Source organism: Sceloporus occidentalis, unplaced genomic scaffold (genome assembly GCF_023333645.1).
Source record: "Sceloporus occidentalis isolate IW3139 unplaced genomic scaffold, rSceOcc1.0.p SCAF_213, whole genome shotgun sequence".
In the NCBI taxonomy this organism is placed as follows: Eukaryota; Metazoa; Chordata; class Lepidosauria; order Squamata; family Phrynosomatidae; genus Sceloporus; species Sceloporus occidentalis.
Window position 1 is genome coordinate 48,505 of NW_028317193.1, and position 72,089 is coordinate 120,593.

General features: G+C 39.2%; 1 protein-coding gene across 1 annotated transcript; it reads left to right on the plus strand.

Annotated features, from left to right (window-relative positions):
- The first annotated feature begins 8,108 nt into the window (after positions 1-8,108).
- LOC149277482 (BOS complex subunit NOMO1-like) lies at positions 8,109-27,201 on the plus strand. The gene is made up of 31 exons (XM_089502827.1): positions 8,109-8,240; positions 9,192-9,281; positions 9,413-9,458; positions 10,083-10,183; positions 10,557-10,663; positions 10,853-10,925; positions 11,631-11,783; positions 12,570-12,707; positions 13,666-13,755; positions 14,306-14,411; positions 15,566-15,716; positions 15,861-16,038; positions 16,542-16,683; positions 17,064-17,195; positions 17,289-17,425; positions 18,216-18,303; positions 18,434-18,497; positions 19,309-19,404; positions 19,802-20,011; positions 20,133-20,215; positions 20,902-21,061; positions 21,867-21,993; positions 22,089-22,202; positions 22,653-22,780; positions 23,240-23,381; positions 23,762-23,845; positions 24,444-24,554; positions 24,718-24,819; positions 25,332-25,451; positions 26,276-26,368; positions 27,070-27,201. The coding sequence occupies exons 1-31, from the start codon at positions 8,109-8,111 to the stop codon at positions 27,199-27,201; spliced, it is 3,630 nt and encodes a 1,209-aa protein (XP_089358953.1).
- Positions 27,202-72,089: the final 44,888 nt, after the last annotated feature.

Sequence of the window (72,089 nt, forward strand, 5' to 3'; positions counted from 1 at the left end):
AAGAAGTGAATTATAATTAATTAAAAACCAATTAACGTTCTGCTCTCATCCTGGATACACTATACATTTTTATTAAGTTAACCCCCCCCACTTTAGGCAAACTCTAGCGACTGCTTGGCAAGGGGTGTATGAAATCACTTTAAATCCGAATGTTCCAGTAACATAAAGGTCCATTGACGTGATTCCCATACCTTGGATTGGAAGGTGCCGTATGCCTGGGTCAAGAAGGAACTTCCACTTGCGATTTCAAGGACCCTCCGTTCCACAAAGACGCTCTCTCTCAGGGATCCCAGCATGGCTCTCTTCTTGACAACCTTGATGGCCAATTTTTTGTTGTTCCTCACGTCTGAAGCCAACCAGACCTGGAAGAGACAAGGAAGAGATAGCTACCTGCACGTCACAAATCAATCATGGGGAAGACCAAAGAAACCTACTGAACAAACGCCAGGCCTCGGGTGTGATTGTAGAAATAGTAGAAGATGCAGACAAATCCAAACTCTGTGCCCCATTGTACCTGCTACATGCCCAATCTGACCCCAACACCCCAACCCAGGGCAGAGTTCAAACACCATAAGATGTGAGCCCTAAGACAATGATCCAGCGATGTCCCTGAAGAGTAAAATCTATGTTATTTATACCTCTATGATATATATTACTGGCCTATAGAACATTATTTTACACGCCAATAGTCATAAAACATTTCAAATGATTTTATTTGTGTTATTGTTGTAATTCCGTGTAAAAAATAAAAAGTTACATCTATGGCTGTGAAGTCCTAACTCTCTTTGTTTTGTGTATGGATTTTGGCTTTGCTGAGAATGATAGGGGTTGCAGTTTAGCAAAAGCTGGACATTCTGCTTACTTTAGTGTAGTAATAAAATGGATTATCATGAAGTGGAATTAACAATTGTAACAATGAAAAGGTTGGGAAATGGAATTGTAGTAGTAAAAAGATAGTTAAAACGAAAAGGAAATGGATAATAAGTTGTGCCGTTTAAGGACATAAAACAGAAGCGATGTAATTGTCATTTTATACAAATTTTTCCTCACACATAAAGATCGGGGAGTTGTTCGGGTTTCTGCCATACAGAGAATCTTTGGGGTTTAATCACTAAGCTGAGAGTTGTCGGGAGACAATATTCATTATGTAGGGTCAACACTGGCAAGCAGAAGGGCTGAGCTGGCCCTGTATAATGCATAATTCAGCGGGTGAGGAGACTTTGAAGAAATCTCCCTGATTTAAGCTCTTCGGTCCGGGTAAATCAAACACAGAACAGAGGCATCTTAAATAAACCAACATATGGTAAAAAATGGCAAAAACAATACAGTCTTTGGATACTAAAACTCTTGGTAGGGAAGGGGTTAAAATGGAGAGCAGAAGGTCACCTGGGTCGGACCTTCATAACGTATGGTGACGTCAAGGAGTTAAAAGTGCGAATATCCTGCAAACTCTCCTGTCAGCTCTCGCTTTAGTTAATAAACCCCTTTGACTGCTTATTATACTGTAATCAACAAATTCAAATCCATCACAATCCTCGCACCTGTTGGGCTTGCAGGTTAATGTGATATGGAGGGAATTTGTTACCTCATGAGGTCCCCTACAGTAAGGAGTAATACAGCGAGGGGATTTAAACATACAGAGGACGGGCAAAAGGCAAACGGCTTCCCGAATCCGAAAGAGAGAGAGGAGATGTGATAGAAACATTTAAATACACGAACGGGAGGAGAAACGTTAGGACATGAGATCATTATCTGAAACTAGAGGTACAGAGGCATAGATATTATATAAGGAAGTTTACTTTACTGAGAGAGTAATAGATAAGGGGAACAGCCTTCCAGAAGAAGTGGCAGAGACTAAAATAGTGCCGGAATTTAAACATACATGGGGGGAGCACAAAGATATCCTGAATCTAAGACGAGACAAAGGACTGATTAAGGATCCAGTCTTTACAGCAGGAATAAAACAACTCACAAACTCACAGACATCAAATACCAACATTACAATAAATACAAACAATATAAACATGCGGAAGTAAATCTAATATTAGCATTAAAAACATAAACACCCAGAAGTGTAAAAGATTCTTTATTTCATGTTATTACTGTTGGAAGTAACACCGGGTGCAGCCATCACATAACATGTTAAATACTTTTCACATTTAGCTAAATGGATGGAAATAATCGCTCTTCCCAATTCCATTTGTAGCGAAGAAATGTAAAACTCATATGAAGGAGCAAAGCGGGCAGTAAGTATCGCAGTCAGGAAGAACAGGGAGCTTTCTTCTAATATGGAAATGAAACGCAAAATCTGGGGCTCTGGCTAAACACGACGGTGGGATAAAGTGTGAATATTGGTGTAATCACCGCAGTCTCTTATTACAGGACTCTGTATACAATATAAGTAGAGTTTCTGCTCTATCTTTATGAACGTTCATCAGCAGAAGGTCACGAGGACACGGAGCAGACTCAGCAGTGTCAGTTGGAGAGCAATCAACAGTAATTAACGTAATACTTTTAACGAATCTCAATGTATTTCATATATAAAATGTAACTAATAAAGCCTCCAACCATCCTCAGGGACGATGTCTGTAATTCCCTGACTTCCTTCACAGGGTAAGCAGACAGTGTGAGCCTCATCACCCTGACATTAACAGCAGCAGCACAGACATCACGCGGATAAAACAAATATATCAAGATATTTCATTTTATTATTATCTTTTATTTATATATCGCCAACAATCTACGCAGAACTTCTAACATACATTCAGGGGGAACGGAGAAACTAGAATAGACCAACAAACCGATACATTAGGTAAAAAGGGCCCTGCTTCTTACAATAATTATATTCAGGGGGAACGGAGAAACTAGAATGGACGGACAAACCGATACATTAGGTAAAGAGAGTCCTGCTCACCAGCTTTAGAAGTGAGTAATCTTTACATACCTTCCCGTAGGAGCCCTCTCCAAGCACGTGATGGAAGGAAAACCTCTCCAGTGGAAAAGATATCCTCGTTCTCTTTCCAATGAGATCCTCCAAATCTCCCTTTCTTCGCCTTTTAGCGTCGTTCTTCATCTCTCCACCTGTTGTTGATTGGGTCTTCTTTCTCTTCTTGATCTCTGCCGTCTTCATTTGACCTGCCGAAGTCTCTCCATAGATGGCCGCTTCTTCCAGGGTCTTCTCCAACGACGTATCCTTCTTGCTTCTTTCCATTTCGTGTTGGATGATGTAGCCACACCACCAACAACAAAAAAAGTGAAAAAATCTTCCGCTGTGAAGAGTCACTTCTTTAACACGGGGACGTATTGAAGAAAGTGGCTGCACTGCCTCAGCATCGGTTGAAAGTCAGGCATGTGCCAGAATTCCGTGACAGTTGGTAAGGCTCATGCTGCAGTGCAATGTATCTCCTGCTGTTTGTATGGATTCAAACAGCTATATTAGTGGGTCAATATGTATTTTTAACTAGTTTTCTGTATATTTTAACAATTTTGCCATCCTTAATAAGGTAGAGACACAATATACACATTAGGGACATTAGAAATTTAAAGTAATTGCGAAAATACAGGCGAGGAGACGGCATGTATAGAATAATATGAATATTATGAGTGGCTGAGCAAGTTATACTTCATTTTATTTATTGTTTTACAATAAAACAGAAATATTTTGCAAAATGATTTAAAAAATACACTTTGCTGTTTTTACAAGGCTGGATAAGAAGAAATCTATATTTTTCTGAATATAGGACACACTTCTTGACCCGACCTGTGGGATTTAAAGTATTTGTCCAACGTTCCAGGCCTACAAAAGGAATTCCGTCAGAGATAGTGTCTCAGGACCCCGTGGTGCGCACACTGCCTGATGATCCACTACGTTACGATTTGATCCCGCGTGGTTTCATCATGATTAGCAAAATTGTGTTCCTGGTCTCTATATTCAGCACCATGGTCAGTAACATAGAATCCCAAACCTATATTTACTGTGATGGAGAAAGAGAGAAAGTCTTCAGAGGGATTTCAACAAAGTATCCAGTCTGGTTACCTACAACGAAACCACTAAACCAGCAGCTTCTACATCCGTAGAATTCACAGAGAGTCCGTCTGCCCACATTGTTTGGAGTATTGACCGAGGGACGCCCATGAAGGAACCTCCTGCAGGCTCCTCATCACCAGGATACACATCGTGACGTCACTGATATAGTCCTGCGAGATCCATTGAACGAGTTTATAAAATATTTTTGGGGTTTTTGAATTTATTGTGATTGTTTCACTTCATGGTTTACATTTATTTTTGTATCTCTGAATTTGTTTAATTAAACAACCTTTAATATGTCCAAGCTGATGAGCTCTGTGCTCGTTTAGCAAAGCTATGATTTCTTATTATTTAGAACATCCTTGAACCATTGCTGAGCATTATAACCTCTATAACGAGGCAAACGTACGGATTTTACATAGCAACGCACCAATAAGACAGAACAAATGATATGAGTCACATTGTAATTAACAATGTAAACGACTATCATGCATTCATATTGTACTTAAAGTACTTCTGTAAAGCTAAAGCAATATTGTACCCGAATGTCTACATCTTTTGCATTATTACTACGTTCAAGCATTATTCTTTTCTCGTTTTTAGTGTATCCACGTCATATTTTTCATTTTTGTTTCAACAGCAGATATAAATTTGTCTTCATTTGTGTATATAGTCCAATATTCTGTTATGAAGGTGAGTCTGACCAGTTGGGTTATCAGCGGATATCATTGTGTTTCAAGAGCATGGTTTGTAAGGGAGACGATCGCCTGTACCATCAACACCACGATTTGCTTGGTAAACCAGACTCGGCTGTAACATTACAGCTGTAAAGATTTAAGAATCTACTGAGTCTGCGCTGTAACAGCCATTGATTGTATGTCTCCAGTCTTCACAACTTGGGCTAAACCAAGAGTTGAGTTCCATCGCCTGGACACTGTTTGGGTATTGTGGTTGGGGATGTGGTTTCACGTGTGGTTTCAGCTATAGAGACAAAGGAAATAGGGAGGGGATGAATGGTAGAAGAATAGAAAAGTGAAGAGAAGGGATAAAGGGGAAGAGAAAATAAAGAAAAGCGACAAGCAAGGAAATAAAAGAAGTGAAATACCCCTCACTGGCTGTACTCTGTTGGTCCAGATTCGCCAGTCTAAACACCCACTAAACCTGGAAACCTCCCCCAGGCAGTGCTCACGAGTTTAAGCAGTCTAATGCCACATTTGACTCAGGGGTTGTCTTCTGGGCATCTCCTCGCCTTGGGAACACAGTGGAAATTATCAACCTATCTCCATAGTCTCCCTGATGGCCAGACTCCAGGAAGTTTTAATACCCACCACCTGTACCTGATGCAGGCTTCGTAGGCAGGGCCTGGCCGAGGTGGGTGCATGGGGTGTACAACGCTAATGCAGCAGGGAGCGGAGGAGAGAAAGTGTCGCCGAGCGGCTCGTTCATGTAAACATTTTCAGCAACTGCTCGGCTTCCCCTCGTTCTCCTCCGCGCCGGCCTGACTGCGGTGGTGGGAGCGCGAGGCCTCATATCCCGGTGCTCAGCAGTGAAACCGTGAACACCGCAAGAACAGCGAGACAGAGGCCTCACGCTTCTTTTGGAAGAATGCATCTGAAAGTAGCCACAGAGTACTCCAATATGCAGGAAATTATACTCGAAGCTTCTGAGAGGTCCTAATGTTTTCACTCGCAGTTATTTAAAAAAAAATACAAAACACAGCCAAGTTTTTTTTTCCCCAAAGCCAAGTGACAGCGGAAAGGGGTCCAGAATCCCCCATGAATTTGCAAAAAGAACAGAAAATTTAAAGGAACCACACAGGTATCATATGCATTCAAGTATATTTGGTGGCCGGAGTGTCCCTTTATTTGACACAATTTAATGTGTTGCAACTTTGGACTGATTCCGCATTTTGTCTGCTCCCTCACCGAGATCGTGCGCTGCCTCATTCAAAAAGCGTCCGGCGTTCCCCATAATCTACTCTATACAGTGCCCATTTTGTATACTTAAAAAAACAACGAAATTACAATACGCAATGGCACACATAATGATTCTTTTTATTTTTTTATTAGTTCATAGTATTCAGTCACACTTCATCAAACACTGATTTGTAGCTATGAAGTTTTATGAAGGATATGCTGCACAATTGGAGACAAATTCCCACTCCCATTGCACTTGTCCGCTGCACAATACTCTGTGGGCAACAGCTTATGCCTGGCTCCTATTCCAACAAGCCGCCATCATGAGGACGTAATCTATTAATCTACCGATGTCACGAAAAAGTTACTGTTTTGTGAGCGGTTGAGATAGACTGTAGAAGAAGAAAACAGTATAAACATCTAGTTAAAAGAAAAAAAAGATTTTTAATTGCAATTCCAAATATATTACATGCGTTAAGTCCAATTAATTATTCTCCAACATATTATTATTATTACTACTATTGTGAAACATATACAGCTATTGCTTTATTGTATCACATTCTCATATACATCGTGAAGGTCTCAATTACAGACACGGCATCAAGTCTATAACAAATGAGTCTATTCACTAAAAAATGATGTGCAGGAGAGTTAAGATTCCTGGCTTAACTAGAGTGAGTTTCTCTCTCTCCAGACGCGAGCGCTCTCTCTCTCTCCAGACGCGAGCGCTCTCTCTCTCTCCAGACGCGAGCGCTCTCTCTCTCTCTCTCCAGACGCGAGCGCTCTCTCTCTCTCTCTCCAGACGCGAGCGCTCTCTCTCTCTCTCTCCAGACGCGAGCGCTCTCTCTCTCTCTCTCCAGACGCGAGCGCTCTCTCTCTCTCCAGACGCGAGCGCTCTCTCTCTCTCTCTCTCTCCAGACGCGAGCGCTCTCTCTCTCCAGACGCGAGCGCTCTCTCTCTCCAGACGCGAGCGCTCTCTCTCTCTCTCTCTCCAGACGCGAGCGCTCTCTCTCTCTCTCTCTCCAGACGCGAGCGCTCTCTCTCTCTCCAGACGCGAGCGCTCTCTCTCTCTAGATGCGAGCGGTCTCTCTCTCTCTCCAGACGCGAGCGCTCTCTCTCTCTCTCTCCAGACGCGAGCGCTCTCTCTCTCTCCAGACGCGAGCGCTCTCTCTCTCTCCAGACGCGAGCGCTCTCTCTCTCTCCAGACGCGAGCGCTCTCTCTCTCTCCAGACGCGAGCGCTCTCTCTCTCTCCAGACGCGAGCGCTCTCTCTCCAGACGCGAGCGCTCTCTCTCCAGACGCGAGCGCTCTCTCTCCAGACGCTCTCTCTCTCTCTCTCTCCAGACGCGAGCGCTCTCTCTCTCCAGATGCGAGCGCTCTCTCCAGACGCGAGCGCTCTCTTTCTCTCTCCAGACGCGAGCGCTCTCTTTCTCTCCCCAGACGCGAGCGCTCTCTCTTTCTCTCTCCAGACGCGAGCGCTCTCTCTTTCCCTCTCCAGACGCGAGCGCTCTCTCTTTCCCTCTCCAGACGCGAGCGCTCTCTTTCCCTCTCCAGACGCGAGCGCTCTCTTTCCCTCTCCAGACGCGATTGCTCTCTCTCTCCAGACGCGAGCGCTCTCTCTCTCCAGACGCGAGCGCTCTCTCTTTCTCTCTCCAGACGCGAGCACGAAAGAGAGATGCGAGTGAGAGAGACACTCACTGGCACAGAGAGAGACACTCACTGGCACAGAGAGAGACACACACACACTCACTGGCACAGAGAGAGACACACTCACTGGCACAGCGACAGAGAGAGCGAGAGACTCGCCGTGAATTATTTCACAGATTCAAGTTTCCTTCTGCCTCCATGATATTCTGTATTTTTAGTAGTTCTGTTAAAGCTTCATCCTCACATCCCACGTTATGCAAAAAGAAACAGCAACGCAGCACAGCCCGTTTGTAGTCATTTGCACTTCCCCCGCTGCTGCTTCTTCTTCTTCCTGTAGTTCTTTGTACCACGTGACCAAACAGTCACATGGTCTGCTGACATCACCAGAGTCCTTGTACAGGGTAGGAACTAGCCGCTGCCTTTGGTCTGTGTCAGCAAAACGAGGACGGTTCTTGTCTGCAGCAGAAGGTGGAGACGGGATACCGGGGCCGCTCGTCGTTTGCAGCGAGGGACAGGAAGATGAACGGCTGGCTGTTATGGGTGGCGTTTTGCACCCTGCGCTGGGACTATGTGCGGGGGTCGGATGATATCGTGGTGGGCTGCGGGGGGTTTGTGAAATCCGACGTGGACATTAATTATTCTCTAATCGAGGTGGGTTCCCTGCTTTACTGCCGTTCTCCGTATAGCGATATCCCGATCTGCTATTTCTCAGCGGATGTCACTCCGTGTTCCGGAGAGCTGCTGCCATCCGCACCCTTTCCTTGCCATGACAGGAACAGGCCGCAGCCTTCCATTCATTCACTCCCTTCACCTTCAGAATCATTGCATTTTGACCCCAGGTTCCGGTGGTGCTTTTATTTAACATTCCTACCGGGAGACCCGGATTTAATAGGAACCCCTTTAATATAACCCGGGTAACGCTAACGTATTATATATTATAGGAAAAGGAGAAAATCTGTGACACAAACATATTGTTTCTCTGTTGCTTTATCATATAGAGTCTGATGTAAAAAGAATAAATACTCATTTCTCTGAATGCGCAGAATATTTTGGGGAAAGTATATGTTCCGATACAGAGTGTGATAAGGCCGGGTACAAGTTACAAAGCTGACAGAAAATGGAACGTAGAAAATGTACAATAAAAAAAATATTACACGTTATTGACTGCCATGAAATCGGCCCTAAGCCTTCTGACCAGTATGGAGTGTCAGCTCTTCATCCTCACGGAATGACAGATGACTGACCGTCCATTCAACAAAACCACCTGTGCTAAAGTAATCATTACATTTGGCTGCTGAGGTCTTCACGGTGAGAACTGAGGAGACAGCCGGCCTTTTATGAATTTTCGCTCCTTAAATGGGAACCATTATTGTTCTTTAACAAGAATATATAAATTTCTTGGAGCGTGCGACCCGGTCTGTCTTTCTGTCCGTAAACTATTTTACCTTCACCTACATTTATATGTATTTGGAAGCTTATTGAAGCAGGATCCTTGTTGCTTTTTATTATCTAAATAATCTAAATTATATATATATATATATAATGTGTGTGATATAAGCATTATTAAATAATCAATTTTCTATTTATTTTTTTCTTTCGCAGATGAAGTTATATACCAAACAAGGCTCTCTGAAGTATCAGACAGACTGCGCTCCTAACAACGGTTACTTCATGATTCCTCTATATGATAAGGTAAGGCGGCTTTATTCCTTTTTGCCATAATATAAAACACGGCACCCGTTAAATTAGCCGAGCTTTCAGTGTTGCGTTAAAAAAGACCAGAGATGCTTTATTTTATCGAGACGCTGTGTTTATTTTTCCAGGGGGATTTTATACTTAAGCTCGAGCCTCCCGCGGGCTGGAGTTTTGGTGAGTACTTGGCAGTAATAACTGTTTTGAACTCCTTTAGGGATTTTGTGTATGTATTTAATGTTCCCGGGCCTCTGCTGTTTGCGTTAGTCGGGTATAATGAGGAGATATCAGGGGACTACAGCTACGCAGCACATTGTAATCTTCCAGCTGCTCGCGGTATGAAATATCCGGAAATGTCTCATTTTGTTCCATTTCTTTATTTTTTGCAGTTATTCATAATTATTTTAAGAGGTGAGGCGAATGCATATCGTCACAGAGGACATATTAGGGTTCCCCGCTTCTAAGTCAGGCTAAGAGTTACGATTCCCGTTGTGTTTCGTGTGAATTTAGCACATTGCACGAGGCGAAGTAAAACAGGAGGGACTCTGTCCGTCGCCTATTGAACAGATACTTCCCAGTTTATGGAGCCTGTGTGCAGTTTATTATATATCTGCCAGATGATCACAGAGTATATTCAAGATGAGGGTGAGAATTGGAGTGCGCTAAAGGAAGATCACATCATATACTGCGATCACATATATGTGAAATGGGGTAGCCTGGAATGAATTAGAATGATGTTAAATGCCGCTATCGGGTTACGAAATGTTGTCTGATTCAAAGATATTTCATTTTTATCTGTAGATCCAACGAGTGTTCCCCTTCACGTGGACGGAGTAAATGACATCTGTACAAAAGGGGAAGATATTAATTTTTTTTTCACTGGTTTCTCAGTTAGTGGAAAGGTAACGCAAATAAACTACTTTGTGATTATTCTTCACTTGCATTGAACTCTTGGTTGTCACCATTTAACGACACTTCTTTTTTTTATTAGAGACCTGCGATGGCATATTTAATAGTAATTGATGTCAGTAACCTGACCGGTAGAGGGGGAAGCGGTTGCTGTAGCGGGCGTATTAAGATATTTTATTAGTTATATTAATTATTTTGTTTTACATACATTTTTCTACTGTATATGCCGTATGGTCCCGGAAATGACAGTACAGACAATAACCTTCACAGATGATTGGATGTGTATTTCATTTAAAAGTGTAATGCGATTAGTGGGGTTGATCGTTGACTCTGACTCATGCTAATGCCTACCAATAACCGTTACAGGTCCTCAGCAGGAATCAGGATGCGGGTCCTGTTGGTGTGCAGGTCGCCATGCAAAGAGCTGGGAGCGGAATTAACTTACAGACCACCGTTACTCAGACAGGAGGAAAGTAAGTTCTACGTTATTGTATTACATTGTTTCGAGCTTTTATATAATATAATATAATATATATATATATATATATATATATATATATATATATCGCATCACTTTGATGAGTTATTGATGATTTGAGAATGCCATTATTCAGTTTCTTTGTGCAGATGCACCAATGGCTTCTGTTCTTGACATTTTGCAGGTTTGCATTTTACAAAGTGCTTCCAGGAGAATATGAAATAGTTGCATCTCACCCCACTTGGCTTTTAAAAGAGGTATTTATTACAAATGTTTTTGCATATTGCTAGGAAAATATTATTTATTGGTCTAACCTTAAAAGTATTCGAATTGCAAAATGGAGTATCTCATTAACGCGAATAACTCTTGTTGGGCTACCCTAAAGTATATAAACTTCTTTAAATGGAAGATACTGTACTTAAAATGTACTCTTTTTTTTTTTTTGCATTGTCAATTTGCATTGCTTTTCTTAACCACATAACACCACTACCTTCAGTATAGTTCTAAAAGTAGGGGCCAAAAATGGATGCCAATGATATTAGCCTTTAGATAGTAGACCACCACCTTTTTCATTTTATTGCCAGTACAATTTTGTGGACCCTACAAAACACTGTTTTCAGGTGCTATGCTGCTTGTTGATCATTAGCAGCTTTTCATGGCCTTGTTAACACTAAATAAGTAGAATGCCCCAAAGGCTTATTAAAAACGGGAATTGTACTCACATGCTAGATAATGCTTTAATGGGCAAACTGTTAATGCGTACACAGTAGTTGATCCTCGTTCACTATAAAGCTATTGCAATAATTAATTATAACATTTTATTAAATGGCCTCTGGCCTTTTGTCGCTGTACAATTGTTTAATAGTTGGGGATAAGGTCATTGCCATGTGTATCAGCACCTGTATACCTGAATACGTGATAGCTCACATGTTCCACTCATGTACTTTCTTCTTCTGGTTTAGGCAGCAACCACTGTTCAAGTGACCGATTCGAATGCCCAGGCCTTAAATCCTCTTATTGTTGCTGGTTACGATGTGGCGGGCTCTGTTCGCAGTGATGGAGAGCCAATGAAGGGAGTCGTGTTCCTGCTCTTTTCCTCATCAGTCAGTAGAGAGGTACAGATCCATGATTTTAACCTACACTTACAGTGCATCAGTTTTTGTTGTTCCCAAGCATATTCCAGACATATATCAGTAGAATAAAATGTAACAAAGACCATGGTGCACTGCCTGCCAGGGCTGAGTTATTTCAATTTCTTGATTAAATGGACACCTCAGCCATCATATGCACTTTAATGTATACGATTGCTGTGTAAGGCCTGTAATTCTCCTCTTCCCCCCAAGCTGTTTTCCATGCAGGAGGTGCGTTTGACTGCACAAAACATGCCCCCCTCTAATCAGCTTCTTATCGAACACAGTGGACAGCAGGGATATATTCAGACCCACATGTGCAGCAAACACTCCCTTTGATTTTAATGGCAGCACTTTCCTGCCACTGATTGGCTGCTTGAAGCAGCCAATCAGTAGCAAGAATGGTCAGAAGCAGGGGGGAAAGTGCAGCTGCAGCAACAGGGCTGAAACTTCTAGGTTAGTGTTCTCTAATATGGATTATTCTTTACTGATGGTCTTTTGAAAGACTACAGCATAAATAATTATGAATTAAAATGCTTTGCACCTTTTGAGGCGGGTGTCTCGTCAGCGGACAGGTATGAGGTTGGACATAATGACTGCCAAGCAAGCATCCTCCCTGTTTCTGGCTCCTCTTCAACTAGTAGTTATCTCCTCTTGTAGAGAGAGAGGCTGAGCCATGCGTCTTTTTCAAGCCCAACAACAAAGTATATGCCAAAGTATATAAGAAATAATGTGTTCAAAATCTCATGTTTTTCACTTTGATTACCATAGGATATTTTGGGCTGTGATTTAGCTCCTGTCGAAGGCTTCCAGGGTAAAGATGAGTCCTTATCATACCTTTGTCACGTCACATCCCAGGAAAATGGCGTGTTTACATTCCAGTCCTTGCCAAGCGGGGACTACAGCGTGGTAAGAAGAAGACTTCCTTCAACAAATTTGTATCTTCTAGTCTTTTAAGCGCTGGTCTTCTAATGAACCATCTGCTTTTCAGCTCAGACTTTTGTGTTAATCTCGTCTTAGCTTGAGAAATCCAAAGTAAGCTTCCTTATTGAAAGCAACCAGTGTTTTTTTTTTTTTTAATTAAAAAGATCCTCAGGCAGACTTCGTAATGGGCTTTTGTTTCTGGGAAATTCTGCTGCTCTGGAATCACAGTCATTAAAGGGAAACCCCTTTGGAGATCAACCAAATTTCCTAAACTCTTAATAACTTTGTAGTAGAATTGAAGCTGGAACCCAACACTGTAATCATAGGAATTATAATCACATCAGGTTTGTGTGAGTGCATCTGTGTAGGAAACATTTGCAATAAATATACTGTTGGTGTGAGCTGTCATGAAGCCAGCCACGCAAACAATTTGTAAGTTGCTTTATTTGGCCAACAATTGTGTTAAACCTTTACTTGTAGTTTTTGTTGGATATTATGAAGATACATAGGGCACAGAAATCCGATCCCTATTAGGGATTCATTCAGTTAATGAGGCGCTTGCAGTTAAATTTTGGTGTGATAAAATCTTTTTTTAGTTTACCGATGTTTTCCAAAGAACTCAATCCAACAGCTGAGTTGTCCCTGCATAAAACATATGTGGAGGTTGTTCTGCATGTATCTTTTACACATGGGTTGGTGTTTTGTAATATTAATACGAGGGAGTTTCATTCATTATTTTGGTTATGTCTCGGCTTACTAGTAAGAGTTAATCCTCTGATTAAGTCATTCTGTGCTAAAAATCAAATGCAAAGTTTATTTGTATTTATATGGTTTTGTGCTGTCACAACAGTTCTGGTATCTGATTTATTATTTATTTTTATATTATAACACACTAGAATAGACGCTCCCTTATCATAATACTTCGATTTATTGCTTTTTACAGATACCCTTTTACAGAGGTGAAAGGATCACGTTTGATGTTGCTCCTTCCAGGCTGGACTTCAGTGTGGAACATGACAGCCTCACATTAGAGGTAAAAAGGTGTTCTTAAATATATATTCCAATATGTAATATGGTATATCACAAAGCAGATGAGCTAGGCACTCTTATCTAATTTCATTAGGACAGGCAAAGTGTCCTACCAAAAACAACCAAAGTGGAAATGGACTTTTTTTCTCCCACTAGAACATCTTAATTGCACCAAAAAAAATAAATAAATGCCTTCAACGCATTCATTTGCCATATCTTGTTTTTCTGTGTTTTTCCCTTGCCTCTGATAACATAAAAGGGCAAAACCCAAGGAATAAAAGTGGAAACTTTCTACCTCCTTTGTCCGCACGGGTCATTTGGATGAAAATTATTTTCCGGGGGATTTGTTTTGTGGTTACACAGGAAGAAATTACTTGTTTTGTAGAGATCTATATGGGCCGCAGTCAAAGCAATGAGAATGCATATTCCTTAATACAAACATTTTATATATAGATCTCCAAAATCTTAGCTTGGATCCCGAAAAGGAGGCCGTGTTAGTACTGGTGATTAATATACGTACCTGTAGCTTATTATGTTATGTGCTTTTGTGCCAGCCCGTGTTCCATGTGATGGGCTTCTCTGTGACTGGAAGGGTTTTGAATGGACCTGAAGATGAAGGCGTTGCAGATGCCATTGTTACGCTCAATAATCAGATGAAGGGTAAGTAGTTTTCTCTACTACCAAAGCTAATAATCGCAGTAAAATGTACATTGAGGCATGCAGTGTAATAATCCAATAACCTAGCCCCTGTGAGTTAAGGTTGAATGGAGTGAGTGACCCCCAAATCTTTTTTTAATTGGTTGGTGATTTCCCCCAATCTCACCCTGTTTAACTTATTGGATGTACCGTATTTGCTCGATTATATGCTCTGAAAAATCCCCCTTGTCTTATAATTGGAGTCGTCTTTATAATCAGACCTCAACTAGGTCTGACTATGAGATGACTAAGATCCAGATCCCCCGCAGCGATGCAGGGGACTTGGATCCCCTGTCCCCCCCCCCCCCCACACACTTACCGGTACTTCTGAGATCGGAGTTCCCTGTGATCTCTGACAGCCGGGGAAGGTCTGCGCGATGGACGCAGACAACCGCCGCTGCGAACCACACCTCCTCCCGGCTGCAGCGGACGTTGTCTACGCGAATCGCGCAGAGCTCTACTCGCTGCCCGGACTACGCACTGTGGACTCAGAAGCTCCGGTAAGTTTGGAGGAGGGAGGGGGAGGGAGTGTTAAATGGGGGGCATAAGGCATTTCTGGAGGCAGAGTGCTCTGTGAAATGCCTTTTAACCCCCTTAATGCCACTCTGCCCCATAATATGCCTTTTAACCCCCTAAATGCCAGAGTGGCATATAGGGGTATAAGGCAATTCTGGAGGCAGAGTGGCACATAGGGGGTCAAAAGGCATATCATGGGGCACAGTGGCATTTAGAGGGTTAAAAGGCATATCATGGGGCACAGTGGCATATAGGGGGTATAAGGCATTTCTGGGGCAGAGTGGCAAGCCAGGGGGCAGACGTGCATAACTGGGGGGGGGGCAGGCTGAAAAAAAAGGAAATAAAAACAAAATAATTTTCTTAATCATAGGTTTTATTTTAAAAAAAATGTTCACATAGTTTACATGAATTAACATTTACTGGTAACACTTTTTTTCCTATAGGGTTGTCTTATATTCAGGCTTTTTCTTTTTTTCATAAATTAATATTCAGATTTGGGGGGTCATCTTATAATCAGGGTCATCTTATATTCGAGCAAATACGGTATTTCAACATACCTGAATGCATTGTTTAATCAACATGAAATAATGCTTGTTTTCCAGTTACAACTAATGCAGATGGATCATTCCGTTTGGAAAACATGACTGCCGGCACTTACAGTATCGATGCACAGAAGGAACACACGTACTTTGATACGTTAACAGTGAAAATTGCACCGAGCACTCCACAGCTGGCTGACATCGTAGCAGCGAGGTACTCTTTCATCACTGGCTCAATCCACATACAGAAGTTGGATTAGCTTTTAGCTGGATGCTCCTTTGTTGGATATTTAACACGGTATGAATGTTATTAATGCTGATTTTATTAATACACTATGAAATATGTTTTTCTTTCTAGATTTAGCATTTGTGGGACAATTTCTATAATTAATTTCCCCGAAAATATGAAACCATTCAGTAAATATAAAGTTACTCTGACACCACAAGACAAGGAGAGGACCTCAGTCCTTACAACAGAGTCTGACTCTCGCGGAGGGTTCTGTTTCCAAGCTCGGAGGGGATCCTACAACATTCAGGTAGCTTTGTGTTCCGTTATGTAAATGGGTGTCCGTGTGCCACAGTGTTCTTCGTAACAATTGTTTGGATGACATTTTTAAACCTGTTGACTTGCACAATGCAGGACTTGTTATTTGTCAATGCAGTGTTTCATCTGCTGATCCTGTTGCTGTGAAATGAGAACAGCTTTTCACCCAAATTGCAGAGTGTTTCTGATCCCTTTGCTCAATAAATCCAACAGTGCACCATTTTTGCCAATGGACTGGTATGATGGGGCTTGTCGCATTGACATGTTTTAGGGCAGAGGGAGGTTGCGTGTAGCTTTAAGTCATGTTGGCAGTAGAGTCCCATATTTCTTTGTACAGTTTTACAGGAAAACTATTGTAAATGTCAGTGTTGCAGTCATCATATTCACTCGTAGGCCCATTATGCCAACTTTGGCGGTTATTGTCTAGTACTAAAGCTGCCATTTTAAAGTTCCCTATTAATATAAATATTGAATATCCCCTTTTTTTCCCCCCAGGTAACCATTCCCGAAGCTGAAGTTAAAGCTGGACTTGCCTTAAAACCAGCAGTCGTCCCCGTGACAGTAACAAACAAGCCAATTTTGGATGTGTTATTTTCACAATTCATGGCGTCGGTTTCTGGAAAGGTGTCGTGCTTAGGTATAATATTTAATGTTTTGCATTCATATTGATATCAGATATCCTGGCATGCATCTGCTCTCCCACTTTCCCTTTTGTAGTTTTTATATTAAACTTGTATCAGGGCTTTAAAAGCATTGAACGTACATTTAACCTACAATCTGTATGTATTCATCTGTATGCAGTGCCCCTCCACCCAAAAAAAGTACAATGGCTGTTTTATGTTACCAGCGTGTATTTTAGTTTTACTAACGCACTACTTTTCACGCACACCTTAAGATATGAGACTTTTTTTGAGGCAGGAGATCTTAGTTTACCCAGATTACTTTTCCTTAAGTTACAGTCTATACTTCTGAAAGTCTTACAACTGATTAACTCGTAAAATGCTGTTTTGGACTCAGATGCTTGTGGTGATCTGACCGTAACGTTACAGTCAACGAGCCGCCAAAGAGAGAAGCGCAGTTTGCAGATCTCTGGGCAAACTGGAGCAGCGACATTTACGTTTGAAGATGTTTTACCTGGAAAATATAAACGTAAGAACCATTTAGAATCGTAACAAAACATAGGCAAAACCATCACGTGTCTTCTGTTGTGCTTCTATTTTAATTTATTTGTTCCATTCGCAGTGAGCATTATCCAAGAAGACTGGTGTTGGAAAAACAAGTCCTTGGAATTTGAAGTTGCAGAAGAAGACATCGTAGGGTTAGAGCTGAGACAGACCGGCTACATGTTGAGATGCTCTCTATCTCATGCAATTACTCTGGTGAGTGAAGATGACACATTGGATTTTCAGCCTTTTATTATATTATTATAATTTTTTTTCTAAACATCTGCACATCATTAAAATAAAGTTTTCTTTTCTTTGCGGTGAATACATTTCATCCACATGTTTTAGCTGAATGATTGCAGTAATTGTCTTAATTGTCAGCTACGTATGAATGCTGCGAATGCGATTGAATTCTCTACCTGAAGCTGTGAATGACAGACTTAAGTAGCTCAATGAGAAGTGGCCACGTCGTCGGATAAAACCATGATTGGAAGCGTTATTGAAGAGCATCTGTCGCCTGTTATTTGTTTAAAGTTGTGTGGATTTCTGACATCCACCAAAGGCACAGCCTGAGCTTTTCATGCAAATTTGCCTTAATTCCCCATGTAAGAAGTTGTAACTCATTTCCTGGGCCTTGTATTCATTGAGCGCATGTTTGTTTGCATATACCTAAGAGTTTTATAGGCATATGCCCTGACAGGTCCTCCTGGCACCTATATTTATATCCTTTTACTCTATGCTCACTGGCTGTTCTGGCATTGAGGTAAAGGATGATGGGAGCTTTAAGGTAGGACTAAGCTTCACCTATAGGTTTGCTAATATGGCAAAATAGCAATTTAACGTTATTTATGCTTCTCTTGGCTAGCTTCATGAATTCTTACTTCTGTGTTAAATTCACAGATTAACTTCAATATAACCATAAACTAAAGCCTCTTCAGTTGTTAATGCCTGCTACCGGCATTTTATCTCTATTTGATCATTTATCGCGTCTGATTATTTTATATAGGAGTTTTACCAGGATGGAAGTGGACCGGAGCAAGTTGGGGTTTACAATTTAACAAAAGGGATCAATCGATTCTGCCTTTCCAAGCCAGGTAATTTAGCTGCATGTCTCCTTGAATGTTGATTGAATTGAGGGGATAATCTGTAGGAGTGTGTAACAAAATGAGGTGGTGTTATTCAAATCTTCTTGTAAAGTCGGACTACTTTAAATCTACGTTTCAGGAGTTTACAAAGTCACTCCAAAATCCTGCCATCGCTTTGAGCATCCGTATTACATTTACGACACGTGAGTTACATTTTATTGTTACGTTTCTTAAAAAAACCCAAAAACGTTTCTGCTTTCAGTATGTGTTTTTTGTTCTTGTAACCTTATGTTCTCAGAAAACACTTTTTTCATGGTAAGTCATTTTAATTGTAAAATGCACTCTAGGTACACATGTATTAGCCGCTACGTTCCAACAGAATACAGTTGAATTGACAACATTCACAGTTAAGCGTAGAAACGGGGCGAGCTAAGGTTGGTGCGGCGTGCTTGCATGGCCCCAGATGTTCCAGTATGTGAGGCAGTCAGTGGGGTCACGTAACGCGTGTTACATGACCCTATAGTAGTAGGACTCTGCATGAGGTAAGAGGGTTGAGAAGAGAAGGACCTACACTAAAGCTGAGAGAAGAGAGTGTATGGTGTTAGAGGGAGTGTGCATATGTTACTGTTGTGTGGTAGTGTGTGTGGTAGTGTATGTTGCTACTGTGAGTGCATGTGTCAGAAGACGACGTTGTGTGTGTTGGTGGATTGTGTTAGTGTATCGGGTTAGCTTGTGGTTAGCGGTACCTGGAAGGAGGCGTGCATGTGTATGGTGTTATAGTGAGTGTGTGTTGTGAGTTAATTTGTGTGTTGGTACGTGTGTCTGATAAAGGGGTGAGGGCATAGTGCCAAAGAAATACTACACCTATGCATCACTAACCTTTGGCTCACCCTGGGCATGTAGAAATGCAGTGCAACATACTGATGAATTTGGGAAATTGGATTAAACTTTTTATTCTTCCCCAACATGTGATTTTTTTTATTTTTTTTTCCCCTTTTCGGAATTCATTTCCAGGTCTTCTCCTGCCATACTGACTCTGACAGCAGTTCGACATCATGTCCTCGGGGTAATAACTGCAGATAAGCTGATGGATGTGACAGTCACGATTAAGTAAGAGCACTTGTAGTTTGAGACTAGATCAATTAATATGTGATTGTAGTTGTTGTGATTACAGGATTCCTGTTACCAATAGATCTATATTGATAGGTCGGTATCTACAATTTGCTTTCATACTGGATCCACGAGAGAGCTTTACCCCTTTATAAAAAGATAATTTACCTGGTGGGCATCTAACACCATGTCCCTGAGTAACTCGTAATGGGTGACATGGTCCGGTTACAGGCACGTGTTTCTGATTGCATGCGTTGACGTGGAACTTAACCTGGGGATCAGTGTACATGTAACTGCTTGCTTCCGCTGCCTTTACCTCGGTATACACATTCTTCTAAGTTAGTTTCTCTAGTCTTTTTTTTGTGGTAAACATGACTTCTGGCTTTTTTCCCCCCAGATCATCTATAGACAGTGAACCAGCACTTGTTTTAGGGCCATTAAAGTCCATTGAAGAGACAAGAAGAGAACAACAGCTGCTAGAAATTGAAGTTCGCAGACTGGAGAGAGAGAAGGCTGGTACAGAAGGAGCCGAGGTCCAGCCGCCCATTCAGGAGTTTGTGGAAGAACTGCAGGGACCCTTCTCATACGAATTCTCTTACTGGGCCAGGTGAGGTCTTCTACAAAGAGTTAATACAGTGTGTTAATGTTTAGGTGCATATTTATGGGTGATGGGTAAGAGCTCTTACCTGCCATTAAATTATTTTTATTTTTTTCACCTTTCTCTTTAGGTCTGGTGAAAAGATTACAGTAACGCCTTCATCTAAAGAACTCCTCTTCTATCCGCCATCTGTGGAAACATTTGTTAGTGGAGGTAAAACTTGTATTTGTTTTGCACTAAATATACCAGCGATACAGAGGTATCCGCCTGCTTTCTTCTGCATTTTTAGCACATTAAAATGAAAGCAGCCTGGTTGCTAATTAGAAGTATCTTAATGCATATGAGGGCTGTGTGGTCCCACTAGATTTTTTGTGTCTTCCCTCTTACAATTGCTTGGGGGGATTCTGCAGAGTCCCCCGTGTGCATATGGTCCTCTTCCCAGCCCTGGAGAGATTTTTTTAGGTCGAACACATCTGGATGCAAGTAATATACTTTGATGACAGTATTAATTAATACTTCAAGTATATTACTTGTATAATATATTATGCAAGTAATATACTTTAACGCTGGCTTGGTGAATGCTGCTGGTGGGAGTCTGTGTGAATCCCGTTGCACACTCCCATTGATTTAAGTGGGATCACTTTCTAGCCACTGATTGGCTGCTTGAAACAGCCAGTCAATGATAAGAATTACAGACCGTGGAGGAGGACAGCTACAGCTTCTTCTGGTAAGCGATGTTTGGTTTTTTTTTTCTTTCCATAAATGTATTCTTTTAAAGCGATGGTAAACCGCCCCTTTAACGTTTTATCATCCGTTTATTTTTAGCCATGGATTATAAATGCACTGCTGACTCTAACACGTCACTACATTTTTTTTTTTTTTTATTATTTTTATTTTAGAAAGCTGCCCAGGAAAGATGATCGAAATTTATGGAAAAGCCGGTTTGTTCCTTGAAGGACAAATTAACCCGGAACTGGAAGGTGTTGAGATTGTGATAAGTGAAAAGGGAGCGGCTTCACCTCTTATAACTGTGTTTACAGATGACAAAGGTTCATATAGGTTGGTACACTTTCTTTACCTGTATTTCCATAGTTAAACAAATAGAAGGAATTATCCAGTCTGTGCTGTTGCCCATTAACCCATTCATGCCATTGTAGCATACCGTGCCATCATAGAAATAGGGGCCTCTAAAGCCTCCTGTGATGGGATGGAACACCACGGGTAAAGCAGTATTGCGCGTTCCCTATGCCTGTCTGGATGTGCATCAGTCGTGTGGCCTCTGGACAGAAATCATTTAGCAAACAGATATTTGCCTTAGAAGTGACTCTGCCTCACTCTTCCTTACATCGGTTATAAGAAAGAGAGAGAGGAAACAAAGGATCGAACTGTAAAATATTGCAATAAATTGTGTGGAACAATTGTGTAATGAAATAAAAATATTATTTGTGTTTTTCGCATGTTAAAATGCTGTTAAAATGCCCAAAAGCACATAAGCAACATACACTATTTAACATTTTTCACTCCGATCAACAGAAAGAGGGGACCTGTTGAAAAAAATGTGTTTTTTTTAGTTAGTTTTTTGTTTTAACATATGTTCATGCTAAATATTTCCCTAGGAGTATAAAAAACGTTATGGAAAGATAGTCCTAGATGGCCCTGAGAAAAATATAGAATTTGTTTACTAAACATAAAAAGGGAGAATTGTGTAAAAATGCCAGAAAATCTCCAGGATTTATAGTGAAATATATGTTGTATCTTGAGGGGGGTTTATACTATTTTCATTTTTATCCATATCGGTGCATGGCGCTTTTCTTGTTATCTACGTTTTTAGCCAAATTTCCTCCTTTTTCCTCTTCATTTGAAGTGTTGGACCGTTACATAGTGGCTTGGAGTACACAATCACCGCACAAAAGGAAGGGTTTGTGTTGACTGCTGTTGAGGGAACAGTAGGAGATTTTAATGCTTTCGCCCTTGCTGGAGTGACATTTGAGGTATGCTTCGTAATCTTATTGTAACCCTTGTTTTTGTCCTCTCTGCCCTCTGGCAGAAACATATGAATAATGGTTTTAATGATTCTCCCAAATAGATCCGATCTGAAGATGACCAGCCCCTGGCAGGCGTTCTCTTATCGCTCAGCGGGGGAATGTTTCGCTCAAACCTCCTTACCCAGGAAAACGGGATGTTAACATTTTCTAACCTGGTAATGTAAACTTACTTTGTACCGTAATTTTTAAGATTATTCTCTTTCCCTTTTAGTGCCAAACTCGTTATTTTGTGCCTGTAACAAGCAAGCATGATATGGTTCTGTTCTACCAGAAACCAAATAGTAGTATAAGCAAGAAATTTCTCATTCTAACATTACTGCTGCCACAGATTGTTTAGGATTTAAATCCCCTTACAGGACCAATTAAGTTTTTTTTGGTCACTTCTGTTTAGGAGATTTTTCCATTTTTAACCCAGAGAGTAAATAATTCTGTAACTGTTGGTTATTCAGTAACGTGCAATTCAGAAACCCAGCGTCTTCATTTCTACATGCAGATTAGAGCCGATTTCTCTGCTATTCTCTGATTTAAGAATAGGATACCTTTCCTACCACTAACAAGTAGAACAAAAAAAATACATATTAAAAACATTTTTTTGGTTTTTACAGAGCCCTGGCCAGTACTACTTTAAGCCTATGATGAAGGAATTTCGGTTTGAGCCTTCCTCCCAAATGATCGAGGCGCAAGAGGGGCAGAACCTGAAGATTACGATTACCGGCTATAGAACCGCTTACAGGTAGGTTTTAAGCTTATTTGTAACAGCACAGCCAAAATGGCAACCTAGGCGTGAAGGTTAAGGAGAAGAGTGGAGTTCAAAGCTTGAATTGGGGTGATAGTAATAAGCGAAGGTTAAAGGAACAAGGAGGGATCAAGCAGATAAAACACTTACAGGCACAAACTTAAAAAAGGAGGGTGTAAGAAGGTATATGTAGAGAGAGAGGACCAAAACCAGAAGATAAAATGGAATCAAGAAAAGCGAGGAGTGTGTGGGTATGATTGAATGGAGAGCTGAGTTTGCTGTATACACACATATGTTTTTTACACCCTGATTCTACATGGACACCTCCTTAGGATGCCTAAAATATGTAATCTGTAGCTGCATTACGCTCTGAATGAAAAGGGTTTTCTCTTGATGGGTTAGTGCTGGAAGTGGTGGTGATGAATTGAAATGCTTGTATTCATTACCTTCTTACAGCTGTTACGGCACAGTGTCTTCCCTTAATGGAGAACCAGAGCAAGGCATAGCAGTGGAAGCCATGGGACAGGGCGACTGTTCTCTCTATGGAGAAGACACGGTCACGGATGAGGAGGGGAGATTCCGATTACGTGGGTTACGGGTGAGTGTGACTGCAAAGAGCAATTCCACTTCATTAGCTCCTCAACATTTAAACCTTATTTTGTTGACTGTTGAACAGTTTGTATAACTTTGTGCCAGAAATGCTCTTTATACATAACCCTCTTTTTTTGTTGAGGGATTTTCCTCCTATTGAAGGAGGTATCATCCTTGCTTTACCTTTTTACTGTGGATAAGGCTCTAACAATTGCCTTAAACAGTTTGAATAGTAATTAATCAGCATATTAAGAATATAATTCTATTAAATATACCGCTTCTTAATAGTTTCCCATCTCATGGCTCGATGTACCTCAAATACATTAGCCACGGCTTCTACATTGCATGTACATTTTGGCTCACATGCGTGTTGTGTTCTGTTTGCAGCCGGGATGTGTTTACCACGTACAGCTAAAAGCTGAAGGAAATGACCACATTGAGCGTGCTTTGCCAACTTATCGGGCAATAGAGGTGAGTATTTAACCTTCATATATCAGAAGGTCCTTGTTTATTTACAGCTGCGCTGGGTTTTTTCCTTGCAATGTTTGGGCAGCTTAAGACTTTTGTTCAAAGCATTTTTATTATACAGCGCTGTCCAAAACTCATGGTATATTTGCAGTCATCAAGGCCTGAAGTTTGGCTCCTCTGTTGGCTCATGGATACAATGCTCTAGGGCAGGGGCGTCCAACCTGCGGCCCTCCAGCTGCTGCAGGACTACATCTCCCATAATGCTCTTTCAGCTAAGGGGCTGGCTGACGAGTATGGGAGATGTAGTCCTGCGGCAGCTGGAGGGCCGCAGGTTGGACGCCCCTGCTCTAGGGGTAAACAGGACCTAGACGTGCTTTTAGGGAATACATATAACATGAAAGAAGTATTTCATGTAGCCAGATTTTGTCCACCATTTGTTTTGCGGTGTCCTTTAATTATTTTCTAATTATCATGATTTGTAATGCTTGAAGGAAGTAAATATTTAAACTGTATTACGCATAAGAAATAAGCAGTTCATTTATATGACCTCATATAAAAAAAGATTTCTTTTTATGGATTTTTATTTCTTTTTGTGTATTAGGTTGGCAGCAACGATATCGACGAAATAAACATTATCGCTTTCCGTCAGATTAACCAGTTTGATTTAACTGGAAATGTTATCACGAAGGATGAATATCTGTCGACTCTATTGGTAAGTCACAGACTCATTTATTATGACATTTGTTGTCATTCTATATTTTATGTGTTTGCAAGCATATACGTAAATGTTAAGCATCTAATCAGGATTTTTATGATATTGTCATTGTTTATTGTTGGAGTAGATGATGGTGTATTTTGGTTGTTTCCTTGTGTAGGTGAAGCTTTACAAAAGTGACAACCTGGACAACCCAATACAGTCCGTATCTTTGGGGCAATCGCTATTTTTCCATTTCCCTCCTCTGCTTAGAGATGGAGAGGTAAGCATTTTTATTTTATGTATACCAGCTTTCAGAGAATGCTGCCAGAAATGTAACTATAATAATGATTGTTTAAGGGTTATAGTCCATCTATTTCATGATTCACTAAAGTTTTATTTTCTTGATATTCCCTTGGTGTGTACATATTAGGTCTTTTTTTTTATCTGTATATGTTTCATATTGTAATCTGTAATACAATTAATTATGTTCGATTATCCAGTGTATAGAACTGTTAGATGTAAGTGAGGTTTTCCGTCACTGCTTCTAAAGGAAGCGTGCCTATTTTTATTAGTGACCAATGTCATGTATAGGATTGAGTTACAAGAAACGGGACATCCCAATGTGAGAAAAGCACTTTCGCTTCCCCAGAAAACAAGCAAACATTGCAGAATATTCTGTATCTAATATTCGGCTAATAAACAGACCAGCTTGTGTGACAACTGGCCAAGAAAGAGCAAGTACAAAGGATTTTGATAACGGAAATACAATTGATTTTCTTTTCCTGCTTATAGAATTACGTTGTGCAGTTGGATTCCACTTTACCGAAATCTCAGCACGACTACACACTGCCTCACATATCCTTCAGCACTGCTGGGTACAGCAAGCACATCACGCTGCAATTCAATCCTTCGGTGAGTTTGCCAATAATTACTGGATGTTACAGACCGAGGTCCTGCTGTACAGAGATCGACGGGGAGGAATTGGTATATTTCAACCAATATCTGTACCTGTCTATAAAATGTGCAAATGGTAACCTTGGTATATCTTAGCACGGTATTCTTCATATGCTGGTAAATGAGCCCACATATAATGTGTTGGTGTTTTTAAACAATGCATTGTGGATTCTAGCACTTTACCTACTAGTAAATGTATTTCATCAAGAACAATCCGCTAGGGACACTCTAGCCATCATGTGCTCTTTAATGCATACAGGGGATTATAAGGATCCCCCCGTGGCATTTGCCTCTCTCCCCACCCCCCACTGCCCCTCAGCTTACAGAAGATGTGTTTGGAGCGCCAGCACTGGCTCACGCAAGAGTCCCAGGGCATCTAATCAGACCCCCCTGTACATGCGCAGGAAGCACTCCTATTTATTTCAAGGGTAGCTCTTTCCTGCTACCGATTGGCTGCCTCAAGCGGCGAAAAGTTGAGCAAAAGCCAGACTGTACAGCGGGCTGAAGAGCGGAAGCTTTTTCCTAATGATGCCTTAATCCCCCTCCCCATTCTACTGGTAAAGAATACAAATTATAGTGCATACAAAGTGCTTTAATGCATTTCGTTTGTTGGTGGGACTGAACAGTTTTTTTGTTTGTAAGACTAGATATAAATGTTCTTATAAGATTGAAAATCTTCTTTTTTTTTATTTTAGAAAAAATAAATGGATGTTGCTTTACTGTAAGAAAACGTACTCTTTCTGTCTATCTTGCTGTTGACGTTTTTTGTTATTTTTATTTAGCGAAAGCTGCCTGAACAGGATATTGTCCAGGGGTCCTACCTCGCTCTCCCTTTGACACTATTGTTGCTGCTAGCTGGATATAATCATGATAAGGTAAGCAAGTCCCCTTTACTTAGCGATAGTAATACCTTATACATGTTCCGGGAAACATGGTTTAAAGCAGTGGTTCTCAACCCGTGTATCCTCAGGACCCACATTTGTCTTTGGTCATTAAGTCGCGACCCAAAAATAACCTCAGAAAAGATGAGGGAGTGGAAAGGCTGCCCGCGGGCTGCAGCAGGAAGAGGGGAGGAGCAATCAGAGAAAAACTTTATTCAGCTCCCACTAGGAACAGACAGCGACCGCAAAGCAATCAAGCGACTTGCTTTGCGGCCGGGGAGTAATACTACAGTACATGCCGGACCGGAGGCGGCCTGATGGCCCCGATTGTTGCGGCCGCGGTCCTGACAGCCTGCTGCTCCCGGATTGCTGCTAGAATGTGTAAGGCAGCCCCAGGAAAGTGAAATTTTTCCAGTATGCCTCCAGTCCGGCCCTGACCCTCCGCGACCCACTGGTTTAAAGGATGCCCGTTAATGGAGGAGGAACGTTGAAATATTCGTTTATAGACCTATCCCCTCCACATAAAGAAATCGGACATCCTATGTAATTTTAATATTGCTATACAGTTTGTTTTTTATATATATATATATATATATATATATATATATATATATATATATATATATATAATTTAGTATGAATAGAATAATCACTTTCAGGTTTCTCTCTCTCTCTCTTCTCTCCCCCTGCAATAGTTGATTCCCCTGCTGCTGCAGTTGACAAGCCGATTGCAAGGAGTACGTTCTCTTGGACAGACGGGAACTGACAACGGCAGCCCAGAGGATGCAAAAAGGCTTCCTAAGAGACAAAAGACTCGGCGGACGTGAAGATCAGAGAAGATATGAAGGATCATCGATGTCAACCATGTCACTTGAGACACCTTTTGGAAACTCATCATTGGAAGAAAGTACAGTTTTGATACAGACTCCTTTTCTCAACACGACACGTTTGTACATTTTTGATGTATATATTAAGAAAAAGTTGGGTTTTAATTTAAATTTGAAATTAAATGGGCTGATTTCACCACTTTTGATATTCAAGTTCTCCAGTGCAAGTCATTTTTTTCCCTATCATAGAAGCACCTGATGACTTCCTAACTGCCATATCAGACAAATGAATTTGTAAAGCGATTCCCATGGAAGATCTAATAAAGCATGGCATGATTATCTTTTTAATCTTGCGGTTATATGTTGTTTTTCGTTACCTGTTATCTGTGTTCAGTCTTGTGGGTCGGGCACCAGGCACAATGAAGGAAATACATCGTGCCTAAAAGACTTTGGGTAATAACTTTAGGATTACACAGGGCTGTTAAAATCTCACCAACCGTGTTACAATATAACAAGGAGCCGTAATAGCATTTACAGAATGTTTTTAATCTTTGGGTGAAAACTTCTATGTTGGAGTAAGGTTTTCCTTAACTTTCACTGCAGTCATTAACTCCACAGTGTTAATGGAAGAATGCATGTTTCATATCTGACAGCAGCATTCTCTGGCCGAGATCCCGAGTCACAATAATTTGTTTATACCTTTCCAAAGCAGACCACTAAAGCTGTCTTCCATGGAAAGTTCAGATTTTCTTTTTTTTTTTTTTTTTCTCGCGCTGTAATTTGTCTCCGATTGTGCAACCTATCCTTTATAAAACTTCATAGCTGCAGCTTCTGTAAAAATCAGTGTTTGATGGAGTGTGAATTTTTTTTTTTTTTTTTTTGACTGAAGACTATGAACCAATAAAAAAAATAAAAAGAATCATTATGTGTGACATTGGGTATTGTAATTTCCTTGTTTTTTAAAATCACAAAATGGGCACTATGGGGAACACCGGACGCTTTTTGAATGAGGCAGCGCACGATCTCGGTGAGGTAGCAGACAAAATGCAGGTCCACAGGATCAGTCCAAAGTTGCAACACATTAAATTGTGTCAAATAATGGGACACAGGACATCTAGTTTGGGGAATTTAGCATAAAAAATTGAATGCCTGTTCAGCGATCATATGCATTTAGTGCAAATGATGAATCGAGTGTCCCTTTAAAAGGTTTTCCTCTCCATCCCGTTCTTGCCCCTTTGCTCTTCGTTCCTTCCTGTGAAGCAATGTGATTTGTTTGGCATTTGTGCACAGGTGCATTACAATCTATGTATATGGGTCCCTGGGATGGAGCAATTGGGGAGCAGGTCGGGCCAATGCTTCATTCCACTTTCCACTGAAAAATCCTTTCCAGCTATTGCAAGAGACTAGATGTCTGCAGGATCCAGTTTGGGATTCCTATGAACAGGGCTGAGCCTAGGGTCACTGATGCCTGGGTGCAGAAATAATTTTGGTGATCTCCATGTGGGTGTGGAAATATTGAGAACCCCTCCCCCTAACAAACACTTCTAACCACACCCATTTTCTACTCCAACTCTTTTGAAGCCCCCCCGGCATCATCATGTAAGCAAATCGTGGTGTTGATGGTACAGGCGATCGTCTCCCTTACAAACCATGCTCTTGAAACACAATGATATCCGCTGATAACCCAACTGGTCAGACTCACCTTCATAACAGAATATTGGACTATATACACAAATGAAGACAAATTTATATCTGCTGTTGAAACAAAAATGAAAAATATGACGTGGATACACTAAAAACGAGAAAAGAATAATGCTTGAACGTAGTAATAATGCAAAAGATGTAGACATTCGGGTACAATATTGCTTTAGCTTTACAGAAGTACTTTAAGTACAATATGAATGCATGATAGTCGTTTACATTGTTAATTACAATGTGACTCATATCATTTGTTCTGTCTTATTGGTGCGTTGCTATGTAAAATCCGTACGTTTGCCTCGTTATAGAGGTTATAATGCTCAGCAATGGTTCAAGGATGTTCTAAATAATAAGAAATCATAGCTTTGCTAAACGAGCACGGAGCTCATCAGCTTGGACATATTAAAGGTTGTTTAATTAAACAAATTCAGAGATACAAAAATAAATGTAAACCATGAAGTGAAACAATCACAATAAATTCAAAAACCCCAAAAATATTTTATAAACTCGTTCAATGGATCTCGCAGGACTATATCAGTGACGTCACGATGTGTATCCTGGTGATGAGGAGCCTGCAGGAGGTTCCTTCATGGGCGTCCCTCGGTCAATACTCCAAACAATGTGGGCAGACGGACTCTCTGTGAATTCTACGGATGTAGAAGCTGCTGGTTTAGTGGTTTCGTTGTAGGTAACCAGACTGGATACTTTGTTGAAATCCCTCTGAAGACTTTCTCTCTTTCTCCATCACAGTAAATATAGGTTTGGGATTCTATGTTACTGACCATGGTGCTGAATATAGAGACCAGGAACACAATTTTGATAATCATGATGAAACCACGCGGGATCAAATCGTAACGTAGTGGATCATCAGGCAGTGTGCGCACCACGGGGTCCTGAGACACTATCTCTGACGGAATTCCTTTTGTAGGCCTGGAACGTTGGACAAATACTTTAAATCCCACAGGTCGGGTCAAGAAGTGTGTCCTATATTCAGAAAAATATAGATTTCTTCTTATCCAGCCTTGTAAAAACAGCAAAGTGTATTTTTTAAATCATTTTGCAAAATATTTCAGTTTTATTGTAAAACAATAAATAAAATGAAGTATAACTTGCTCAGCCACTCATAATATTCATATTATTCTATACATGCCGTCTCCTCGCCTGTATTTTCGCAATTACTTTAAATTTCTAATGTCCCTAATGTGTATATTGTGTCTCTACCTTATTAAGGATGGCAAAATTGTTAAAATATACAGAAAACTAGTTAAAAATACATATTGACCCACTAATATAGCTGTTTGAATCCATACAAACAGCAGGAGATACATTGCACTGCAGCATGAGCCTTACCAACTGTCACGGAATTCTGGCACATGCCTGACTTTCAACCGATGCTGAGGCAGTGCAGCCACTTTCTTCAATACGTCCCCGTGTTAAAGAAGTGACTCTTCACAGCGGAAGATTTTTTCACTTTTTTTGTTGTTGGTGGTGTGGCTACATCATCCAACACGAAATGGAAAGAAGCAAGAAGGATACGTCGTTGGAGAAGACCCTGGAAGAAGCGGCCATCTATGGAGAGACTTCGGCAGGTCAAATGAAGACGGCAGAGATCAAGAAGAGAAAGAAGACCCAATCAACAACAGGTGGAGAGATGAAGAACGACGCTAAAAGGCGAAGAAAGGGAGATTTGGAGGATCTCATTGGAAAAAGAACGAGGATATCTTTTCCACTGGAGAGGTTTTCCTTCCATCACGTGCTTGGAGAGGGCTCCTACGGGAAGGTATGTAAAGATTACTCACTTCTAAAGCTGGTGAGCAGGACTCTCTTTACCTAATGTATCGGTTTGTCCGTCCATTCTAGTTTCTCCGTTCCCCCTGAATATAATTATTATAAGAAGCAGGGCCCTCTTTACCTAATGTATCGGTTTGTTGGTCTATTCTAGTTTCTCTGTTCCCCCTGAATGTATGTTAGAAGTTCTGCGTAGATTGTTGGCGATATATAAATAAAAGATAATAATAAAATGAAATATCTTGATATATTTGTTTTATCCGCGTGATGTCTGTGCTGCTGCTGTTAATGTCAGGGTGATGAGGCTCACACTGTCTGCTTACCCTGTGAAGGAAGTCAGGGAATTACAGACATCGTCCCTGAGGATGGTTGGAGGCTTTATTAGTTACATTTTATATATGAAATACATTGAGATTCGTTAAAAGTATTACGTTAATTACTGTTGATTGCTCTCCAACTGACACTGCTGAGTCTGCTCCGTGTCCTCGTGACCTTCTGCTGATGAACGTTCATAAAGATAGAGCAGAAACTCTACTTATATTGTATACAGAGTCCTGTAATAAGAGACTGCGGTGATTACACCAATATTCACACTTTATCCCGCCGTCGTGTTTAGCCAGAGCCCCAGATTTTGCGTTTCATTTCCATATTAGAAGAAAGCTCCCTGTTCTTCCTGACTGCGATACTTACTGCCCGCTTTGCTCCTTCATATGAGTTTTACATTTCTTCGCTACAAATGGAATTGGGAAGAGCGATTATTTCCATCCATTTAGCTAAATGTGAAAAGTATTTAACATGTTATGTGATGGCTGCACCCGGTGTTACTTCCAATGGTAATAACATGAAATAAAGAATCTTTTACACTTCTGGGTGTTTATGTTTTTAATGCTAATATTAGATTTACTTCCGCATGTTTATATTGTTTATATTTATTGTAATGTTGGTATTTGATGTCTGTGAGTTTGTGAGTTGTTTTATTCCTGCTGTAAAGACTGGATCCTTAATCAGTCCTTTGTCTCGTCTTAGATTCAGGATATCTTTGTGCTCCCCCCATGTATGTTTAAATTCCGGCACTATTTTAGTCTCTGCCACTTCTTCTGGAAGGCTGTTCCCCTTATCTATTACTCTCTCAGTAAAGTAAACTTCCTTATATAATATCTATGCCTCTGTACCTCTAGTTTCAGATAATGATCTCATGTCCTAACGTTTCTCCTCCCGTTCGTGTATTTAAATGTTTCTATCACATCTCCTCTCTCTCTTTCGGATTCGGGAAGCCGTTTGCCTTTTGCCCGTCCTCTGTATGTTTAAATCCCCTCGCTGTATTACTCCTTACTGTAGGGGACCTCATGAGGTAACAAATTCCCTCCATATCACATTAACCTGCAAGCCCAACAGGTGCGAGGATTGTGATGGATTTGAATTTGTTGATTACAGTATAATAAGCAGTCAAAGGGGTTTATTAACTAAAGCGAGAGCTGACAGGAGAGTTTGCAGGATATTCGCACTTTTAACTCCTTGACGTCACCATACGTTATGAAGGTCCGACCCAGGTGACCTTCTGCTCTCCATTTTAACCCCTTCCCTACCAAGAGTTTTAGTATCCAAAGACTGTATTGTTTTTGCCATTTTTTACCATATGTTGGTTTATTTAAGATGCCTCTGTTCTGTGTTTGATTTACCCGGACCGAAGAGCTTAAATCAGGGAGATTTCTTCAAAGTCTCCTCACCCGCTGAATTATGCATTATACAGGGCCAGCTCAGCCCTTCTGCTTGCCAGTGTTGACCCTACATAATGAATATTGTCTCCCGACAACTCTCAGCTTAGTGATTAAACCCCAAAGATTCTCTGTATGGCAGAAACCCGAACAACTCCCCGATCTTTATGTGTGAGGAAAAATTTGTATAAAATGACAATTACATCGCTTCTGTTTTATGTCCTTAAACGGCACAACTTATTATCCATTTCCTTTTCGTTTTAACTATCTTTTTACTACTACAATTCCATTTCCCAACCTTTTCATTGTTACAATTGTTAATTCCACTTCATGATAATCCATTTTATTACTACACTAAAGTAAGCAGAATGTCCAGCTTTTGCTAAACTGCAACCCCTATCATTCTCAGCAAAGCCAAAATCCATACACAAAACAAAGAGAGTTAGGACTTCACAGCCATAGATGTAACTTTTTATTTTTTACACGGAATTACAACAATAACACAAATAAAATCATTTGAAATGTTTTATGACTATTGGCGTGTAAAATAATGTTCTATAGGCCAGTAATATATATCATAGAGGTATAAATAACATAGATTTTACTCTTCAGGGACATCGCTGGATCATTGTCTTAGGGCTCACATCTTATGGTGTTTGAACTCTGCCCTGGGTTGGGGTGTTGGGGTCAGATTGGGCATGTAGCAGGTACAATGGGGCACAGAGTTTGGATTTGTCTGCATCTTCTACTATTTCTACAATCACACCCGAGGCCTGGCGTTTGTTCAGTAGGTTTCTTTGGTCTTCCCCATGATTGATTTGTGACGTGCAGGTAGCTATCTCTTCCTTGTCTCTTCCAGGTCTGGTTGGCTTCAGACGTGAGGAACAACAAAAAATTGGCCATCAAGGTTGTCAAGAAGAGAGCCATGCTGGGATCCCTGAGAGAGAGCGTCTTTGTGGAACGGAGGGTCCTTGAAATCGCAAGTGGAAGTTCCTTCTTGACCCAGGCATACGGCACCTTCCAATCCAAGGTATGGGAATCACGTCAATGGACCTTTATGTTACTGGAACATTCGGATTTAAAGTGATTTTATACACCCCTTGCCAAGCAGTCGCTAGAGTTTGCCTAAAGTGGGGGGGGGTTAACTTAATAAAAATGTATAGTGTATCCAGGATGAGAGCAGAACGTTAATTGGTTTTTAATTAATTATAATTCACTTCTTACGCAGGACCACCTCTTCTTTGTGATGGAATACGTGAACGGAGGGGACCTACTTTCCTACCTGGAACAGAACGGGAAGCTGGATCTCCGCACTCTAACGTAAGGCTTGTTGGGGATTTGTAAGGGAAAACCGTTTTTCTGCGAATGAAGAGAATGAGAGAATGGAATATTTTAGAACGTGTCAGCGGCAGGGTTAACATGTAAAGGAAATAAATGAAAATTACAGGGGTTAACCTAGACAGCGTTATCCTGCTAGGAATGGATTCATGTTTAAGGCATTCTATTTGATAAATGTTCTGATCTTTGCAGATTCTTTGCTGCGGAGATAGTATGCGGACTGCAATATCTGCACTCGAGAGGAGTTATTCATCGGTGAGTAATAGCGTTAACACTTTATAGTTTAAACTCTCTGTCCTTTCCCCATCACACCATTAACTTAGTTATTTAAGCTTTAATATTTTATTATTATATATCTGTTTATATTTATTCTCTTTCCAGAGACCTGAAACCCGAAAACATCCTGCTGGACAGCACAGGACACCTGAAGATCGCCGATTTTGGACTGGCGTTGGAGGGCATTTTCGGCGAAACTAAAGCCAGAGGATATGCTGGAACATTAGGCTACATCGCACCGGAGGTAATTAATACTAAACAGGACCAGCATGTATAACTATTATCAAAACGTCATTAATACTGAAGCGTTCATCACTATCAAGCTTTTTAAGTGAATGGTTAATGAAACTTTTATTTTTTGTTTTCCGCAGATGCTGAAGGGAAAAAGATACAACGCTGCGGTGGACTGGTGGTCGTTTGGAGTGGTCTTATATCAGATGGCCACAGATGAAGAACCCTTTTATTGCGGCCACAGCAGTGACATGGTGGTCAGGTCAACACTTCAGGACACACCGCACTATCCCGAGTACCTGAGCGCTGACACCAGACACCTGCTAGTAAAGGTAGGTAAAATCAGGCGCCATGGAATAATGTTATGTGATAATAAGGCGTTATATGTAACCGTTTTATGCAGTCTTTTATTTGGCCAACAGAAAGAGATGGAAAGTTACACACTTTGTTACATAGTTACATCCTTCAACTGAAGATATTGTTGTCTCTCGGGGTAACACCGCTGTATCCATATCACCTATTAATAATCGCTCCTTGTTTCTCTTTACAGCTCCTCTGCAAGAAACCGTCCAGGCGGTTGAGGGCAACTGGCCACATCCGAGAAGATCCTTTTTTCCAGTCTATTGACTGGGAGAAGCTGGAGGCCGGGACATTAGAGCCACCCGTCTCACCAATCACAGTAAGTACATCAACAGAAATGTATGCTAGCAAATGGCGAGTGTTTGTATCATACAATTAGTTAGCTTTATAGAATAATAAACAGATTGTAAAGAGGGGAATGCAGTAGGACCTGTGGGTTATGGAGATCGGTTGAGAATGGTGATATCTGCTGCGTAGATAAACAAGCTTTGACCGCAATATTATGTGTCTCTTTTTGTGTACTTTTCTTGCCTGTCCACAACCGGGTAGAGCGCAAACGGGATACATTTTTAAACTTTTCTTTTAAACTTTGTTGTGTGTGTTGGACGCTAGACGGCACTACATACTGAGCCCATCTATGCCAGCCTATGCTGCCCACATTGTGTCATTTTAAAATGATGGATTGAAATCATTACAATAGATTTTGCTTTATGTTTTTGTTGTGGATTTTACTAAAGTGAGTTTTTCATGTTTTCTGCATAGCCATCACTGGACGGCTTTCTACCGGTAATAGACGGAAAAGCCATCTCATCGACAGAGGCCAAGAAGACACCTTTCAGCAAGGAACAAATGCTGTTTAATGGCTTTTCCTTTACTAGCCCGGCGTGGGACATCTGATCACACCAGTCCGCTCTTCAACAAGATGTAGCCCAGTATACACTCCAAGTGTACCTTCAACCAGAGCAACAACAACAGCTCTAGAAACATCGATCAACACCGGCACTGTCCACCTCTCTCGATATTCAGCTGCCATCAACATCATCAAGAAATGCCGTTCTGTTCAGGATGCTGAACGGAGCAACAACATCCGCTCTGTCCAGCTCTCCCTCCAGAGCACCACCATCTGCTCTCCCCATCACTATAGGAAGAAAACTGCTCTCTCCCAACTTCATGGAGATCAACTCACACTCTCTTCACCTCTCTAACAGGAGTCACCGTCTCTCTCCATCAAGAAGATCATCCTGTCAACCTCCCTAATAATGCCTCCTTATCCATTTCTCCGATGTAAGCTCAGCGCCTGTAGAAACCTTTTGAGACAAGCTGCTGTACTCGCCAACTCATCAACAAGAGCGCTGCCGACACTCACCATGGGCTTCATGAGGACTTCATGGATCATCGCCAGGACTTCTATTTTGTTTTTAATGCAGCGGATGGAGGTGGGAGGGAATCGCAAGGCATCTTGCAACCCTCTGAGTTAGGTCTGTGAGTAGAAACATAATTTAAAGTTTCAGGCAACTAGGAAATTAGTGAATTTGTGAGTTGCCTGCTTTTTAAAATGTTTTCACTCACACGCTCACACCTCCTGCATGCAAATTGTTTTTTTCCCCCGAGTGCTAATATGAGTTGGCTTTAATGAATTTTTGTCATTATTTCCCAACTCGCAAGCACTCGTTAATAGTGAATAGGCCTGTTTAAGAACATGTCGGCGAGGGACACTCCGTACCAAGAACCTGGGAGTGATGGATTTTTCCCACAGGGCAGGAAATAAAGAATGGAGAAGAATGGAGAGATCTCCGGGGGATTACGTTTTCCCAGGTATGTATAGCAAGAATTGGGATTTAGTCAAACTATATAGCTGCAGCCCTCACTATACCCAAGTACTCTAGTATGGAGAGTCCTAACCTAGCTGTATTGCTTACCATGTGACCATTTTTCTCTATTGAAATAACAAATGCATGTTCAGCCATAGAGGTAATGGGAACATGTGCTCCCAATACCTGCGCATGCATAAACAGAAAGGTAGGGATTAGTGAAGAAAAACATTTGCTTCACTAATCCCTTTAAGAAACACTGTGGGCATGACTGCCCCTTTAATACCCATGTGTCTCTCCTGTAATTTATACCCCTCTTTGTATACCATTATTTAGTACCTCTGTGGGGGACGGGGTACTTTGGCATAGTGACGGGCTAAAATATATATAGATATAGTGTGACTAAATCCAGGGTGTTTTAGGGCGCTGATAAGATTAGCAGTATGTATTAAGTAAATCTATATATGCTCATACCTGTTTGTCTTATAAAAGGCAATTTAGTAATGTTATGTTATATCTTCCATATATTTTATATACGTGCCGTATAGCTATAAATATAAAAAAATATATATTTATATACTATTTATACATTTTTTAAAGAAATATATACATGTTTTATACATAAATCTTTTGTACTATGTTTTAGATTAATGTGACCTCTAGACTACTTGATTATATATAAGTATCAAATAGTGTTAAATATAACAACATATTTATAGAATATTTATATTTTATTTATAATAGAAATTAAATACAAAAAAAATACAAAAAATACAAAAAAATACAAAAAAATACAAAAAATACAAAAAAAATGTTTATATATATATGTGATCCCTTTAAAATGTAATGTATTGATATCATAAGTAGATAAACTGTAGCTTACTTGCTTATATATAGTATAAATGACATATAGTAGTAAATATCATTATAAATAAGTTTATATATCAGTATATAGATAGTAATATTATTGTATGCGTAGAATAAAAATGGCCATTTATTGCGACGGAATCCTCAATTTTTTCATCATAGATAAGTATTTTTAGATCTGTAGTTAGTCTGATATGAACGTAGGATAGATACAGTTCAGCCATTTTTAACCTGACGTGTAAATGTCACATGGTGCTGGCCATCGTATGTAAAGTGCTGCCCAGTAGGGTATAGCATCTGTATGTTCTTCCACAAATTATATCAATTACTGTAGGGCCGTCACTGAATCCCACAGACGGTACATTTTACTTGTTGCTCAGCATCGTGTAACATTTATGTGTCCAGTTAAAAATTGCCCCATGGTAAGCAATAACACTAGGTTAGGACCCGCCGAATTGAGGTACTTTGGCGTAGTGGCGGGCTAAGCAATACATGGCCATACAGTGTGACTAAACCATCAGTATGCTTGTAATTCAAAATAGAGAAACCAACGGCTTCTTTCCCCAGAGCCGCGTTTAGAAACGGTTGCCCGGATTTTTATACAGACCCGCAGCATGTATGTTCAATACATGAAGAAAAGAGAAGGTATGACGTGTCATCAAGCTCATCATTTGGAAGAAGAATAGTTCTGACACGGGTTCATTTTCTCAACATGGGACATTTGTATGTTTTTGAAGAATATTTAAAAAAGGAAACTGGGTTTTAATTGAATCTTGTGATTATGAGGGCTGGTTTTATCACTTGTAATACTGAAGTTTTCTGCGAGGTAAGTTTTTCCCATCACAGAAGCATCTGACGACTCCCAACCTCCGTATCAGCCGCGCATTTACCTTTGCTGAGTGTTTCCCTTGGAAGATGGAATAAATCATGAAATGATTACCTTACGGTTGTATTTTGTTTTTTTCCCCCTTATCTCTGTCTTGTGGGTCATCCCAATCATTTAGGAAATACTTCATTCCCGAAAGCTTTAGAGTAATAACCTTCTGAAAAGAAACCATCATTAAGAATCTCCTCAATAAAACTTGTACAACCAGCTCTCTAAAATTTAATAAGGAGTATGTTTACTTTTTTGGGTGAAATGTTTTACTTTGGTAAAAGGTTTTTACTTTTCACTTCAGAGTAAACCCAGATGTGCCAGTTATTCGTGTGGAGGAACAATGCATGCAGCCGGTCCATTCTCCTCTTTACTGGCCTTACTGATCTAATGGAGGCCTCTGCGTTACAGGAGCCCCAGAATGCAACAAACGAGAAACACATTTACAGACATTTCACAAATAAGGCCAAAAAAGCTGAGTTATTCCAACTCGGCTATCTTGGTCTCTGCTTTGCAATTCTGTTGCACATCCCTTGAAATTCTCACCAATTCTTTGCTTAATAGACCCTATCATGTTTTATGTTTTGTAGCTGTTTACAGTTTATGACTGTAAAAATATAATAAAAAAACCCTTTTATCCACTTATTTATTCAAAAAGTTTATTTGTTGTTTAATTTAATTTATTTAGAATTGTACTTATTTTATAATTGTATCTGTATATTGTAAGCTTGCTTGAGCATGGTCCTCCTCACCTGTTGTTTCTGTAAGTCTAACAAAATTATTATGTTACATACAGCGCTACAGAATATGATGGCACTATATAAAACAAAGCTAACTAGGCATACAAGCTAAGACATTGTTTCCTCTGAAAATTGGTTATAAAGTGTATTTATATATTAACCAATGTAGTTATAGAATACACCATGTGTGTTAAATTGTAACAATGGCATATTAAATAATTTAATATGAATTCTTTTTAAATAGGACTGTCAGATTCCCTTTAAAAGATTAAAAAAATAAAGAAATTGAAAACTTTCACTTTGCCTCTGGAATGGACAAAAATTCACAGGGATATTGCCTGAGAAATAGGAGAAACATATTATCTTTTATTACTACATTGTATCAGGCTATCAATGTGAATGTTTTATTGGCAAATGTATTTGCTTTCGAATAGTAAAAATACTGTCATGTTTGTTTCTCATACTAACCCAGGATGAGTGTGCTTAAAATTAACCTTTCTGTACTGTTTCCACATTGAAAAAAATGTTGACAAAAAAACTAAAACAGTTTTACTCATTTAAGGCTATTATGGAGAATAATCACAATGCAGTTAGTACGCATTCCAAGTACCATGTGTGTAATAATGTCTTTCAACCACTAGAGGTCGCAAACACATTGCAAAAATCCTAAAATCTCGAAGCTCAGTTATTGTTCATATTTACAATTTATAAACATTTTTTTTCCTGAGAGGGTTCAAATTTATGTTTTAGATTCTGTGGTCTGAGTACCTTTTTGTTGTTGGACCTAAAAGAGAAAAATGAAAAAATAATTGCATTACACTTTTTTACTGCTAAGTGGCAGTGTTACCATAATGTTTTAATTTTAATCATCCTTGCGAGACGCAGCCAGGACTCCACCCCCATTTAAAGGAAAAAATGGGCAGGGGCGGGATGTGTCAAGACCCCGCTCCCGCGACCCGGAGGAGAGTTCCCAGGTATGCCAAACACACACACACCAGGACTCGCTCTGGACTTGGTAAAACACACATTACTTTGCCCTATACTAACCATATGAGTTTGCCTGTAACTCCTACTACAGTCCTGCATTCAAATGTATCCTTTCTAACAACGGAGAGCTGACACCATCATGTGATAACATAACTGTGCAAAGCTAAGTGCCCTAACTGTGAGAGTCAGAGACATTGTAAGAAGCTTTATGTAAATATTCTGAAATGCGTAATTGAATAAAATGCGCACCCAAAGACCGCTATTCGCCTCTAGCTGTCACATAGTTAAGAATTAATTTATTTAATTATAAATCCCCGCAAGACCCGGCGACCTGCATTGCGTTCCCTGGCCAGTTCCATCCCCTCCCTGCTGCGCCACTATCAAGGGTTAAATACAAAACTCAATGTAATATATTCACAGAGGAATTTAATATTGAACATTTCAGCTTCTAGCGCCTTCCCAGTAGCACATTTTTACGGGCATGGATAAATTTAGCCAGACAGGGAAGAATATAAATAGACCTTTGCCAGGAGTATACACATTCATAACCTCGATATGGTGTTTTAAGTAGAAGTGAACCTGATAGATATAAAATGTACGATTAAATCTAATAACGGATTAACGTGAAAGTAGAGGTTTAAGGGACTTCTTATTTTATAGTGATAGTTAAGATCTGCCTGTTACTTTCTCCGAACTGTTTTTAAGCATGGTTTACTGAAGTATTAAAGTTATATAAACAGCCTGCCTGTTACCTTAGCGGTAAAAAACAAAGAGTGGAATGTAAACCGCAATAATATATATTTTTGGGAAAAGAGGATAGAGCTACTGCCAGGCCCGTCACCCTCAGCCTCTCGCAGTAATTAGAAGTAATATTAGACACTCTTCTTTTTTCTCTATTGCTCCTCAGTTGAAGGTCATCACCTGGACTGGTCTCTGGTAGGCGTCGGGTGCACACATCCCCTGCGATCCCCTGTGGTCCCCTGCAATGTCAAGGCCCTAATGAGTTGTTTATGTGTTTGACTATAGCACATATATTTATGGTAACCATTTAAAGGATATTACCATGTTACTTTAGAAATATAACCATACCCGGGAGCTTTCTTAATGAGCTGACCTTGAGTAGTTTAAGTGTTAACCCTTTAATGGCCCATTGTGTAGCTTCTATGCAGCAACTCCTCAAACCAAATGACTCTAGTTCCTGTTCTCATAGAAACATTGACTTGTCATTATTTAAAGAAACACAGATTTGGGTAACATGTACTCACATGGGGATACCAACCATAACATATTAGTAGCAAAAACACTACTTAGTAACTTTAGATTTTAATGTGATACAGTACTATCTATATTAATGTCATTTAATGCTGAGGAAAAGGGAGTTTTACTTCGTTTTTACTTCCTTGCGGGACGTGGCCAGGACATCACGGGAAACACCCCGTTTAAATGGGGTTCTTAGCAAGCCAACAGACCTTCTAGGTTTAAACAAACTGTTGTAAAAGATTGACTATCCTGGAGCTTATTCAATATTTTTATTTTTTTCCTTACAGCAAATCCCTTATCCCATTATACCACAGAACACATTTATCTCCTAATGCCTGCTGTTGCTTATAATAGCATCTAATTCTGCATCTGAAATAGTTTGCTTGCACGACAAAGCTCATTAGGTAGAACAGTAATTGTGTTGTCACACTAATGCTATTAGTTTTAATAATTTCACTTATAATTAGATTAAATGTTGAAATGTATGTTCTGCATCAAATAAGCAAGAGACATGTATATGCTGTAGAAAAATTGTATCCATTCAGCCAATTCTTTTAAAAATATAAACTGCAACTAAGTATTTTTCTGTAGTTTGAGTGACAGCCAGAGTGGAAAGTAACTCATTGCAAGTGAATATAACCCTGTCTCTTTTCTCTCTCTCTATATATATGTCATTATTGCTTGGAAGTTATCAACGTTTTAATCTTTAATAGTGGACCATGCAGAACTTAAAAGTGAACTTATATCATAACATAATGCATGGTTGCCAACAGTCCCACAGCTTGGGACCGTCTTGAGAGCTGACTCAAAAAACAGTATAATGTGAATTAGAACTGTTTATTTTTATTTTTACATTATCTTTAATAAATGATAATACATAATAACCATCCTAATGATGAGATAAAACTGGCAGTTATATTAACCTAAAAAGGCAAAATGCCACAGCTGACTTGGGTCCCTGAAGACTCGACTTTTTGGCGGGGGGGAGGCTTTGAGACTTTTAGCCACCATCCCTCCTTGAAGACATCAGTGCGTCTCCTCTTTAGGGGAGAACCTAGAAGACCCTGCCCTCCCTTGAGTATGGTCAGGGAGGGAAGGATAGGGCTGCATATCACACTACGGGAAGGGCAGCTCCAGAAAAAGAAAATTGGGGACCTGATTTTCACAGTGGAGCACCTTTTGGATGGGTGGGAGCCTGGGTCACCCCAGCCTTCATAGGAAGAAAATGTCTGGCCTTGTAAATTCACTCATAGAGATACCTGGGGGTTCTTCAGATTTGACCAGAAGTGTCTGGATAAAGTGCTGCTCCCTTTACTGGGAAGGTGTTTAGATATCCCCACAACCACCTTCTCCATAACTTCTGAGTCTATAAGGCCCAGGACTACCTTTGCCCTTCTAGGTGTCCCCGTAATGAGTCGATAAATAAAACAGAAATCCGCACTCACTTGTCTTTGATATTTAATAGAGTAAATCCAGGATCAATTCGAGTGTGTTTCACGCTTATACTAGCGCTTATTAGTTGGAGCTAGTTTGTACTTTGTACTTCCAGCAGTGCTTATGAGGAGGAACTTTAACTTGCATTTAAAGTTCTGGAATCTTATTGTGAGTTTTTCCTCTATAATAACTCATGTAAGCTGAAACTTGAGTCTTTGTTATTAAGGGCAAGCTATTTAAATGCTCTTTGTTCTTGGCTGACCCAGTCTTACCTTTTTGCGTAAATTTTTTTCCGAGGGAAACTCATCAGGCCACACGTCTATTATGTGTTCCTAGTGAAGAATTTTGCATTCAACACAAAACAAAACATTTAATTTTTTATGTTGAGGGAAAAAAAAACCATGGTATGAATTATGAAGAGTATTAAATATTTTAGTTCTATAGTTATTCTATTTCAGGTTGATGTCCATCATGTAGCGTACAGAAAATGTGTGTAGGATAGACTCTAAGAAATTGGGTCTACATAAATTCCATCATGTTGAACAATGAGATATCCCAGTATTAAATGCTGAGCAGTCATCTGGAGAAAAATGAAAATTAAAAAATATTATTGTGGTTTACAGTATATACTTGTTTCACAAAAAATACATAAAACTCCTTCTATTATTATTTAAAATAATCTGATAAGCAGACTTTCCTAAGTGACTAAATGTTGGTCAAGTAAAACCTAGACAGGTGGTATCTTGGTTCATTATCCTCTATAGGAGAAAGTAATCTCTTGCTACAGAACGAAAGCAAGAATGTGTTTGTTTCCCGAGAATGTGTTTTGATAACCCTGTTCGGCGGAGAATTGGCATGGTCAGCCAAGTGTATTATTGAATATAATGAATATTGCATCAAGGAAGATTTAAGTTGGAGTTGGTGCATTGAAATGCTTTTAGCAACTCATCACAACAACGTGCTCTGCATATTTTTAAATGTGGAGTGTATGCTGAATCAGCTTGTTCTGTATTTAAAGAGACAGTAAAGGCCTCTAATGATGACATATTTCTCCTATATTTAGGAGAGCTGCTGCGGCTGTCAGATAATTTACGCAAGTCATTCTGTTTATCCCATTCTAGCACAATGTTTTTTTCTCATGCAGCCGCTGTAGTTAATTTTGCTTTGGGTAGTATAGCTAGAGGAAAAGACTTTAATGGGACTTTTTGTATGACTTTTTACCTATATACACATTTTTTTGTAGAACATTGATTCACTCATTCCCAGCACGCTTCCTCAGTGCAGAGAAATGAGGGACATGGAAGGACGACAGAGCGTTTTGGTCCCAAAGAGGGATGGTTCTTTGCCCCATTGAGGACATCATTTTTGATGTAACGTAATGATGTAATGACGATTTCAATAAATAGCTTAAGCTTTTATTTTACTGTCTGCTAACCGATACAAAGAAAAACAAACTGTCAACTGTCTTTTTATGTACCTGCCAGCCCCGCCCAGTTTATGACATCATGCTTGTACGGAAGCCAGTGTCATCCATCCAGGCAGGCAGCAAGCACGGATGGTTCCTTGCCTCACTGAGGGCATCATTTTCAATGCAGATTTCCCGTTCAGGTTTTTTATGTGCCATCACTGCAGCCACAGGGTGGATGTAACTGAATACTTTTAGGTTAGATGGCGCTAATAATGAAGCAAATCTGGATTTTTTATTGCTTATCTAGGGCTTTTATTGTTTAGGCCATCGGACATCATTTTGGACACTATTTCAGGTCCCTATGTTGCATGGTGTGGTAAACGTCAGGCCATGGTCCAGAAACAGGAAAGACGGGAGGCACCTGCTGTTCCCAAACAGCTAGTATTGGGTTAAGCCCAAGAGTTGGACGATACTGTGGATATACTGGCATTTTTGTGTTCTACTTTTTGAATCTTAGAATAAAAGCTAGATTTTACATCAAGATCAAATGCTGCATGATCCTTCGAGTAGGTATACTTTGCTTTTTGTGGAGAAATCGAGACAGTGTGTAGCTACCGAGGACAGTGGGATGATGCGTGAAAATCAGGACAAATGGTCGCTAGGTCAGGTCACAATGTATAGTTAAAAAGTTTCAGATGAGCTGACCCACAAAACACTTTTTGATGAATCTACCTTATTGTAAGCCATTTCACCTGCTAATTACTGGGGTATGAGCTTAATTATAGCCCACGAGGTGACCGAGCATCATGAGAGCGACGTTTCACAGCTGTGGGGCTGCCTATCCCTGTTCACCTATACAGGTTCACCTATACAGGTGAACAGGGATAGGCAGCCCCAGAGCTGTGAAACGTCGCTCTCATGATGCTCAGTCACCCCGTGGGCTACAATGAGGTAGATTCATCAAAAAGTGTTTTGTGGGTCTGCTCATATGAAACTTTTAAACTATACATTGTGACCTGACCTACTGAGGCAACTTTAGGGATGTTTACAGCACTCAGGACCGGTCAGGAGACACCAGAGGATCTCCCACACTGGCCCATGATCTCCACTGCCTGCAAAAGCATGCCAATGGGGCAGCTACCCAGGACAGTGTGACAGTGCCCAAAAATCAGGATTGTCCTACAAAAACTGAGACTATAGAGACCTATGCTACATTAGAAGAAAATACAATCAAATGGTTATCATTGCTTATGATTTATTGTTTTATATAGCACCATCATATTCCACAGTTAATGTTGGCATATGTAGATTCTTATATACTTTGGTTTAAAGCTATTAGTCACAGCAAATATAATATTACCATGAACTTTCTGCTCTTGTGGTCTCTTTTCAATTAAACTCATAGCCTACCTTTCCTTAACACTCACTGCTACTGTGCAAAGCTCCTAGAGCTCAAGCTTAATTGCTTTGTTCTACTGTTGTCTAACCTCTATAAACCTTACTCTCGTATCAGCAGTATAGGACGTTCGCACTGGAAGCTGAACGTAATCTGACCCATTCTTTTGTGCACGATTATATATTTGTCATTTCCTTAGACAAGGCATTTGGCTCTAATACTTTCTGCTAAAACCCCTGGAAGGCTCGCTTTTGCCAAAATAGCATCTTGGTATATAATAAACTTTTAATAAAGCTATTAATTAATTCTAACACTTACATTTCTGCCTTTTGTTTTTCCAGCACTTTAAAGAGAAATAGTGTTTTTGTAGAATAAAAGTGATTTTGCCCATCTTATATGTGTAGCAGATATTTTTTCTCATGATTATTCCTTGTATTATTATCCTATTATCTTATCTTTGCTCTAATGTTAATGTATAGAACTTCACCCTTTTCACTGTTGAGTTGACTTCTTGTTTTATTTTTTTTTAGGACCAGAGAGGCGATGATGAGGTGTCGCTAGCACTTTAAGGCCAGCAGCCACCTGATGGCGTAAGTGAGGCTGACAAATGGACATGTGCAGCTGCATGCTAGGTTTTGATGCTCGCATAGTGGCCAAGTGTATCCACCCACCAGCCGCATGCTTCGGCACCTGATCTGCCCCTTCCAGATTTCTTCAAATCATCAAACTAATTTGGCCAAAAACAACACAAAAAACATCTTAATGACCCCAAAGAGTTAAATGCGAAATATTTTGGAAGACAGGAGTCCTGTTACATCTGGTGTAAAGCATTCCACAATAATAACATCTACCAACAGTCAAACTGGCGGTGCAGCATCAGGACCAGGACGACTTGCAACAACTGAATTTTGCTGTCCATGAATTTTGCTGTCTACCAGTAAATCCTGAAGAAGAATATCCAGCCATCAGTTTGTGACCTAAAGCTGAAGCGCAGCTGTCAAGTCTCAAGAAGTCGTTGATATGTTTTAATGGGCCAGAGTTCAGGAGGTAGGATCACATAAGACTTTAAGACCTCAATTTAAAGGAAGTCATTGGGACAGTAGAGGTTGACCCACTAGAAATCTCAAGATTCTATTTTCCCTTAGACCGATATAGAAATCCCCATTTTTATGTTAATAAAAAAACTCCATCTACCTATTTTAAATAGAATTTAGGAATGGTTTATTAAAATTTGCATGGCTAAGTAACTATGAAATAACTTGAAATAAAGGAGAGTGGGTTTTAGTACTAGATCCTTTGCCTTAATTGGTATTTCAGTGTACGTGGCTCTTTAGGCCTTGGCAGTAGGTCTCTGTGGGATGGAAAGTTTTTAGACTTGAGAAGAAGCAGCTGTGATGTCAAATTGCAATTAGCAGTGCTTTCCAAATTCATATTACTCTGATTTCCTCAATTAGGAAGTCATGCTTACCAAAAACGGAATTTTGTTTCATCTGAACACTCTACACTAACTCACGTCAGGTCTTTCCTCCTGTGTATACAGTCGGCGCTTATCAGTTCTAGGCAGCCATTGATTTGACAAGCGTGGAGAAATATTGACTTCTTTGCTTTCCGCAGCCGTAAGCTTCTTGGGAAAAGGATTATTTTTTAAAAAAACCTGTTCCTTTATGATACATATACTTATATATAATTTTATACAAACTGGGACAATGTTAATCAGAAAACCACATATAAGCATACCTGAGCTTCCCCTCTTCTGGGCAGTGGCTTCACATAAGGGTAGGGTTGTTTGTATGTATGTATAGGCTAGCCCTTGATAGCCTTTAGTATTTAGGAAGCGACTGTGGCCAAACTCTGTTACCCTGTCTAAACAAAGAAGAAATCGACACAGAGACCAAGAGAAGCAGAGCTCCACCAGGATACTCCACGTCAAACCTGTCTTCTCGTGACTATGAGGTAATCTGGTAACTTCTTCTTAAGGAACTCTCCCTCTGCTTTCTATATGAAATCCAGTAGAGGGCAGAGTGAGTTCCTGGCAGGTCAGGTTTGAGAAGCAAAGGGGCAGAAAACAGTGCCGGCATAGAGTCCTCCCCTGTCTTCCTTGGCTACTGATCCACCAGTGAGGCATATAAAGTGTATGGAGGCATGATAGTTACCATAGTAACTACTTCATATAAACTATGGCACTAATATCAGGCGTTCTTTCCTCAGCAGTATGTAACCTTTTGCATGCACTTCTTTGCACGGAGCATGTACATATCTCAACCATGTACAGTTTCTGCAATGTACAGTTTCTCCAAAGATGCACACTGCTAAAGCAGTGACTAGAAGTTTATGTAATTAAGACATTCAGATAAAGAGTTTTTAAATGATCCAAAAAGCGTTGGGGAGAGCTGGGCGCTTTGGTACTGGCGGCAAAGGGGCAAGTAGCTTACTGCATCTCTTCTTGCACGTCCCAACTTTCTATAACCTTCCCAAATGCCATATGATTTAAAAAAACACACACTCTGTCACTCACACTCCGTGGCCCTGTAGCATCACCTTACATCACCCTGATTAGCAGGCAGGCCGGTTGAAACTTGACTGTTCCTCTTTATGGCATTTTGACCCAGCTGGGGCAATTGCTGTACTGAACCTGGGCCAGCCTGCCCCTGAAAATGGAATAGAGGGATTTGGGTCATAAAGAAGGACTGTCCCTCTTAAAAGTGAGTGCATAATTATTATTTTTGCTATATATAGTGCCATCATATTCTGTAGCGCTGTACAATGGATAGAGAGGACATTCCAAGTAGTACAGTGTAATATAACATAATTTTAACAGAAACCACAGGTGAGGAGGGCCCTGCCCAAACAAGCTTACTATAAGTATGAATAGGTTGTGCAGGGGAAGAGAAATATGAGGACCCGAAGAATATGCACACATACAGCCAGCTGTTTAGTTACAGAACGAAAACACAATATGTTCGGAAAAGAACATGTTTAATACAAGTCTTTAAAATAGGATCTGCCCTCCAACCTGGTTAATTAAACATTTTATGCTATATCAGTGCCCATGCCTTAAAACTATATCCCCAGGTGGTAGACTCCATGCAAATAGGTTACTCTCAGTAAAACAAATCTAACAATCTTCCAGGAAATCACCTACAACACCTTTTCTAGAGCAAGACATTGTTGCCAGGCAACATCTTGTATGATTGCTTCTCATAAACCATTATCTTACATCGCTAGGCTGATGCCTAACCACACACTCACACACACACACATATACACATACACACACACCTGGTAATCTGCTTTATGCAGAAGAGTTTCTTCTTTTAAAAGAAGGAATTAGAGTAAGAACAAGCAGCTTTTGGCATTCTAGCTGACGTGGACGGCTGCTCTCAACATAAACAGTTGCCATTATTTCTGAATAAAAGAAAGGTATATTGATTATGCTGAGTCTGCATGCACAGTGCCCAATTAAGTGCTAGGCAGGCACTGGATCTGATGCCATTGCTAAAAGCCATATATAAATTTCACAATTGTCTCTACTTTTAGGAACTGTCTCGTGTAGCTGCCCCGTTGTCCTGCTTTTGTGGATGGTAGGAATCGTAGGCCAGTTGGAGAGATCCTCTGGTCTCCCTTGAACTGCCCAGAGCGCTGTGAAATTACAGCACAGACCTCCATTGCTGGTACCAAGTAACCACCGTGAAAAGCTATGCAGTTGAGTGCTGTGAGTTGGTTTTTAGGGTATAACTTTTTAGTTTTTATTGGCTGTTCACATCGTGACATGCCTCTCCTGGAGCTGGCCATGCCCCCATTTCAAGCTACATCCCTCAATACAGGTGACCCAATCTGAACACCTGATATTTTGGGTGGGTATGAGGGCCAGGAAGAAGAAGAGCTTGTCTGAAGGACTGAAGGTGGCCAGAACTTGGTTCTTGGCGCAATGGTGGACATATGCACTGCTCCTCCCTCCCAGACATCAAAAAGCTTTCAAGAATGCCTAATCATCAGCTATTGTACGAAAACCGTGTTCAAAAAGTTCGTAGATATGATGATAGGCTATAGCTGGTCATCTAGATCCTTTTTTCATAGGTCTTCAGGGAATAGGGAATAATTTGGCCCAATATTTTCTTTACCATACCCTCTAGTACTTTAGGTAGTAAAAGGGGGAAACTAGTTTTAAGTGGCGTGGTTAGAGGGATCATTAGAGGCCATAATATAGCGTATAGACCATTTAAACACATTTACAAAAATTAATTACACAAAAAAAAAAAACCTTGCCTACTGAGCGATCAAAAAATTGGAGAATAACATATGTCTTTTTAATGGACATATCAGGTTTTACAAAACCTTCCATCTGCTCGGCTGTTTTAGTAAATGAAAATAGAACATTATTTACAACAGCAGTATATCGAAATAGAGAGGGAAGTGGTAAAATTCCACTGAATATTCTCTATGCAGTTTAAAGCACATCTGTTACCATATTTCAATGTTAAGTGAACATGCTTTTTGACAGTGACATTAGCTCTGTAGTTTTGTCAAGTGGGAATGGGCTTTGCTTAGTTATACGAATATTACTTTTTAAAGAAATATCTCCGGTAATAATCCAAATATTACCCATGACCTTGGCTGGCTACGTTTCCCCTCTTTGCTCTTAGTGAATCTTATGAGATTTGTTTTGTTATTATTTTTCATATTGGCTTGAATCTTATGAAATAATTTTGACATTTTGGTATTCCAATGCTGTATCAGAGCTCTGGCCCTGTATTGGATTAATGTATGCAAATGATGTAATACAAATAAAATAATTCAAATCTTAAGTAAAGACCTCTGTTAATGAGTCTCTGATTGAAGTTCTATTCTCTCAAAGGATTCTACCCCCCCCATGACGCCTTTGTTTGTGTTACTGTGTGTTTTGGAGCTTTGTGGAGTTTGTGTTACCTTTTATGCTAATACATATATTATGTAGATGTGCTTGCATGTTTAAGAAGAAAATCACAGCTGCCAACAATCGCTTATTTTCCAGAACAGTCCTGACGACCCAGGGATTGTGTCCTGGCTGCTGGGCCTACATGTGCAAAGACACTACAAAGTGTCAGACATCGGTGCAACGCCTCCTGATGTCAGGTTGCTGAGCACAATGCTATGTTTTCTGGGTGGGCTTTTGTGTGGCAATATCTGTGCTTGCTTGGCTGAGATGTATGACAGAGATTACTTTAAAGGCCTTCGTGGAATTGTGAAAGGCTGACAAAACTATTTGGATCATTCGTAGGATGTCTCCTAATGGCGTGGATATCAGAATGACTAGCAGCTAACTTCTGATTACTTTAAAAGCAAAAACCACCAACTGCATCAGGGGAAAAAACAAACATTGTAGCTCCAAAATGGACGTTACACCATTTTAAAACAACTTGTGAGGTGTGAACTTCCTTTCTCTGCAGACCTGGAGGTCGCCATTGTTGTCAGTCTTCATGACTTGGGTGCCTTTCCCTGCTTGAACACCACACAGATCTAATACTTTATGGTAATGGTTATTAAGTCAACTCCTCCATAGACTTTAATTAGTCCTGCTGGGTGATTAAGACCGAGCCATTGTATTGTTTACCCCCAGGCAGGATGATACGTAGGCAGAGTGTTTGTCCAGTAGAAGGAGCTATGATAGCTAGAGGTCGAACACATACAAAAGGCTAAAACTGCACAATATTTTTGAAAATGTATTTTGTAATAGAGGGAGTTTCCCTTGTGGTGTTGTAGGTACTCATAATAACTGAATTAAAAACATTACCCAATATAATTATCAAAAAGAAGAGTGCAGACTCTAAAATGTGATACCTGCTACTCGTGACCACATGGCCGACAATAATGAGAAAAGCTGTAAGTTAGTTATCTATGGTCGTTAGGTAAGGCAAAAGGGTAATTACTAATTACATGCAGGGAAAAGTCAGGAACTGCTGAGCATAGTATCCCAAAGACAAATAGTGAATAACTGGACACTGCTGCTATATGTTGGAGACTGTAGGCAGTCAGGGCCGGCCCTACAATGGAGCCGACTGGGGCAATTGCCCCAGGCGGCACTTCAGAAGGGGCAGCACTTTGCCGCCCCAAGCGGGTTTTTTTTTTTTTTTTTGAAGCGGAGGAGAGAGAGAGGGGCACCGAGTGGTTTTCGCTTACCCGCTCGGCGCCCCTCTCTCTCTCCTCTGCGGCGAGTTTCCCTGTTCGGTCTCGGTGCCGGCTTGTAATGCAGAGCGCCGGAAGTGACGTGAATTTCCGGCGCTCAGCATTACAAGCCGGCACCGTGGCAGCACAGGGAGACTCGCCGCAGGACTGTTTAAGGGTAAGTACCGGTGGTGTGTGGGGGGGTAGATAATGCCGCCCCCCCCCCGGCGTCGGCGGGGGGCGGCATTTTAAACTTCGCCCCAGGCGGCGTTAAGTCTTCGGCCGGCCCTGTAGGCAGTCAATCAGGCATCCTGTTTCTCTACGTCAGTTAAATTACTGTTCTTTTACACGAGTTACGCATTGGCCTTGATTGCAGACTGAAAGGAAAAGGAATTGGATTTATGGATGACTCAACAAAAGAGAAACTCATATCTGATATATTAGCATGCTACCACGACCGTAATTTTGCAGAATGTGAAAACTACACAATTGAAATGCTATGCAAGTCTCCAGCTGTTAGTCGGAGCTCTGTTTTTAATTACAGATTTGTATTCGTTGTCCATTATGTCTGGTGGACTACATTATTATTTGGTCAAAGTGGGCAGTTGTCTGTGGCTCACTATATTTCTATTAATAGTTGCCTTTTAAAAATTAATAACATGTCTGATGTACCAATCCAGTACATGGTGAAGTAAAGTCTACAGTTTCAATCAGGACAGCTCGAACATGTCGATCCATAATGCGTCTTTATATTCTCTTTAAAGCATGTGGCCTGCTTCGTAGTCAAACATGTGAACTCTATGCCAAGTATCTGCCAAACATTCAGTTTTCCTATCCACTGTTCATGAGTTATGGTTGTGCTGAACCAGAATATAATGTCATCAGAAAAGCTATGGCTCACTCTTATATTATATCGACAGGATTATGATCCCGTTTTATGACAGCCTTGGGAAGCATGCCAAAAATATAAGTGATTCTTTATTATGATCTAATCTTCTGCTATTAATGTTTGGGAATGTTTCCAAAATCCTTATGAAAACACGAGACAGAGGAACTAAGGACAGTAAAGTACCTTATTTATTGATGGGAAATTTGAAAGTCTTTTAGGACAAGCAAAAAGAGTGGACATGTAAAAAAAAAAAAAAGAAGAAGAAAAAACAGGTTAAAACACATTGGTAAAATCTCACTTTTTCAATAGAAAGGAACAGAAATGGTCCACCGGCTGGATACGCATGTCTGCATGCTAGCCTTTTACATGTACGCTGCTTGTAGCTGCGTGTATCCAGCCCGTGTTCACACATTATTATTATTATTTATTGTTTTATATAGCGCCATGAAATTCCGTAGCGCTGTACAATGGGTACCGGACCTAAAGCTGCAGCAGCAGTAAGGGTAAGTGACCAAATAGTCAGTCCAGGCCTGATCCAAGTTGCTTTTTTATTTCTTTCTGAGTATAATGTCGGTCTGTTTGTCTGTCTATATTCGATGTATCTGTCTGTCTGAAAACACCTTTCTTATTACTAGTATAATGTGTGAAAATATTTACCCAACTATCTATTGATTGATGAAATAAGTGAATTTTAGAGTAATGCAAATAATAGCTTTCGGGTTAATTTTGATCTTACTTTAAAACCTATACTGAGTGTTAACACTACGTGTGAATTTGTAGGCATATACATATTTTATATGGAGAAGAGCTAAAATGGATCATATTCATTCTATATGTAAACAGAGTTTGCGGGCTCATTTCAACAAGATTCCAGAAGCATTTTCATATCTCTTTGTTTTGATATGCTCATATAGATTAAATTATTCATTAGATCATCACAATCTTTAATAAGGAGAACCAAAGACACTCCATTTTACATAAATGGAAAATTATCTTTGCATAGTAATGCAGGGCTATGCATTCAATCTCAAGAGATTATGGATGCATTAATAAATGGTGAGGTCTACAAAAAAAGAATAATGGGGGGTTTATGGGAGCCAGAGGTAATGAGTTCCTAGAAAATGTAAATCCATGCAATAACCTCCACTATGGTATATTTTGAATATTATGAAGCCCCAACATAACAACAAAAGTAAATAAATCTAAATTTTTTCAAAAAATTAACCCTTTTTTGAGCTGTTTAGCTACGAATCACCTTTTTCATTTTTTGCACCTATACAAATTATACACATTTTTTCAAGGACTATAAGGCTTTATTTTGATATTACTTTTAGATGTATAGTATAATATTTAGTATGCATAATATATAAAAAATGCATAAAGTGCTACATTTTTGTATGATTTTGCAATGATAGTTGTCACTGAAGTAGCCGACTTGACCAAGATACCCCAAAATACGTTCATTTAAGTGCTTGGAGTTTAGAAATGTTTTATATGTTTTTATTTTTTTATAGTAATATTCATGAATAGTAGAATTCACTATATTTTTGTGGCAATTATAGGGCAAATATTAGACTTATTTGTAATGGTATTCAGTAGTTTGCAGTAGCCATATTAGTCCAGTGTATAAAAATGCAAAAAAACCAGAATGTTGCAGAATCTTGTAATACCTTTTTTTATTGGACTAACAGTATTTAAAATAATAGACAACCTTTCCGGAGTCCTCCCTTTATCAAGTCAAAAGCATTTCTGGCCAAGCAAGTGAAAAACACAGTTTTAAACTGACCAGTACATGTTCTGATACAGGGTTAAAACAGGGGTTAAAACAACACGGTAGAGAATTTGCAGACAAAACTTAAGAGGGTCGTAAATAGAAAATAGTGGCATATACTGCACAGATAGGGCTAGGGGCAGGGGAGGGGCAGCAGGGGTAAGCATGTAGGGGGAAAAGGCACAGGTTACAGGAAGTTTTGATAATGTGCTAAGAAGCTCAAATCCACATTAAGTCCTCTGTTTTTGCAATCATAAAAATGTATCATTTTGGCTTCAAATGTGACCTGTTTGGTTAAAGTGGTGCCCAACTGGAGTGCAAAGGTTTTCTTCATCATGATGGTTGATGGAGGATCTGTGCAGATTCATCCTTTTATTGAGTTGCTGGCAGGTTTCATCGATGTAACACCCTTTTGTACATTTGGTGCATTGAATCATGTATACAACATTTTGTGAAGTTCATGAGTACGATCCTTTTGCAGAGTTTGCATCAAGCTTTGTTGCATGGTTTGGTTGCATTATCTGTGTGTGTTGTTTCAGTATGTAGTTTCCTACTAACCAGCTTTTGCTTAAGATTAGCTGGTTGTCTGAAGGCAGGGCCGGCCCAAGACATAATGCAGCATGGGGTGGAGTTTAAAATGCCGCCCCCCCATTATCTACCCTTCCTCTGCCGCCCCCCATTATCTACCCTTCCTCTCCCTCCCTATTATCTACCCTTACTCTCCCTCCCTATTATCCCCCCCTTTGTACTTACCTTTCAGCAGTCCTGCGGCGAGTCTCCCTGCTTGGTCTGATGCTGAGCATTACAAGCCGGCACCGAGACCGAGCTAGAGGGCTCACAGAGGAGAGAGAGAGGGGCGCTGAGCGGGTACTGACAACTTGGTAAGCGAAAACCACTCGGCACTCTCTCTCTTCCGCTTTAAAAAAAAGTGCCGCCTGGCCCTGTCTGAAGGACAAGATGGGGGGTTCAGGTCCAGCTTCCATCCCACACAAAGCAAGGCATCATCCAACGCCAATTGCTTAGAGATTTATTTTGACAAATTGCAGAGAGTTAAATCCATGGACTGCAACAACTCAAACTGAATCACAAAGTAAAGCTATTTTTTAACCCCTCTTTGAGTTTAAAGGTAAATAGGACTAATACAACATAATTACTTTTTTCCCATAAACATTCACAGTTTGTTTTAATCCAAATGCTAATTGAAAGCAAAAGTAATGCCAAAATTAGACTTAGCAGCAGGTTTGCGCTTGTAATGATTTACAACCCATGGGAGCGTTAATCTTATTAAATTAAAATATTTAAGAATTTTAGATTAAATTAGATAAAAAAATCACCTTTGATTTAGGATACACTGTTAAACTCTCCGTTGCTGAATTTGCCAGCAACATAATGTTCGAGAGCTCAATGCAATCACCTTGAGCAATGAAGTGCTTTAGGCAAGTCATTATAGAAGAATTAGTATGCAAAATACGGCTGTTCATTAAAAACCACGATGATATGGGCTGAGAAATATTTATAATTTCCCTTAAATGCAATGAAAAGTAGTCATGATAACCGGATCACCAGGACATTATGGGGCATTGTAACAAAGGAATGACTTTTCTCATAATTAGAAAATCTAATGGAAATGAGAGAAAAAAGAATGCATTTCTTGATGTTAGCACACAGAGGAGAGTAAATTATGTGTAAACTCAGGAAAATGAAGTGGAATGCAGGCCTAGAGCAGCCCGACGCCACACAAGTTGACAGTTTATTATCTAAATAATACTATTACTTGGAATTGAATTCCCTAAAATATAAGTGTAATCATTTTTTAGTGCACATCTGGGTCTAGATAACTGCCGGATGTATCAAAGCCACAGAATATAAATATACCATTGATGGGTTTTAGGGTTTACACTGTTATGCACACCCATAAACCTCAAACCCCTCTTTGGAGGACGGAATCCGCTGATTATGTAGGGGCCCAGGCAAATAAAATCATGATTTAACAATCTTGCCGGGTAAAAGGAGCAGCATTTCTAAGCCACTGGGGTGAGCTTGGGTCCAAAGCAGGTACTCCTTTTGCCCTGGGGTCTGTAGCGAAGAAAGGGGCAGAATCCACAAGTGGGGGATTTTAATGGGTTAGAATATACATTGTTTTTATTTTGCACACAGCTTTATGCCTATGACTATAGTGTCTATAGCATAAAATGCATTAGGGTGTTTTTGTTTACTTGTATACTCGTAGATGAATATGGAATACTGAATCCAGCGCTTTGTGGATCTTTTCTGTTATGCTGGGTTGGGTGCTGCCCTCTGTCTTCATGTATTAACGGTTGTTGTTGGCAGTAGTAGAGTTAGTGGTGAACACTCATGTCCATGCTATTGTGGCGGAAAATATAATTCACAATACTGATGTTGGTTTTGCAAATTATAGTACTTGGCTAGATTGTAAGTTGGTATCGTTATGTATCAGTTTGCAGGGGTGGATTCAGAGCCTGAACCTGGGATGGCCACTTACACTAACACAACCAGACACACACACTAACATACCAAGATGAAGACACATGTTTACACATTAAGATACACACATACTAACATACACAGACAAAGAGACATGTTCACATGCTAACATACCCAGACACACAGTTTCAACAAAATATCCAGAAACCTACTTTCACTAACATACCCAGACACAAACTAACCTGATCAGCTTTTATGAGGAGGTGAGCTCAAGACTGGATCGGGGTGAATCGCTGGATGTCGTATATCTTGATTTTTCCAAAGCATTTGATACGGTGCCACATAAAAGGCTGGTACATAAAATGAGAATGCTTGGGCTGGGGGAGAATGTGTGTATGTGGGTAAGTAACTGGCTCAGTGATAGGAAACAGAGGGTGGTTATTAATGGTACATACTCTGAGTGGGTTACTGTTGCTAGTGGGGTACCACAGGGGTCAGTTTTGGGTCCTATTCTTTTTAATATATTTATTAATGACCTTGTAGAGGGATTGTATAGTAAAGTATCAATCTTTGCAGACGATACTAAGCTCTGTAACGTGGTTAACACAATAGAGGACAGTGCACGATTACAAATGGATCTGCATAGGTTGGAGGCTTGGGCTGGGATGTGGCAGATGAGGTTCAACACAGATAAATGTAAGGTTATGCACATGGGGAAGAAAAATCCAGGCTGGGAATATGTATTAAATGGGAAAACACTGGGGACCACTGACATGGAAAAGGACTTAGGAGTTTTAGTTAACAGTAAATTTACCTGTAGCGACCAGTGTCAGGCAGCTGCTGCTAAGGCAAATAAAATCATGGGGTGCATCAAAAGGGGCATAGATGCCCACGACAAGGAAATAATTCTACCACTGTACAAGTCACTAGTCAGACCACACATGGAATACTGTGTACAGTACTGGGCACCAGTGTACAAGAAAGATATAGTGGAGCTGGAGAGGGTTCAAAGACGGGCAACCAGAGTAATAAGGGGAATGGGAGGACTACAGTACCCAGAAAGATTATCAGAATTGGGGTTATTTAGTTTGGAAAAAAGACGGTTTAGGGGGGATTTAATAACTATGTATAAATATATAAGGGGACAGTACAGAGATCACTCCCAGGACCTATTTATACCCAGGACTGTATCTATAACAAGGGGACATCCTCTATGGTTGGAGGAAAGAAGGTTTCTACACCAGCACAGACGGGGGTTCTTTACAGTAAGAGCGGTGAGATTATGGAACTCTCTGCCAGAGGAAGTGGTAATGGTAAACTCAATAAAAGAGTTCAAAAGGAGCCTGGACGTGTTTCTTGAAAGCAATAATATTACAAGTTATGGATATTAGATTAATAGGGACAGAACGTTGATCCAGGGATTTATTCTGATTGCCATATTTGGAGTCGGGAAGGAATTTTCCCCCTGGTATGGGGCAATTGGCATCTGCTTCATAAGGGGTTTTTTGCCTTCCTCTGGATCAACACAGTAGGGACACAATATGTATATAGGTTGAACTTGATGGACTTTGGTCTTTTTTTCAACCTTATGAACTATGTTACTATGTTACTATGTTACAGACACGCATACCAAGACACACACGCTAACATAGCCAAACAGACAAGACATGTTCACACGCTAAAATAACCTCACACATACTAACATACCCAAAGACATATGTTCACACACATTATCATATCCGCTTGATCTTTAGGGAATCAACCAATAAGGAAGATCCATTTCAAATTTACAGCTGGTATATAACTACATAGTAAAACCAGTCATATGGCTAAACAAAGTATCCAAAAGCATAGAGGAGAGTTTAGAAACTTAGCCCACCATTACAATTTAAACCATAATGTTCTTGCCCTCAATGGGTACAAGATTATATACCAATGAATACAAACTAACGAGTACTTGACTAGCTCTACCAAGTCCATGGAATGCTTAAGTAGCCTGTCTTACAGTAAATCCCCATTCAGGAGAGTATGAGATTTTTGCTGACTATTACCATTGCCGAACATTTTTTTTGTCGTTATATGAGATTAATGTCACTCACAGTGGCAAGCTAGATCCAACATTTTGCCAAATAAATTTTCATGAAAGAGCAACCAACCATATATACATGACTCAGCTAGGCCTCATCGGCTGTTTGGCCAACGGGACCTGACTTCTGACCCGCTGCTGTTTCCCATCAAGGCAGACTTGATAAACATCCTGGGGGCTGGTTCAACAGAAATGGCGTGGTCCTAAGTAAGATAGACTTGCAAAAGTAAAGCAAAAACTTGGATTGTGGAGCCTCAGAAATCTCACCATGAAAGGGAAAGTTCCCTGTTCGGGAATACATGGCTCAGGTCTGGTCATCCTTTGCTGGGCCATATCCAAGTCAACCTTCCACTTCACCTGTGGCTTCAAACCATACAGTGCAAGCTTGCAGAGATGTAAAAGGATTCTGCAAAGAAGACCATGTCCTGTGACATCCCTACCATACTGAGAGCTTTTTTTGTATGCAACTGTGTGCACAGGACTCTCAGAGGTGTATTGAAAGGCTCTGCCATGAACTCCATGTTTCACTTCTTCCTACTGCCCCTGTGGAGACAACTTAAGTGGGAAAAGTGGAATACCTCAATCCCTTACAATTGGACTGTGCCCTGGTCCTAGAGGGAGCACTAACTGTAGGGAGTTAAACCACAATCACACTCGCTGGAAATACCATTGTAGGTCCCTAAAGACTAGGTTTCTGGTAGGGAACCAAAAGGCCTTTCTACCTTTATTTGAAAACACCAGTGGCTTCTGTCTTCTGAATGAGGATCAAGAAGATTCAGCTTTTCCTTTAGAAGAGACCTCATACCCACAACAAGGGCATGCAGTCCCACTGTGGCATTAAATTTTTGGCTTTTGGAGGGGGGGGACATATCCTAAGGGTGTTTGTTTCCTCATGCAAAGACTTTTTGATGAGTTTCATAGGCGGATGGAGATTTTTCCTCTATAATAGCAACAGTGAGCTTAATTCTGATACTCTTCCGAGCAGGGATTTACTATAGGACAGGTTATTAAAATGCGATCTGTTCTCGGTTGAGCTTCTCTCATACCTTAGTCAGTATTTGTACATTAATGAATTCTATAGAAATAAAAATGATTTCTCCATATATAATTTCAAAATATCTAATCCATAACATATTTTCAAACTGTTTGAGCTAGACTTTTGGGTTACTGCTGTATCACTAGATGGCACTGCTGACAAATACAAAGAATGTATTGTAAAATATACATAATATAAGTCTATATGCACACACGCACACACTCAAATACTACAGCATCATAAAATATCATTTAAGCTGTTCTATATTCTTGTCCAATTCCTTCACAAAAACATTCTCAAATTTAATCAAATCATGAATTTGGATTTTATTTTCGAAGCATTCCAACAGCACAGGGTCTCAATATACCTGGTGTTGATTGCATTTTATAGCACGCCATTCCTAGTAATATTTTTAATTTCTAATATGTATTTTCATGGCTGTATTGGCTTACAAAAACTGCAAAATGAAGACACAAATCTAAATAAAATGTCTTAGATTTTTTGAATTATGTGTGTTTATGATCATGTTTGAACCAAAATTATAATACGAATGCAGAATCATAAGGCAGGAAATATTTGTCAGTCTGTATTCTAGGTCACTAGAATGCGCAAATGACCAATTATACTGAAATACAATATAAGGCTGTACTTAACAAGCTGGATCATTATATATTTAGTAACACATTTTAACCAGTAAAGAAACCATTTGCAAATGACAGCTTTATTCTATTCAGTGCTACATTTTGAATACTGTGTCCTGCAATTTTTTAAGCGAAATCCAGGATTCACCTATAATACCGGTTCTGCTGTTAAATATCTTCTAAATGTCCCTTTTTCCATTGAGGAGACCCTCTGTCCTTCGTTCTTCTCTCAGTATAACTCTTTTCAGGATGTTTGCTGGGTACGAGTATATCACCATGTCCTATGGCCTGCAAGATGGCCACATGGAAGCTGTGCTGCAAAACCACAGACCTAAATTAACGTTACGCCTTGCTGAGAAGGTCAGGGAAGATCAAAGGATCTCCCTTAACTGACTGATGATCCGCACTTTCTCCAAATGCTGGGCAGTGGGATAGTGTCCAGCAATCAGTACTGTCCTGTGAAAAATGAGACAGTTGAAAGTTATGACATAAATACTTGTTAGCAGGTCACATAGTCACTTAGAAAATCTTGGTAAGGTTGTCTTCCTCTGGTCCCTGGTTTAGCATATTACTCAAAACATCTATGTCAACAGAAAATGCCACAGGGGCAGCAGGCGGAGAATTGTTGCCTAATCAGTATGTGGACATAATTACCCCTGTTTGATCCCCTTTGTGTTGCAAGAGGTAATTGTTCTTTATCATGCAGTCTTGTAATATTACAAAACACATTTAAAGAGGTCTTATATGTTCCACATCCTCCATCTGTCCTTTTGTGATTTTACTTAGTTCATAAGGTTGAAAAAAGACCAAAGTCCATCAAGTTCAACCTATATACATATTGTGTCCCTACTGTGTTGATCCAGAGGAAGGCAAAAAACCCTTATGAAGCAGATGCCAATTGCCCCATACCAGGGGGAAAATTCCTTCCCGACTCCAAATATGGCAATCAGAATAAATCCCTGGATCAACGTTCTAGCCCTATTAATCTAATATCCATAACTTGTAATATTATTGCTTTCAAGAAACACGTCCAGGCTCCTTTTGAACTCTTTTATTGAGTTTACCATTACCACTTCCTCTGGCAGAGAGTTCCATAATCTCACCGCTCTTACTGTAAAGAACCCCCGTCTGTGCTGGTGTAGAAACCTTCTTTCCTCCAACCGTAGAGGATGTCCCCTTGTTATAGATACAGTCCTGGGTATAAATAGGTCCTGGGAGTGATCTCTGTACTGCCCCCTTATATATTTATACATAGTTATTAAGTCCCCCCTAAGCCGTCTTTTTTCCAAACTAAATAACCCCAATTCTGATAATCTTTCTGGGTACTGTAGTCCTCCCATTCCCCTTATTACTCTGGTTGCCCGTCTTTGAACCCTCTCCAGCTCCACTATAACTTAGTAAGCAGCATGAATGGAAACTTGACCTGGAAATTCAAAATCATTATCCACTTGTGATGACTGACAAGCCCTTGCCAATGGGAAATAAAACCTGCCTCAAGCTAAAAGTATCATTTAAATGGATACAGTGCACTGGTCTCTATTGCTGGCTTATACTCCATGTGATTTCTTTAGAAATCCAAGGAGGTAGTATGAGTTTCATATAAAAGCATAAAAGCATAAGTAAAAAAACCACGCTACATCATAGTTACCAGTGTATTATGTCGTAGAAGTAATTGGCCATGGTACAGGCAGCCGGGGTGATCCTTTCCTATCTTGACTTTTATTTGTAAAGTCAAGATAGGAAAGGATTTTTTAGCTTGTCAGGAACTTAAGTATTAATGAATCTCTGATTTGTTAATTTCATGCCTGCAGAGTTCATAGAATTTACGATAAATGCTCGACGTTTCATGCATCTTACAATCGTTTCAATGAATATGCCAATTCTGCAATATTTATGATTTGGTTGGGGACATTCTGAAACCAGGACTTATGTTTCCAGGAGTATCGGCCAGTATGTATAAATAATGTCAAAACTGGTACTGGGAATGTACAAATAGGTAGAAAACTTTGCATGGGCAGAATGTGATATGATATAGTATTATGGAGGGTGATGTTAATGTGACAACATCAGTCATGATTTGGGCAGGTCTGCTTAATGACATCACAAATGAGGAACTTACATGGAGGAGCTCAAAGTTGGCAAATATAACTTCAGAGGGTTACCTTGGGTCACGTCAAAGTATAATACTAAACTGAGAGTGAAGAAATTGGGGTCTATTTACTAAAGAGAGAGTTTGCAGGAGATATGTACATTTCAAATTCCTGATATCGCTATGTATTATAAAGTGCAAGCTGCAATGAGCTTCTTTTGTATCGCTAAATCTGTTTAGTGAGTAGACTAATAATTAATCAGCTTATTGCCCTCAGAGTATTTGTAATTGAGTTTGATTTAAACTATTAAGCGTCTGATTGAAGGTAAAAAATAGTTTACTTAACTCATGTAAGTCTTGTCTCATCTCAGGTTGTACGAAGGGTCCACTTCTTTATAATGGCCTTGGGGCTATCTTTTTATATTATTCCAAGGGTTAAAGCATTTACAAGAGCAGATAAAGTTTGCTTCATTTACCTACAAACTCCTTTTCAGAAATCTATTACATTTTAGAACATCAAACATAACATGGGAAATAATTAATACTATATGAAGTTTTCTATTGATATTTTATTATCTTAACATAATGTACATTTTAGTATTTTTATAGCTTTCTTATATTTCCAGGTGTGTTTATTGCTGCTATGAATATCACAAATGATTAAATTAGACATACAAAAAAAATATTGGGATTTTTTTTTCCCATAGCTCGGCCAATGAGTATAAAGTAGTTGAATAAAGTATCTACAAAAATGTTAAAAAACACAAAAAAACAGATAAAAATGAGTGACTTTTTCTTTACTCCAAAAATTGACTATAATGTTGTAATGAAAAAAAGAAAGAATATGCTTATTTTGGAGTACTACAGGGACATTGATTTAATAATGTAAATAGCTATAGTCGGAATGTAAAATGAATTAGTGGTGTAAGAACCATACAAATTCAATAAAGCTTTTTATGCATTTTTACTATGTTACATAACACCGGCAGATAAAATAGTAACAATAATGCATGTATAATATTTATACAAATAATGCATCTTTGTAGGGCTTTTATGTGGGGCAATTAATAGGAGTATCCTGTTGGTTTCCATGGGGACTGCTCCACGTGTCTACGTGATTAAATTAATTTATTGTGAACCATCGAAGTTTGACGAATTAGGTGATGTGATGGTAGATGGATGGGTTATATCACACACTATATTTTATATGAATAGAGTATAGATTAATAAAAAATACGAAATACAAACACTTAGATAAAAAATTATAATAACTATGCTTAGGGCTTCACTTATTTCTTTCAGGACACAAAGCACATTTTTATAAATTGAAAACCTGTAATTATCCCAGCACTCAGACTCAGTGAGTCAGCAGCTGCCGGTCTAGCGATATGTATAGGGGGTTGTGGCGGTGGCGTTGGTGGCCCCTGCAACATGCACGACTAGGGCCAGTGAGGGAAGATCCTATGATCTCCCTCACTGATACCCTTGGGGGGGGGGCTGCACTGGCTGTACCCCCTATTGTTCCGCCACTGGAGCTACTACCTAATTGAAAGATCTACGTTTGTAAGACGCTGCTCCTAGACACACCCCGGTTGTGGTGCACCAGCAGACTAACCATTAATGCACCACGGACCACTAAATATATGCCTAGTGTGCCTAATGGATAATCAGCCACAAAAGACAAACCAAGACTACGGCAGAATAAAGGTGCACCATGCGTGTAGGAAGTTAGGGCCTGTTTACCTGGACAAGAAGGTACTTCATTTAGAACAAGATGTTCTACATATGAAGCGCTTCTATCCGAATTCATAACTGAATTACTTTTGTCTACATGTGAGTATAGTTGTGCTTCTTTAACCTTTGGTAAAGGTGACCTTCACTATAACCTTATCTATTAATTATACATGCATCCCACAATAGACTTGCAAATTTGTTATTTAATGTTTTAATTGTAATGGTAATAATGACCTCTATCAACCTTCTCCTTATTTTCCAGTGTTTATGGAAATAATTTCGTGGATTGATTTCAAAAATGACCTTGCAACTTGATTTGCCCTTTTGGCATTTACATATCTAATCTGACTTTTATGAAATATTTCATTGGAGATGATGTGTGGGAATATAAAGTGTATGTAACGGCATAAACAGATTTCACATTAGTTCTGTCAATTTGCCTTACATCTGAAATTCTTTACTGCAGTGTTTTACACAAATTGTTTTGGATGTGTAATAATAATTAGAGATGTGTTCCGGGCCAGCCCCACTTGGCCTTTGGCGGAAGATCTATCTATCTATCTATCTATCTATCTATCTATCTATCTATCTATCTATCTAATATACTGTTGTGTACTTCCACAAACCCATGCAAACAGCACGTGCATCATGAAAATGAATGACAACCTTGACTAATTACGTGATATGATGGTAGACGTATGGGTTATATTGCATATATGCCATTTTTTATAACAATAGAATAGAGATAAATAAAAATTACTACATATAAACACCTAGATTTAAAAAATAATTATGTTTAGGGCCTAACTAGGCTCTTTCAAGACACAAATCACCTTTCATATATTGCAAACTTGTAATTTTTATCTGCCTAGTGGTCCAATAAATCAACCTGCCTGTTTCATCTTTTCTTTTGTACTACTGACATAAATAAACTCTCATAAAAAAAATGACCTGCAGCTCTACTTGCATACAAACCTGTTATATTTATTATACCAAACAGGAATTTTATTGCACCACGGAAGATGAAACAAGTTCGATTTTTTTTTTACTTCTTCTTGAATGTTTATTTATTGGACCATGGCTTCACCCGTGAGTAAAAGCATGTCACCTTATTGACTCAGCTATGCAATGTTAAGGACCAACCTCCATGTGACCCTGCAAAATGCATGATTAAAAGAGATCAATCACTGCGAAATGTACTGATTTAACCACTAACTCTTTGTTAGAAACTCAAAATGTGTTTTTGTGGAAGTCAACATCTTGAGGAATGAAGAAGGTTGACTCATTGCCTACCATGAACTAATTTTCTTATTTTCTCTCAATTTCTCTCTCTCTGTCTGTCTCACTTATGATCATTGTTATCTCAAGGTGACCTGGTTGACCTACAACTCATCAACTTCTATCCCTGATGTCCATCGCTAAGAGCAGACGACCTGTACCTATAGTGCCATTCCAAGACCAAATAATACCCCACACAACGTCTTCTATATAGAGTGAGAGTGTCAATAAAGGAATGGATCTCTTGCGCATGCCGTCAACACATTCTGTTGGCTTCCATTGCACCATTATTAGATACCAGACCGACTTCTAAATATCAGTTTATGGGTTTACTGCCCCAGGTCCAGGCACCTCAGACAGCTACCTGGTACTAAGGCTGGTCCTGTGTGCCTACATTTCATAGGCTGTGTCTTTCACTGCCTGCAATTTATTTAATTATTTTTTGTATTTAATTAGCATGACTAAGAAGCTTCAATACATTTTTATTGTTGGGGCTGTAAGAATTGTTGAAACTTTCTTTGCAAGCATTTGCACACATATTGACTGGGTTTGTGATCAGAATATAAATAAACCAGTTTACACAGAGATCGATAAGGAAGAACCTGGAATGAGAGAGCTTTTTTTTTCTTTTTTCCTTTGGGATGTAGTTCAGACCAAATAGTATTACAAATGCTCCTGAGTTGTTTATCTGTTTAAAGTTGCTTTAAAGAACTTTAAAGTTGTTTAATTGTTGAGTATATGTAATAACGGTTACCATGGTGTACACATTGTAACCCTTTTGCATACTTTATGAGTCTTTTAGTAAGGCGCTGTTCAACCTAGCCTACTGAATTTAACACTTTTATAACTAATTGCAGGATTAGGAACATCATTTCTGGTGTTGTGAAATGCCCAAGTTTATTATAGAAACAACACTTAATAATCATGTAAAATGTTTCCTCATTCATGCAGTATTTTTTTGCTAGAAACACTTGTGAAATGACATTGATAGGCTGTTGCCATACAATGCAGGAAATCACACAAGATAATTAAGTTTTTTTTAATTAAACATTCAATGGAAATAATAGATTGATTGATGAGCTTTACTTGCTTAGTATATTAAAGCACAACACCTTATTAAACAACACCTAATTAAACAACACCTTTTCAGATACTACAAGATAGTGTTAAGATGGTCATGTTAGCAATGAACTAAACCCTTAGGATTAAATTATTTCTCCACATTGTAGCAAAGATGGAGGTTGTAGCTGTTGAGAGTAAGCCCCTATAGCTTCTTATAACTGGTACTTTAGTAACACAGATCCCTCATAGTTGTAGAAGAGTTCCATTACTGTTAGTAAAGTTGCTATCTGAAGTAGGATGACGGGAAACTTTCGATTCAGGATGTAGGTGTGATGGTTGAATAATTGCTTAAATAACATCTATGACCAAACTGAAAAGACTCATTCTGTCTGTGTAGTTCTAGACACCACAGAGTAAATGTATCAGCACCTTAAATCATTAAGCTTATACTAAACAGTAGATCAGATAGTTCCTAGGAAAATACTAAGCAGATATAGGAGCAACTGTAAGTTGTGTAGACAAATTGCTGGAGGCTTTGGTCCTCACCAAAGCTCGATCATCATAATGATGGGTTTGATTCTCCCATAAGGAAGTTGACTAAATAGTGAATTTACAAGGTTACTGTTACATCAGCCAGTGTATATACAGTACCTACATAAACTAACTTTACTGTAATGTAAGCCTGATATAAATGAGAGAACAATTGTTTGTTCATCTTTGCTGGAAAACCTAAGGCAAACCGCAGTTCTAAATGTTAGAAAATGCTACGCTACATGAGATAAACCTTCTAAATGATAACACATAATTTAATAATAACAATAATAACACAATAACGTGATCCAACAGTGCTTCAGTCTCACAAGATTGTTCCTCCTTTTTACTATATATTGTTACTTTTTTAACAAAATTATTTGATCTAGGTTAAATGACATAAATCAATTGACATTCTGTTATTAATATTGTGCAATCAATATGCCACTATTCCTCTTTGTACTTTCCAGAAACGATGATAGTGATTGTATGGCTGAAAATGTTAAAATATATAATAATAATAATAATCTGAGGCAGTACTGAACAAAAAGTACATGGGATGCTGCTAAAGTTAGACATGTTTTTGATATTCTTAATACAAAGCCAGTTCATGGCCTATCATGCCTGCAGGAAGGTTGTAATAACTTCTGACTTGTCATAAAAGGTATTGTTATATGGAAGATTGCATTAAGGGGAACAGTTTGTAGGCTCCAGAGGTCTTTATACATGGAACATTCATTTTCAGATAAAGGAGAGTCATCATGATAACCTTTAGACTTTAATTGTATTTTGCCCGCTTAGGCCTACATGATCAATACATGGTGAGGATCACATTTGTTTCTCAATAAATGGTAAATGTGTCCTTCAAAATGACAGTTCAGATGTGAGTTGATAATATTCATTAGCAGACACCTACTATAAAGACGACAGACCTAATGCAGGTACATTATAGTAAGATTGATGTTTTGTGCAGATAACCCCATATAGAATGTCACGTTACAATCTAAAACCTTAGTCAAATTTTTTAATCATCATCATCACCATCATCGTCATCATCATCATTTTTGTAACAATGTAAAATTCAGAACCAAAATAATGATATAAGTATTTTCTAAGTCTCACTTTAGTTGTAAACGTGGATATTTATTTGTAAAAAAAAGATACAAAACACATATTTCAGTTTAATTCATGAATTATTACATTTAATGAAAAAAATGTACTGGGTTGTAAAAATAAACATAATCGTTAATTTAACACAGCTCAGACATTAAAGTCCTTATTAAAAAAGTTTTTATTTGCAAATAATGTTAACACTTCCCATATAGACCATCTATAATACAGATTAGGAAATCTTTAGGTTAGACTATATTAGTTGTAACTGGGAGAAGCCAACAGTGTATTGTCAATAAGAACATGTCCCACAGCCACTTTGATGTCACCAAACATCAAAGACAAGTTATGGTTTTTTTTATAAGGATATTTATTACATGTGTGTTAAGTTTGTATATTTTCTGTAATAATGGAAAAAGAAAAACTTAAATTAATGTTAAAAAAAAAAGGAAAACTATCATATGAAAAGTTTCTCTGAGATTCCATCTAGATAGAGCTAAAACCCAAGTACTAGTGATCAGACCCATCAGTTTAATTCCCAACAATATTCTTTGCAACGCAAAATTTTTTACTATTGCAGTCCAACAAGAAATGAACTCACTTTAGACGTGTTACTTACATTTAAAAGTGTTGACTATTTGGCAGAAATCACCCTACAAACGCCTGTATCAAAATATATTTGGGCTGTTACCGCCGGCACTAGAACAAGATGTGTCTACCTAAAATAATGACGCTGTTAGGACATGTTGGGCCGTTCTGTCTTGTTGCCTCCCACGTATCACTGTTCTTTACTAAAATAATTGACAAATAATAAAGTAGTCATTTTAATGTATTGCAAAGTACAAAAATGAATAAACTTGGAGCTTTATTTCCTGTGATTGACTCCTGGGAAATATGATTTACAAACGGCACAAAAAGAGCCATGAAAAGGGAAAAAAATGTATTACTAAAAGAAAGCAATAGTTTCTGGATACAATATATTTGGGTAACCAATATAAATGCTTTTTAATCACTGTTGAACTATAAGTGCCATAATTCTTGGGATTTTTGGCTAGTAGAGAATCAGCTGCACCTGGAGACTGGCTAATCTGAACGTAGGCAGACAATATCAATATTTTATGATACAAAGTCTACTTTTTTGTAACTAAGTACATGTTGAAATATAAGACAATCGGAATTATTGAGTATTACTATAATATTTCAATAATCAAACCCGGAAATCGTGGCTAAAGGTATGTGTATGTGTGGAAAGCTGGGATAATGGCAGAAGGTTTATCTTAAAAACCATCAGGGGCATTCTCGACATTGTCTTGGCAACTGGAGAAACTTTCCCCCTTAGACAAAGATTGTCTGTAGGGTCCAAAAAGAAATCAATCAAGACAGCTCTTAGTCATATAGCATACTGGGAAAGGATATTTAACCCCTTCAGTACTGAGGGTTTTTAATACCGCAAATATTTTGCCATTTTTAACATTTGTTGGTTTAATCACGATTCCCCTTTTTTCATGTTTGATGTGCCTACACAAATTAGATATCCTTTTTTGTGTTGGACAAGTAGGTCTTTCTTTCGAATCCATAGAAATAAGAGGATTACAGTGCTTTTTAAGTGATTATTATATGTTTTATGTTATATGTTTAATATGATTGTAAATATTGGGCTATGATGTCATATATTGGTGACGACAATTTTTACACAGGGCATATGACCACAAGATTCAAATATACTAAAACTATATTAACTATATAAGGTTTTATGGTGAGAATTAATGGGGAAGGAACACAGAAAGAAGATGATGGGTAGGAGGAAGAAAACATATGTCATAAATACGGGCATGTTTCTAAAAAATAAAGAATTTTTACCCCTTATCTGCCTCTGGAAACATTCATTATACTTATATTGGCATGAAGCACCGTGATAAGGCATGTAAGTTCTATCTAACTGAAAGTGATAAAAATTATGTTACGAAATTAAGAAGACAGCTGTCACAAAGACTGCGTCTTTGTATTTTCCATGTTTTTATAAAGGCAGCCTTGTTATAGACAAAGGGGGATGTAATAAAATTGTGGGATCTCCACTTTATTGCTTCTTAAATTGTTTATTGAAACTACTTCCCATGATTATTTTACACAGGAAAAAAATGTTTCCTATATTTTTTTAGACACTGTAAATAATAAAGCCAAATCAACGTGACTACAGAGATTTATTGCCTTTCCCACTGAAAATTCATAATACCTTCTGGTTGTTGGAAAGCGAGATGGTTAATAAAGCTCTGCACTTTTTCCTGTATGTGACCCGTATTAATTATGAAAGAGAAGTTAATGAAGCATACTAGAACCATTAAAATAAAAAACATAGGCTGTCTACTGCTGAACTTGTTATTCGGAGTGAATTTTTCTCAGTCGTAGGCCACTAAACAGTGTGCAGTGAATTATTATGAAGCATTCCTTCCACAGTCAGGTCATGCAAATATTTATTACTAACATTAAATAATGAATGGATCAGCCTGTGCATTACTAAATCTGTCATGTTATGTTTGAATAGGAAGATTTGATGCTTTAGGTTGTTCATTTTTCTTCTGGCCACCCTCTGGAGAAGAAAAGAGAAACTGGTAAGCTGAGGAAAGGCTGAGGTGAGCTCACTTTTGGAGCCAAACCTTGGAAGACTTCTATCTTCTATTTCTGTATTGCTTAATGTAACACATATGTAAATATATATATATATATATATATATATGTATATGTATGTATGTATGTAATAATATGTATATATATTAATATGTATTCGTATGTAATAATATGTATATGTATTAATATGTATTCGTATGTAATAATATGTATATGTATTAATATATATTTGCCCCAGAGTTGGAGGTGACTGGGGGTAATTATGTCATGTTCTGCTGAACCATGTAAAAATTATAAAAAATATTTTTAAAAAATTTACAAAAATAAGCATGTCTAAATCTAACAAACAAGTATTTTAGATAACTATGAAGCTTTAGTACTCTATTTTAGCCATAGAGCTAAGGCTAGATTCTAAGGTACCCAATCCTAAATCAATAAAAAAAAGTATTCCTAAGAGCACACATAACATGGATGGGTATCCAGCATCCTAGTGGGGGCATCAGTAATGAGATATGGCAAGCTGTTCACTCCTGTACAAATAATGGCCTCATAAAATATATTTAAAAACCATATGTCTCTTGAAAGTGGGGAAAGTATCATAAATATTCCACAAAATAATGTCAGCTGGATGAAAAATGTACTTAAATTTTCCTTTTTTCCTTTTTTTGTAATCCACTTGTGTAGATTTCGATGACCAAGAACCTTTGTTTCTAGGAAATGTAACTTGTTATATGCAAGAATGTTAAGCCTCATCGTCATTAATGTGCTTCTTCACGGAATATCTGTTTCGATGATTCTCAGTGACCTCGCTATCGGGTCTCGGTGGAATCACTTTCATTAGTGAGTGCCTAGTATTTTACTTCTGCAAGCTCAGAAAACCTAAAAAAAAAAAGCATATTAGTGGAAAATGTTATATCTTAGCATCACAAGAAGAAAAAATAACAGAGGTACGCTCAGCAGAGAGTAATTACTAGGAAGCACGACACTGCATTGATAAAATACTCCCTAGAAAATAACTCGAATGTCCCCAAAATTATTTTAGAATTTAGAAACATAAAAGACAAATAAATGTAACGAGTAAAATAACTCTGAGGTAACTGTAAAATAAAAATGAATTAATTTAAAAAAACAATGTATGGAAAAAAATATATATCTAAATTTAAAATCTACTCTTACTGTTTGTCAGAAATGAATGAAAATGAATGTCAGAAATGAATGAATTACAAAATTCAGAAAAATCGCTCTTGATGGAAATTTGCACAACGCT

Bases quoted from the DNA above. Each gene is read 5' to 3' on its own strand.
- LOC149277482 (XM_089502827.1), top strand. From the start codon at position 8,109: ATGAACGGCTGGCTGTTATGGGTGGCGTTTTGCACCCTGCGCTGGGAC. The intron at 18,498-19,308 runs GTGAGTTACATT...ATTCATTTCCAG, and splicing joins CCGTATTACATTTACGACAC to GTCTTCTCCTGCCATACTGA. The intron at 19,405-19,801 runs GTAAGAGCACTT...TTTTCCCCCCAG, and splicing joins GATGTGACAGTCACGATTAA to ATCATCTATAGACAGTGAAC.